Source organism: Anguilla rostrata, chromosome 9 (assembly GCF_018555375.3).
Source record: "Anguilla rostrata isolate EN2019 chromosome 9, ASM1855537v3, whole genome shotgun sequence".
Taxonomy (NCBI): domain Eukaryota; kingdom Metazoa; phylum Chordata; class Actinopteri; order Anguilliformes; family Anguillidae; genus Anguilla; species Anguilla rostrata.
The window spans coordinates 23,945,379-24,008,575 of record NC_057941.1 but is presented as its reverse complement, the minus strand read 5'-3'; the positions used below and the strand labels follow the sequence as shown (position 1 = coordinate 24,008,575).

Below are 63,197 nucleotides of genomic sequence, written 5' to 3'. Positions count from 1 at the left end.
AACAATCCACCTATCGCACCACTTATCTCCTTGACTCTTCTTGTCTTTCTTTATTTCTTTCATTTCTTTCGCTACCTCTGTCTATCTCTGGGAATGTGTTCAAGGTCCTCTGTAACGGGTTTCATATACACAGTACCAATTTTATTCAGCACAGTGCATATTAAAACAAATGTTTGATGGAACTTTGCACCAAAAGGCAGGAATTACTGCCCATGATGAATAGGAAATGAACCCTTCATATTTTTCAACAAGCTTTCAGTAGATATTTTCAGTCAAATTACAAATAATGCCACATCTCCCTGTACAGCAGATAGATGTTCACACCCATCACTTATGCTGTTCCTGTCGACTTACTGTTCAATAATGTGTTGAAAAATGTCCACCTTCACTTTAATTGGAGATGGAAATGTTTAGGTGTGTTCTTCAACCCTCTGATATTTTTAGTGCAGCACAATAATTTTGTGAATACATTTATGGGGATTGAATAGGTATATGGGTCAAGGGGAAGTGACTGTCTCCTCTTTAGAATCCCTTTTATAATAAAACCCGTTAATAACTTTCAAAACAAGGACAACACCTGCCATTATATAACTTTTAAAAACTCTTGAAAGTTAAACTGCTATTAAAATGGGTAACCTGTCTTTAAAACAATGCATGGGCTGGACATCTATTATCTGAGGTGAACTGAATCTAGATTGATAGGATAGGAATCAAGTCTCTCTCTCTCTTTGGCTTGAAGGGGAGCTAGCAATTACCTTGTCTTTTGCAGGATGAAAGCACATTTAAGCTATTGTTGCGTGAAATGTCATCACCTGGCTTACGTACAAGCGACAAGGTCTATTCTATGCACGGTATGAATCATGAACTCCCAGATTTCTATCTTTTTTTTTGGTGCACTGTTATTTATATATTGATACTACAATTAATTGAATACAGATATAAAATAAAATGAATATATATGTATTATAAATTAGTCATTAGTTTGCAAATAAGTAAAATATTAAGCATTGAAGCGAACAAGTGTTCATGTCACAGCTGACAAAGCATTTTTTTCACAATGGCAAAACTTTTGTGATCCTTGAAACTGACATTGGTATCTCAAATATATATGTAAACCCATTGTTCCAAAATAAATCAAAGTGTGTGTGTGTGTGTGTGCATGTGTGTGTGTGTGTGTGAGAGAGAGAGAGAGAGAGAGAGAGAGAGAGAGCCTTCACATGCCTCATATATTGATATACCGAGTGAGAAAGTAAGAGAGACCACAAAAGAACAGTTACAGGAAAAATAGAATCAGTGGGGCTTTCCTTACCATACTACTGTACACATAACCATGTATAATCATTATATGGAGTCATACATACTGTACTATATATTGTCTCACTCTAGCATTTCAAGACAATTTCAGCTGGTTCCATGAGAAATGATAGAGTCTCATACAGCAATGACAGTCTCATACAGCATAGCTTGCAGCACAATGCATGACTGCCTGTCACAAAGTGAAGGACAGTTTTCCTTTATTGCTGTTTTGTTTTATTTGTGCATTCATTCCTACCTTTTCAACACTCGTTCATCGTGTGCTCCTAATTTATTATTTATTTCAAGTCATTGTATGGTGTTATTTTAGCATTCTTATTTCTATTTAACTTTTAATTTTTATAATTTGTTTATTTCAATTTCAAATTATTGCATCTGTAATAATTTGATGATTTTTTACTGGCAAGGGACTTGAAACCTGAATTCACTTTTTCTCAAATGTCCTTGGCAACATTGGATAACTGCTGTTATGCTAATAATGTTTGTTTGTCTGTAAATTATTGAATAAAGAGACAGATATATTCTCAGATTAAGGTTTAAGTCCTATCACAGTTCAGTGGTATATTCATCATCAGACCAGAGAGAAGACACAATTGTACTGAAAACAAAGTGCCTATGCACAAAGCCATTTTGATTTTTAATAAAGCTGTTAAATATTCAGCACACATGAGCATGCACAGACACATAATTATGCATACTAACACACATGCACACACACACAGGCAAGCAGACACACCAAGCCAAATGCACTTGTTTGCACATAGGAAAGCATACAGTAATTCATCAGCAAATAGGATCAAATGACTATATGGCCATACAACCTGTGAAGAGTATACATGTCCTGAACCAAATATTTTACAGATCCTATTACAAAACTCCTCCCACTAAATGACCCACATGACAGATGTATAGAAAAATGTTTTTAAATATATCGTTTGCTCATATGAATGACGCATTATTTTCAATTTTTTGAAACAGAAAACAAAATAGTCCAGTATGAAGAAACATTCTGCACACAGACAATATGCTGTTTCCAAAGCGTCATTTCAATATCAAGTGCGATAACTGAGCATTAATGTAATGTATGGTCAAAAGACTTTTCCACACGTTTTTCACGGGCATGAACAGTCATTTTTTCCTACTTCCTCACTGAAATCTGTGCTTTTGCAAATCAGTGTATGGCATTGTGGGACAAATTACCTGTACATAGCGAATGATGATAAGCATGTGCTTTTTATGAAATGAATATAACGCTGTGTAGAACGACAGTCTGTGTTTAACTGAATTTCTGTCTGAAGCTGCATACATGAAATGACATCAATATCAGAATTTTAAAATACCATCCATTTGCACTGACTCACAGATTATGACACCAGAACCAAGCTGTGCAGTAGCTGAATTGTCTTGGCGTCATTTTCACGTCAAACCAATCTTTTTCTGAAAGCAGAGAGTAGCAATGCTTTATTTTGACGAGCCGGGGGTGGGAATAAAAGTGTGTAATCTTCTCAGCGCTGCACCATGAATGAGAGCAAACTCCTTTGTGGAGCTGCTCTGACAGGAAAGCCCTGCTAGAGGTCCCAGGTGGGAGAAATCAACAGGATGCCTTATTGTTTATGTATGAAACACAAGCCTGTGACATAGAGAATAAGGTATTCAGAGCAGAGGAACACACCTTTTCATTGCTCTGACTCCACAAAGAACAAAAGTCAAAGGGCACCAAGTATGTGATCTATAACTTTTCTAGACTTCCATCTTGGACAGGAGAATGAGTTTGTGCATGTCTGTTGGGGGGGGGGGGGGTATTATTGCTGTTAATTATAAAATACGGCTTGTAATTTGGAAAATGAAAAAACACTTCAATATGTAAAAAAAAAATTTTAAGCACTTCTGAAGGAGACAAAGGTGTATTGCATTATTGACCTTGGGAAATGAATCCACCAAATATGATAAAGATTTGGAAAATTTTTATCAAGCTTTTCAATGCAGCAAAAACAAAATTTATTATGATGGTTTATTTATAGTAGTCCTTCAACACATATTTTCAAAACACAGGTTGACTGCTTTCTTTTAACAAAACATATTTATATTGATTTCTGCTGATTTTGGTGGCTTTGTTTGGGTAGACAAGTAGCCATTAGAGAAGATTTCTAATCCTGATGGACGCAAAAGAAATACCATGATATTTTACACCAAATATATATTTTCCCATGAGAATGTCCTATTCAGTACAGAAAAGTCCTTGATTGACAGTCAACAGCAGGCCTTAAAGCTGATGGAAAAAAGGAAATAAAATCTAGATAATACATGTACAGATGTATTACAATAGGGGAAACAGTGCATTTTTCTTTCTGTATTGCATGGACTGTGAAAGTACCAATTTCATTAAAATTACAGTATGTGAAAAATATGCACACAGTGGCAATATACTGCCCCCTAATGCACATAAGGGTTAAGACACCCAAAGATGAGCTTTGGAAATTGAAGCTCCTTATCCTGCAGAAAAGGAATGACATTCGATGCGTAAAATTATTTGGCCTATTTATTACGTATTATGCAACCTCCCCAACTTGAAACTGAAAAATGGGCTTTGTGCTAATTTCTTGTTTATTCGGTCAGTAAAAATAACTTATTTATAAGTTATATATACTTCCTTGCAATGGTATTCAGACCCTTGGATAATTTTTGCATTATAGACTATATATCTACATTTTTACGCATTCAATATTTTTATTCTAACTCACAAGCCCAGCTAAAACATTTTTAAAGGTGAAATTAGCTATATATCAGCAAAATACTTAATAAATCTGAAACTGGCCTACATCACTTACATAAGTAATCAGACCCCTGACATTTATATTTGGTGGAAGCATCTTGAACCAGAATAACTGTATTACATTTTTTTTTTTTGGTAAGTCTACCAGATTTGCACCCTGTTTGGACCTATTCTTCTTGGCAGATTTGCTCCAGTTCTCTCAAGTTACAGCACTTATACACAGCAGTTTTTACACTGCTGAATTTTCAGTGGGGCGGAGGAGGCGACTCAAGGACACATTTTCGTGCACCCAACACTTTCGCATTCTGGAGCCACTCGGGTGCAGCTTTGACCCTGCGCTTTGGATCGCTGTCATGCTGAAAGGCCAGCTTTCTCCACAGCTCCAGGTCTTTAGCAGACTGAAACAGATTTTCTGCCGGTGTTTAGCTGAACTCTGCACCACTGGTGGCGGCATGCTGTTACCCCTGGTCCGTGACCGCAATCCACCCCCCTGCCCCTCGCCCACCTGCAAATTTCTCAGGTGCACCCATGACTGAGTCTCTGGTGCTGCTGCTCTGCACTGTCAATTTTACCCTCAATTCTCACTAATTTCACAGAGTCCCTTGGGAGGAGAAGCACCTCCATAGCATGATACTGTCACCACCATGCTTCACAATAGCGGTGTTGTTAAATGAAACATGAGCAGTGTTAAGTTTGCATAAAAAAATAATGCTTTGCATTTCCTTGAGCTCTTGGAATTGTTAATTTATGCAAATTACATTACATTACATTACAGGCATTTGGCAGACGCTCTTATCCAGAGCGACGTACAACACAGTGTATAACCATAACCAGGAACAAGTATGACGAAACCCCTAGAGAGAAGGGGTTCTCAATGTTCTCAATTCTCTGCCATAAGTAATTGTTGGCTGCAATGTGGCTTCCTACACCAGTTTCCTTCTTTTTTCTGAAATGATAAACATGTCCATGTATTTATTTATTTTTCTTTTTAAATAATGGTACTTCTTTTCTGAACTATCCTAACCATATTAGTCCAATGTAAGTAGCACCATCCACATTTCAATGTATGCCTGTAAATACCAAAACACTTTGACATGCAGTTGGAAAGCATTGAATAATTATTATTCAGAAATGTCCAAGGCCTAGTTGGACCTGTTGCAGATTGTGTCGACTATCTGAGTTGAGTTGCAAGTTAAACTCGTGTCCACTGTCTGAGTTGAGCTGGACTTGCAACAGATAGGCAGAAAATATAAGAATGGCATGGCTCAAAATATAAATTGTAATTGTACGTATTGGCCACTAGATGGCAACCCGACAAACATGTTAAGACACAAACAGGATATTTCTGAAATGACCACAGGTGTCTCAAGCGGCATAGTAATTATATAGTGATTCTTAAGAGCTAGAATACAAATGATACAGAGAATTGTTCAGAAAATCATTTACGATATGAAATAGTGTACTATTGGAGAAGTTTTTGTCTTTTGCTGCATGTGTACATATTTATGAAAAGGCTATTAAGCAAACCTTTTCAGTTGAAAGAGCCGGTCATATTGGTTCAAAAAAAAAAAAAAAAAAAAAAAAAAGTAGGAAATTATTCTTGATGTGGATACTGGAATTAAGAAAAGAAAGTTTAAGATGAATATTAAAACTACTCATTGTACACGTAATAATAATACAAACATACAGACAGGTGACAAATTAAAAGAAATTCCTGAATAAATGAGCGGAAAAACAACGCAGATGCTAACATACAGGTGTACTGTAAAATACAATTAAGCAATTAACATCCTATCATGCCCTCTGGCTTGTATAAAAAGGCTGAGCAGGATCAGTTGACCTCGATTTTGGAACAAAATGGCAAGAGGAAAAGATTTAAATTACTTTGAAAGAGAGCATGTATGGCAGGAGCTTCAGTCACAACTGCTCAGACTGCTCAACTGGCTAGTGTTTCAATAGGAACAGTGACTAAAGTGACTAAAGATCTATGGGAAAGACCTCAGTAAATAGGGTCAGAAATTGTGGTCGAAAGTGCACATTCGATGACCATGTTGCTCATGCATTTGTGTAAGGAATGTGTAAGGAAAAACAGAAGAGCAACTCTTCCTCAGGTGACTGAAAATGTCAATGCAGGATGTGATCAGACTGTGTCAGCAAGAACATAGAGACAACTACATAGAGAAGAATATTAAAGCAGATTTGCAGTGCATAAACCCCTCATTACAAAGACAAATGCACATTTGAGAGTTCAGTTGTGCAACATCCATAGGCACTGGTCTACAGAGATGTGGAAAAAAGTGATATGGTCAGATGAGTCATTCTTCACAATATTCTTGACAAGTGGATGAGTGCATGTGTGGTGTACATCAAGAGAATGGTACAGGCCTGAATTGGTCCGGTGGCTCTGTAATACTGTGGGGGGCATTTTCCTGGCATGGTTATGGTCCATTTGTACCCTTAGAGGGAAGGGTTACTGCACATCAATACAAAGCTATTCTGAGTGATCACACTTATGCTATGATGAAACATCTATATGCTGATGGGATTGGTCTCTTCGAGAATGACGATGTCCACATCCACAGGGCATGAGGGGTCACTGAATGTTTGATGAATACAAAAATGATGCAAATCATATGCTATGGCCTTCACAGTCACCAGATCTCAATCCAGTTGAACATCTATGAGAGATTTTGGACCTACATGTTAGACAACGCTCTCCGCCACCATCATCAAAATAACCGAATGGGAGGAAATCTTTCGGAAGAATGGTGTTCCGTCTCTCCAGTAGAGTTACCAACACCTTACTAATATACTTTATGTTGGTTTTTCCTTTAATTACCATGTAAGCCCTTTTACTGGCTTCTAAGCAATTTGGGGATACCACAAAATTAGTCGGACACCTACATTATTTCATTTAACACATTATTTGAAATAATAAACCCATGTATAAAGCAATATTTTGTTAATAATCTTTGAAAAAGTGTTCATTTGTCTCTGTCAGCCATTCTAGATTGACAAAATTCACTTGATTTCACTTTAATTATGATTATATTATGCTCAAGGTGATACTAGATTTATGAGCAATATTACTTATGAATCGTGCCGTTTCATTCTCAATTATCTGTAATGTTTCTATAAAATGTAAATGCCTTCCATAAGCCTCACATTTCACAGGTATCCTTCAATACCTTTGTGAGTTTCAATGACAGAGTGGGGTCAATGTTGTCTTTATCACCTTCACAAGGGACAGCAAAGTCCAAAGGGCCTCATTTTCTCTCCATTAATTGACTTCCTCAACTCACATCCACACATGAAAAACCAAGGGCTAACATACTTCAAAACTTTCAAGGTCTGCTTTTACAACATTTGAAATGAATGGACTCCTGGAAAGCAGACACCATCTTGTGAATTGGTCCTGATGTTTACTGGATTTGTTTATTTCCCTTTGGGCTAACTCCACAGGAATTCATTTAGGAAGTGAAAATAAGTCCAGTTGAAATTCTTGTTCGACTGACTTGAACAGATCATCATTGGAATCATTGATTCTACCTCATATTCTAAAGTACGCAGCTGCATGTTTTAAACCCATTTCAGATTGACGTAATGTCCAAGGATAAAAAGTTACCTTTATAGGAACACTGGCATTATTTTCTATGACAAAGCGATGTCATCGCAAGCAAATCATGCACATTAAGTCTCGTCTACAATTCTGCCCTACAAAGCCTAACTGCACTAACTACACAAAGAGTAAAACTGAGAAAAATGGCATTAAAGTGTATTAACTGGCCAGCCGTCATGGTTTTTGGGCATAAAAATTACCTCATGAATACATGTACAATTAGTGCACTATCAATTATATACCTATAACCCATTTGACTGGCCAGTTAAAACACTTTAAAGCCATTTTTCTCAGTTTTACGCTTTGCGTAGTTACTGTAGTTAGGATTTGTAGGGCAGAATTGTAGATCCCATCAAAATGTTTCAGTCGTAATTGAATAATTTTGGACCCATGGCAAATGTTTACATTATCAGATATAAAAAATAAGACAACTTTTAATTATGCCCATAGCATTTCAAATTGTTTTAAGTATTTGGTAGCAAATTACAATTTATTGGGTAGTCGCTTCAGCGCCGACCTCAAACACAATACCTCGCACGAACTGAACGGTGTCCGTCATTTCTAGTAATATAAACATGATGCGTTTTATTACAGTAAATGATTCGTGGGCTGTATTTTACGCTTTTTCTTTTCTCGTCCCAAAAATCCTGGACCGCTACACAGTATCTTTCTTATCGCTACATTGTATCATTTTTATCGCGAAATTCATCACGCTCATTGTGGTTGGACACAATATGTCACGTGAAAAGACCCCAGAATCACAAAGTTCTACATAACGTTAACCAGTAACTGGGCAACTGCCGAATCTGTCTTTCCATATTGGCTCTAATATTCAAACCAAAAACAATGTTCGATTGAAACGGATTTTGAGCCACAATGGCGGCACCCACTGACTTGGAATGCTACAGCAAGACAGTCAACGCTACAGTATCCTCACAAACCTTGGGAGGCACCAGTGAAAGGAGGAAACAGACCCGCCATTTTCCTGCAAGCCTCCAGTCCATTTAAACCCAGCAGGGGGAGGCGAAAAAAGATAAGAGACACAGAAGGAAAGAGAGCGAGAGAGAGAGAGAGGGGGAGAGAGTTAGAGTGTGTGGTACAGGGTGAGGGTAGGAGAAAGTGAGGACGTTAAAATAAAATTAAAAAGGAAGGCACTGGATTTTTATCTGCCTTTTAAGTCCAACGTCCCGTAAGCATTTGCATTAAGCTAACGTTACATTGGGGTTTCTAGGACGGATACGTGGATACAAGCAAAATTGTTTTTTATCCTATTGGTTTTTTTTTTTTTTTTTTTTTTTTGGTTTTTTTTACGTGAGTCGCTTTACGGCCGGTCCTATTTTTTCTTTCTTTCCTCTGTATTTTGTGTCAGGTGGTGGAACCGTGGAAGCCCCCGAGGGCAATCCCAATTCCATTGAATCTGGAAGATATAACCGGTATTTTATTCTTTCTACAAATCTGTGAAGATGTCTGGACAAAGCATTACGGATAGGATAACTGCAGCTCAACACAGTGTAACTGGTTCTGCGGTGTCCAAAACTGTATGCAAGGCGACCACGCATGAAATAATGGGGCCAAAAAAGAAACATTTGGATTGTGAGTATCAACATTGTCAACGATTTGTTGCATGGTAACGTTTTCTGTTACCCTTTGCGCACATTGCTCACTCGTATAAAGACGTTGGTGGGACAGGGGTTGAGGCCTAAGTAGAAACACTTATAATTTAATAACAGCAGTGCCACAGCCTATAGATTTGCTACCTGTACTGTTCTGTGATTACATTAAAACGAGTCTGCATTGAGGTGTGTCAGGTGGAATACTGTCACCTTTTCAAATAACTTATACCGTTAATGAACATTGACGGCAAATAAATTGACTCACTGGCTTGAGTAAATACGACCGAGAGGCTGTCTTGAGAAATAATTGTGTAGCCTACTACCCAGTGATAAACATTTCTGTTACCAGCATATTGAAATGTTTCAATATAAATTATATCATAACACTTATATTTAGTATAAAAAGATCAATAATAATAATATATATATATATATATATATATATATATATATATATATATATATATATATATTATATATATATATATATATATATATATGCAATGCAAGTGAATTATGCGCTCCGGTTTGGTTTATTTGCCCAAGCTCTTGGTTTAAAGACCTAACGTTAGCAAGCGGTATCTTTTCAACTAGTTTGTCACAGTGACTATATGTGTATGATATTTAGCCTTGGGCAGGTGTATTGTCAGTATAGAGTAAGGTTTTTGGCATAGTGTTGGTAACGGCTAACGAACTATTTATGACTGTTTGTCAGAAGAAAAAACGTGCAACAATTTTCGGTTGACAGGACACTGTCCTGCATCAGACTTGGGCAAAGATCACCGGTCTTATATATTTTGACGCGTTGCTATACAAAAGTGTGCAACTATCACGTCGTTTTCGTTTGCATTTGGCAATGAACTGAGGCACAGTTGCTGACACCACACTGACCTGTGGCGCAACTGTATGGACTGTGAAAGTCTAAGCATTAACAGCAGCTACGTAGTTTTTTTTTCTTCAGTCTTTTTTTATTTAGTAAGAGAAACAAATGGGTAAGTCTGAAAGGTGGGTTTGCATAAAGTTCCCTGTTCTATGCACATTCTCTGATACACATTATGGTCATCAGAAGGTAACCTCTGAGTCAAGCCAGTACAAGACCAGATGACATACTATGTTCCAAAGTTGTAGAAGGTGAATGCTCTGCATGCAGATGCCAGGTTGTGTCTAGAGTTTATGGGAGCCTTTTACATTGCAAACGGTTGGCCTTTCTGTTGGTCCGAGTATATCTTATTATCTAACCCAGGAGGGAAAGATCCACCTCCACTAATGTCATTTTGTTGAAGTTACTGTTAGCACAGAGCAGGCTAAAGAGAGTGTCCTGAGGAACATCAGAAACTTGGCTTGTGCTTCCAGTGGCTTTATTGTGCTTTATTCATTCACACTTTGGGTTTCCTGACACACTGCTTCCATATGAGACTGGTTCATGTGCTGTGGGAAAAAGCAGGAAGGTGCATAAAGGATTTAACACTCTTGAATTCACCAAAGAAGTGACTTTGAACAGAGAGCAGCAATTAACACCTGCTGCTGTCATACTGCTCTGTGGCAGTGGCATTCCAATATGATAGAAAATAAATAAATTCTATGAAAAGGGGAAAACATGGATGCAAATGTAATGTTTCATTCAATCAAACTTTTTTTTTCAGGAGTAGCCCTTGACTTTTTTCAGGAAGATTGAGGTGGCACAGACAATGTAAATTCTGTTGGAACTTAAAGGTTCACCTCTTAGTGGTGGTGTAGAGCAGTTTTGGCCTGGTTCATCGAGAGCTTTAGTCCACAATGTCAAGACTTTGAAGTGCATCCTGTGCAACTTATTAACTTGTGGCTAATTGTGGTGTTTGTGTTGTAAGCTCTATTATGTATTTCTGAATCGCATGAGCCTTCTTAAGAGTTTGTGTTCTTTGGTCTTGCGCCAGCAGACTAAGATCCTCAAACAAGCATTGTAAAGGCAAAGATCTATTGTGGGGTTCAGCTGAGTTCTTTCTTAGCCTTAATTTTAATCCTGAGTATATGGCTGTTCACCTTGCCGTTGTCACTGAGAAACCCCCTAATATTTCTCTACCTCCAGGTTTTTATTAAAGATGTGTATTCTTTCATTGTATTAACCTTTACATGTGTGGTGATGTTTTAAAGCATTTAAATCTCAATTTTAATAAGCCCTAGTTCTTTTCTGTGAAAAATGATCTTGAATATAGTTTTGTCATTGACATTACTGACTGGTTGCTGTCTGTGTATTACACCTTCCCTGTGCTTTGGAACTTCTAACTCTGTGTCATGATGCTTTCACGGAATGGGTGAGCTTGACTGATCTTCAGTCTGACCAACTCCCTTATATCTCACCCCAAGAAACACAGGCATTTTGAAATTTTTGACATTTTGTACACTACAGGGGAAAAAAACATGTATGGGCCTACATCTTGTACATTTTATTTAAAAGGCAGTTGTGATATGGTGCTTGTTGAGAATTGTCTTTTTTTTGTCTTTTATAGCCAGAAAAAGGGGATCAACCCTTGCAAAAACTGGAGGGGGTCCCAGGTTTCCCTCTTTTGTGCAGTTAATGAGTGGTGGTTCCAGGTCTCTGGTACTACTTCAGATCTCTGGTTATTTTGAACCCCTGAGAAGGAGGTGTCCACAATGGATGTACTGGGTAGCAACATACACTGCCTGTCTACTGAGAACGGGTTTGCAAGGTTGAGGCAGAATTTTACCTTGGCTTGAGGACCATGTCATGCTCTTAAATCATATTTGCAGTATATATTCCAAAGATTGATAAGTCATACTGTGTTCTGTGTAATAGAAAGCCTGTAATAGACAATTTAGTCCTCATTTGACATACTGTGCAGCTACACAACAAAATGTCAAGTGTAACAGAATGTGAATTCAGCTGTTTTTAAAATGGCTTAAGTGGCTATGCAAGATATTCACAGACATCTGGAGAACTTGGACTGGGTGTTCAAACGAGTGAATACAAGAGGGGAAAATGTGCAAGTTTAGTTCATTGTTGAATTTATTTACCTTGTTCTTGGGGAAATGTTAAGCAAGTGGGTGAGCCTTGCTCATCACTTTGAATAAAATGTGGTATCCCACTTGGTGTTCCTTTTCCACTCACTCATTAAAGAGGGCCCTTCCATCAAGTGACTGTTCTGCCCACACAGAAATATGATTTAGGATCTCTTATAAACAGCAGTAATGACTTTCACACACAGGTAAGACTTTTCCCTGGTAACAGAAATTCAGAATTACAGGGACATACTTGGTTGTTTCTGTTTTCGTGGTTGGGTAAGTCTCTTTTTTGCCGTCTGTTCAAATATAAACATTCCACTTTGCTCACAGTTTCCCAATTTATAGCGGAGTGAAAAATGAGACTTGTTTTATTATAACCTTGGTTTCCTTTTCTTAATCTCAGTGTTTCTGGCAAGCGGGCCAGCGGAGGCTCTGTGGCGTAACTCAGGGTTACTCTCGTTCAGTCTGCTGGATTTCTGGGCCATCCTCGGAGCAGCAGAGGTGGCACCAGCAGAGGGATGGCAGCGGGCCCTGGCCACACGAGGAGCCGCTACAACCCCCTCTGCTTAATCGAATGCAAGGCTTCTGCTTTTCGTGGCGAGAGACCCGTACTGCTAATTTCCTCCAAGGGGCTATTTTTAGCCAAGTCTCCAAAATAAGAAAACGCACGGCGGGTTTGTCTGGTTAAAGGCATGTCGGAAATTCTCTGCTGATAGAAGGGGTGAGCGCCTGGTACCTTGCCGCTGACCACATTATTCATTAGTAGGCTCCCTGGACCATAGGCTGTTTTTGTAGATAGGAGCCAGAGGAAGCGGAGGAGTCGAAAGATTAGAAGTGTAATGACAAAGGCTCTTGGAATTTTAGATGATTGAGCACTTGCATGTCTGAGTTTGCTTTGGTTCAAAAATAGACCCAATGTGCCTTTTTTGATTCATGTTCATGACACAGGAGTGGGGATGTTCTTCCTCCCCGTGTTTCTTTTCTTATACTGTACGTCCCGCCGCCTTTAATTTGGGCCTGGTCTCTGGGCGGCGACAGCTCTCCTTCGCACTCCTGCCACTCCCCATTTCCACAAACTGAATAAAGAATAAGCTTTCCAAAATTAGACATAAATAAGTGAATGTCAGAGTCAAGCATCCAGTGATTCCTTGTGCTTGGATGCAAGGCAAGGCTTTTTCCCTTTGCTAGGGCCTGGACAGTTCAGTTGTCTGTTTACTGGCAGTCGATTTTGCATAAATCCCCCCCCAGATCTGTGTCTGTACAATAATAATAATAATGTAATGTAATTTATGTATGCAGGAATCTTTAGGGGTATCCTGTTTGGTAAGACTTTCCTGGAACAGGTTAACGTGTACTTTAGACATCAGTCAGTCGATTTCTTTTTTATTTGTGTCATAAGGCTAGGCATTACCTTTGAACTCAGTAAATAGTATGGTCTGATTACAAACTTACCAGTTGTGGGAGCAAAGTCTAAGGTACCCTCATTGCTCCTGTCTTCCGTGTCCATCCTGTGTCCATTGGTTCACGTTCACAAACTCCAGAAATACAAGACAATGCAGATTCACATTCATTCTTGCATGTCTGGAGAAGCACAAAAAAGTTCATTTTGTATGCAAGTTATTTGGACTGTCAAAGCTGGGTTCAATTTGAATGGCAGAAGTGGGTCACATAATGATGGAGTTATTCTAGTTAGATAAGGAACTGATTGCTCCTCTTGAACGTTAACCCTCCTCCTGAAAGCCCTGACTCTTCTCCCCTGGGTGCAGCTGCTCTTTTCTTAGTCTTTTCCTAGACATAGTGTCTGTGGTTAAGAAACTCAAAGTAATACATTATATAAAATATTAAACCGTTTCCACCGCAATAGTCTCAAGGTTAGTAATGAAGAAATATACTTACTGCTGGATTCATAAAATATTCCTTGGTGGAGCACTTGTATTGAGAATACAGTTTTAAATATTGTCTGTTACTCCACTCCAAATGCAAGTTCAGGTTGTTGCATTCATTACTGTGTGATGGCATATTCGAAGGCAAGGGCACGTTGACTACAGCAGTTCGGTGTTGTACAGACTTAACTGCCATTCTTCATTCACGTCACCATTCAACTTGAATAGCACTGAAGCTGTCCTTGCCATGAAATACACTCTCCATGTCACGGGTGGGTAGTTCCAGATTAATCGGCCCTGTTTCCTTCTGATTGTACCCATTGTGCATTTGAAATGCTCTGAATGAGGGTTGATTTGCTTTCATTGTAGACTGTGTTGGATTTGGTTTGTGGCATTGGTAGGGGGACTGGTTGTGGGATTGTACTTGTGTTAAGTGGCTGAATTATACCTCGTGAAAGCTTTTGAAGTGCACCTCATTTGTTGCAATGAATGGGTATGACGATATAACCAGGAAAGCCACCTGGGCATTGTGGCTTCAACTGCCAGTTGTCTTTGTGGGGTCACTGGTTCTTCCTAATAATTGGTCTATATTGGTTCTGTCCTGCAGTAGATGTGAACATTGTGCTGGGCTCTTCATGGCCGGATGACTGTTCATGTCACTGTCACTGTTGAACTGCTAATTCAAGTAAACAGGAAGTGATGAAGTTGTATTGAGAGCCGTGCACCTAACTCAGATCTGCCGTCTTTGAAGAAGGTCCATATGCCTCCGGTCACTCTTGGCTCACTAATTAGTTCTGGAAACACACATTTTAATCGGGTGTGTGTGAGCATACACATGTGAGTATACTTGATGAGGCATGGGTGTGACAGCTGAACCACCAAAGGTGTACATTCATTGGCTGCTTTAATGCAAATTTTAATATGTCATCAGCAAGTGAGTGAATGAGAAAAATCACAGTTCCGAGTTCATCATCTTTCACTTGTGGCTGAAATCTGCTTTAAAAAGCACGATAAGGTTATTGGGCCTACAGGCGGTGCCGTTTGTTGAGCTACATCTATCTGCACTGTGCCTGCTGTACTGTTAGCATGATGAATATCCACCTTGAATATAAAGAAAAGATCATTTAGCTTTTTGCCTGTTGTACAATGCAGCACTGGAAGGTACATATAGTCTGAATAATTATCAAGTCATCTAATGCTGCCGTTAAGGTGCTGCGAATATGAATGCCCTACTCGGACCGCTGCCGGCTTGGCCTCAGCTCACTTTCACAGTAACCTCTCATGACACTGTGATTCTCAGAAATGGTGGGGGGTGTGACATTAACTGAGGTTATATCGTGAATATTATTTCTGCTTATTTGAGTATTATTATGTATTATTGGACTAGGTTATGGCAGCCAAATATACTTAGAAGGAGTTTTGAACTCAAAGGCCAGCTTTTTTGCTAGATGACTAATCAGCTTATCCACTATTATTTACGTCCTTTAGATAATCAGCTGCAGGTAGGTCATGTGTTTATTTTCCCTTGATTATATTTATTTTCCCTTGATTATATTTATATCTATCACCTTTGTATACTTTCTTCACTCTGCTGGTGTAGTCCATTTCCAGACTAGAGTGAGTATAGCATACTTATTGTCCGATGTGGGGAAATATGGCCTCAGGTCAAACCCGCTTCAATTGTGAAAATGCCCTCTTGTTTGATCTCTTTAGACCTCCTGCTAACACTCAGTAGCTGTGCAGCGATACTGTCTGTCATCGCTTGTGTTACATTGTGGGTCAATATGTTGCTAACAAAGGCTAAATGATGGCAGAAATAACAGTAGTGCTGCAGCAGTTGCCTAGGTTTTTGAGTGGTGGAAATGGGTAGCTTACACAGGTGATGCAGGCAGAGTGCGGGGTGCCTGTTTGACCAGAGGAGTCCCCAGGTTGTAATGGAAAGGAGGATACCCTCAATGGCCCTAATCATGTGACTCCCAGCCACAGTTGGCACTGGGTCACGGTTTGATAGAGGACTGTTGCCCACACTAATAAAGAGTGCTTTAGCTGGATGCACCCAACCCCCTACTAAGCCTGCAGTCAGTTACCTGTTCCTTGTACTGGCAATTCTTGCTTGAACTCAGTATTATCTAAAGGGCTCATAAGTTAGAGACAGGGGAGAGAGAAGACCTTTAGCTCAAATGGCCACCAGATGCAGCACAACACAGTTCTGTGGTGTAACTGGATAATACCAGGCTAGTACTGTAACTGGTGTAACACAAAAATGCAGGTTAAAATGGTGCTGTGATGCAAAGTGACAGTTTTACTCTGTCCCCTGAACAATTTAACTCATCAGTTTGTGCGTCCTCAAGCAAACATAAGATATTTTTCCGTTGAGATAGTAAGGAATGAATTAGCATTCTGGCAGGGTCATCAGCTCTTACAGAAGTCTGAATTGTTTTTGCACTCACATCCCAGACCATAATTGAGCTGGCAGGTAATGTAGTATGACACTAAAGGAGGAACAATATTCTGATAAAGATGAAATCTTTTGGCACTCTTTTATCATAAGAGGAAAATGTTTTGGTAACCAGGACAGGCCATCAGCTCATTGAGGCTCATTGGTTTCCTGTGTCTGTTGATTGATTATTAATAATCATTTCAAATAGTTAGAATAACAGTTACTCCCCAGAAAATATAATCACGTTGCTATTATTAGTTGTAGACTGCAGTCGTATCAGCCTGTAGCTCTAGTGCTAAATGCCTCAGTCTGCAGTAAGTGGGGTAGGGCTTGATGGGAGATGATCCAGGTAAAGAAGGGTATTGTTAGAAGTGGTGGGCCAGTAGAGGAGCTTTCAGGAAGCCATGGCTCCCGCTCAGCAATAGAGACTCTGTGCTGTATGAGGTTGTATCTTTCAGATGACTTAAACTGAGTCACCGTTTCACTGTGGTCTTTCCAAAGGACTTGTAAATGTTTTATTTCTGCCAATAATTCAACCTTAGATATGCTTTGTGATACTGTACAAGGCCTGAGAGACCATAAATTATTGCAATTTCTTCAGCAAAATTCTTGACTGTTTCTGCCTCAGACTCAGACCCGGCTGCCCTAGATTGCGGATGGGAGTGGGGGGATGTTTCGGACTGCTGACATGGACAAAAGGCATTTTAAAAATGTATGTATTGTTCTTTCCCCCTCCGTTTGGCACTCCTCTGGATGGTTGCCACTCCTCCAAACGGGTGGCAAAACCACACTGGCTCTGCTCAGATTCCATTGCGAACACTGTTAACAAAGTAAAAGAAGCGAACTTGTATGGAAGATTCATGACAATGCGGAGGGTACAGCGGTGCTTTAGTCTGCCTTCTGAGTGGGCTTGCTTTGAAAGGACAAGGTAAACTCTTGGTTTACACTGGTTACAAGAACTCGTAAGATGCATTTGTATGAATTGCATTGCCTTCTATATGCAGTATGAACACAAGGTTCCAGTGCTGCCAGGCCTCTCCAAGCAGGCCTGGCTTGCCCTGGTACGTTAGCATGCACTTTCTGGCACAAACGTCTTCCAAGCGTAATGAACACATTTTCAGGAGCAGGAGCAGTGACACTGGAGATCGCTAATGACCCAGCAAAAACTCAATAATTAGCGCTGTTCTCTCATGTAAATGCATCACAGCAACAACTTTTCAATCACAGTGCATGATTTCATTAATGTCACCACCTGTTTTTAAAAAAACACATTTGAGTGGGTGGTATCCTTTGCATTTTAACATGATTAATCATGTTAATGACTTGCAAACAAAGAAAAGCACCCCCTTATTTTCACTGGCATATCATTCAGGTGATTCTTAAACCAAGTTACACAATATTTGCGACAGCCATTGTCTTATTACTATCCCCCAGTTAATGAATTGCACTGGACCAAAACGGCTGCAGTCTCCCAAAAAATAAATAAATAAATAAATAACCATAAGGCCTGTTAACCATCAGCTCCCCCTCTGTATCATGTTATATTTTGATGGTCTTGTTCACATCACATTCGTTTCTTGGATGTCCGCATTAACATCTCATCAATGTTGTTGGTTCCCTGCTATGGCACAGAATGAATTTGGCTGAAAATCTATATCTCACCCCCTCCTGTGATGCACTGCCATCACAAATATGTGTGAATACGTATATTGCTGCGTATTATCATTTTGACACTGGTTCAGCGGATGTTATTTGAAATTGAGATTAGTCTCTTTCCTGCAGTCCTGGCAGACTACTTGAAAAATGGTTATATGGTTCATATTTCTGTGAGGAGCACTTCCTGTTGGAAGCACCTCTAGTGTGCTTGGCCCTTTAGTGAGGGACTCCTTATCACTAACAGCCCTATATTTTATATCTTGGATCCGACACCAAAGACCCAAACAATTTCACTGTTGCATCAGATTCCAGTAAATGGAGTCCAGAGACATAGTGAGAGGGATGGATAAATTAAAAACCCATGTGGTAGTCCTCTGTGCCACCTAGCATCCTAATCTGGTGGCCCAGCCCAATTTTTGGTGGCTGTCACTCATATCCTGGAATATAATTGTGTATGTTTGTGTACAGAAAAATATATGTTCAAATAAAATTGTACAGCAGTTTTTAATTTTTTGAAATCAAAAGTATGGTGAGAAATTCAACAGCTATTCAGCTTGTCAAGAAAATAACGTGACAATCTTCAGTTGTACTTTCTGCTTCACAAATGTATTCTATTTTCTGAACACTGCAGTAAAACCAAAGCTAATTTTAATTACCTTTCTTGTTGCCCAGTCCTCTTCACACTGTTCACAAAGTGCAATTAAGGTATTTCCCCAGAGTAAAATGACTAGCAAATATCTTAAATTTTTTTTTTTTAAACTACTGGAACATGCCTGGCAAGGCAGCCTGCTAAGAATGTTTGTGAGCAGAGATCAGTTTCAGCAGAAATCATTAATAATCACTAGCCAATCAGTCCATTCAGGGCCAAGAGGGTTTGCTGGTGTCCCCCTTGGAATTGATGTGTCACAGGTAGTCTAGGATTAAAAAAAAAATAAAAATAGTCCTGATTACTGAATTGTCCACCCCTGTGGTGAGATGCATTGCATAGAGATCTTGTGATATGATGGCTAAATTATATAATGCTATTTCCTCTGAAGATGTTTTAAATGTTAAACTGTCCTGTAATGCCTTCTCTGTATGAGATTAACACTACGACATAAGAATAGTGCTGAATTATGGGGTCTTGTTCCTGGTTACTACCCATTAAATCTTGGTTGCGCCTGATCTCTGCTGTCACTGATTGAGTCTGTAAATTTTTATTTTTGGCTGGACTGCAACAGTGGGGCCAGCCCTACAGACGCGAATGTCTGTGACTGACTGACTGACTGAGTGATTAAGTTACACCATTGGTCGGCTGAGTTATGAAGTTACACCATTGGTCGGCCGGATCACGTGTGTTAGGTCCAGCCATATACTAGGTTTCCTGGTCTTGTTTCATTGGTTGTCTGCAGACTTTATTTCCTGTATCCATAGCATTTTCCCCAGTGTTGCAAGGCTCCTATATCCTTTAAACCGTGCTGCAGTTCTTCTGAAACTCCTTTCTGTCCATGACATTGACTCTCATGAACCTACGTCTGTCTCTGTTGGGGTAGAGGTATTCGCCTATAGCTTGTGTAACACAAGCAGACCGTATCTCACGTGCTGATCCCAATGACATTGTAACTATGCATGGTGTCTCTCACCCCTGGTCCCCACGCCAGCCTGGCACCAGACAGCATGTGACCACGGGAGCGTCGAATGACAGACACTCAACGGAAGCCCTGATGCACTGCAGGCTGCGGCTCGCGGGGTCCATGCTGCGATTCTAAGCTGTGAACCCCGCCTCACCTTCCCAGAGCTCCTCACCATCGGCCCTGTGAATTCGAGCCCCTGTGCTTGTGTTATGTTCTTTGGTCCTCAGGAATATACTGTAAGAGTATTGCATTTAGCAGAATGTCTTTATCCAGAACAACTTGTACAGCTTCCTATTGAAAAATTGTTTCCATTTATAGAGCTGGAACCTGGTTCAGGTTTCGTACCGTACTGAAAGGTATATCCTTTGCTTGAGGGTATAATGGCATTACTCAGTCCAGGCAGCAAACCTGCAAGAGCCACGACATGGCCAAGTGCAGCGGCTGTTGAGGTGGTCATTTCTGTGACTGATGTTATTGATGGTATAATACCATAAAGTCTAATGTATTTATGTGAATGGGTCACACCTGGAAGACCGTGACTCAGATCTGCAGTTCAAAGGACGGCCTCTCCCTAGCCTCCTGACTAAGGCTGAAAAGCAGACATTAATGTTTAACAACCGCTCGGGTTTGTGGCCCATTCATCTGTGCGGTCTGGCTTTTCTGCTGACGAAAGCGGCACGATCTGTCTTTTTCCTCCTGTTGCTGGAGCTGTTCAGTCCGTTTAGTGCAGCGAGCTAGCTCCGAGTGCTTGAGTTCACAAGGCCTTTCCATTGTTGGCGTTTCTTTCTGCCATTGTTGGTGCAGGCTATTTATACCTGCGGCCTCCACGTCCCGTAGAGATTGTGAAAGCATGCAGCCGGAAACATCCTACACTCACGCACCTGAAGTGTGTCCCAAAATAAGACCATTCTCCCCTCCCAAACCTCTGGCTGTGCTCCGGCCGCCCATGTGTTGCACAGATCCAGTCTGTGTGCTACGCAGATGGGCAGAGCGAATGGGAGAAGCCCCTCCGATCATCAACTTAGGGTGGTGTTTTTGGGTGCTGTTTGTCTGATTTAAAATGATCTGTTCAGAATGATCTAGATAAGCTTGTCCCATTTCCTGTACCCATTATATCTGCCAATCCGCATAATATGGAACTGGGAGAATTTGAGCAGCATCTGTGAGCCTCCGTGTCCAAAAAACACAAGGTTAGCGCGTCCAATTTGCAGCACGTCACCCCTAAAGCTCAGCCCTTGCCTCGGAGCAGGCCACGTGTTCGCTTTATGTCGCAATGCATTTTATGAGGTTTGAACAGCGCTGCGAGGGCTCATAGCACCGCCATCGGCCTGCAGTTATCCCCGGATAACGCAGCCAATCAGAGTGAATGCTGCAGCTCAATAAGGTTACGCTGTCCTAGTTTTTTTTTTTTTTCTCCCAGAGATAACGGTAAAATATAGGCCATAATGCAAGCCCCTCAACGGCTAGGCAATTTCGCCCTTCGGCTTTCATCTGCTTTCTGAGCTGGCGACGGGGAGGCCTGGATCAGGCTTATGTTGAGGGGCAGACCCGTCAAAAGAAATGCACTTCCTGCATTCTTAGTCTTTGGATTGTTTAAAGAGTAAACAGCCAACAGGATGTTGCGTAATTTTTAAAAAATGTCGGGGTTGATCAAATGGGAGATTTGGAGGATGGGGAGTTTTGTTCAATGGCCTTTGATCTGTATTTATGTAAACCGAGGCCTTGTTAGAGGGTAAACAATTACAGAAGTTCTTCTGAAGCTTTTAGTGCATACTTATTGAAAGAAGCGCCCGTTAACATCTGCTAAAATTTAGTTGGGTTTTCTGGTTGCTGTTTCAGCACAAGATAATTTGATGAAAGATGAGATTAAGTGTAGTTTTAGTAAATTAACAATAAAATGTGTGAAAAGGATACCAAAATGGCCGTTGTGTTTTACATTTTCATCATGAATTGTGTGTTTGTTAAACATATATAATGTAAATGGTTACACAACATGCACACACACATACAAATATGATAAGACAAAGTACTCTACAGTAGTGTTGCATTGCAATTGAGCTTTTGCCATCTTTTCAAGCAATTAACATCTTACCTTTAATTAATGCAAATTACATAAGATTATGATCTATAGTAGCAGAGCTGTACTGCTAACTTCTGCTCATAGACCAAATATTTTTTCCATTTAAAAAGGTTTTATAGCACATGGGAAACATACAGCAGACTAAATACTTTCTTCTGGGTGGGGGAGGGGGCTGTTTTAATGCCTTTTTCTCTCTTTCAAAATTACTCCATACCCCCTTTTGATTCATAAACCCATTAAGATGATTGTGATTTTAATACAAAGGGACATAACATCATGGGAAAGAACTGTGCAGTTGTTTAAACAGACTGACATTGCGAATCATCTTAAAACAAACCCGCCATTCTCTCCACACACACCAGGAAGCTGTCCATTTTTAACAATGTAGTCTTTTAAGCTGCGGCTGACAGGTTGTCCTTTAAGCAAAGGAAAACTGTTTAGCAAGTGTAGAATCCCCCTTTGAGCATTGTCTCGATGGATAGGCCTATATTTCCGTTAGTAATGACAGTAATGACAAATCTTTACTTTGAAATGTCCCAGATGGTCAGATCTAAAGATGGCTAGAGGACACAGTGAGTACTCCTGTCTGTAAATTCTCTGCAGTTGTACACTGAAAATTGTGACTATGTACAAACTGTTCTACGGTGTAGTTTTTTCTTTTGTTCTTTGTTCTCATGTTTGAATAGCAGTGGCAGAGAGAGAAAAAAATACAGGGCTAAAATGTTTTTCGTAGCAGATGTTATTTAGCCTCATTACCTGGTTTGTATATTTCTTATCTCTGAATACTGGCTCTGTTGTCCGGAGTATTGCTTGAATGATCACCCTCCGTGTTCGGAGTCTATTGGTAATTGGTAATTAGGGCTATAACATGGTCTGATGCTCATAATGTCTGGATGTACTTTGTAAATTCTGCTCTAAAAATGTGTTTTGACCCATAGTCTGGCTCTGTGCATGCTGGGGATATAGGCAGCATTACTGAACATCTTGCACGCATATTGTGGTGCACAAGAATGAATTCTCTGCTGTTCGGCAAGTGATGAGGGCTGGGCTTGATGGGGCTCTCTCTACCCAGTTACATTCTCAGGAGTGGAATATCTCTTTCTTCATTGGTCAGTTGCAGAATGTTGCCTCATGCGCACTTGGACAGTGAGTGTATGATGTCATCAATCATATGCTGCTCACCCAGATCTTGAGCTCTTGCTCTGCGTCCACTGTGCTTTGACAGTGCAGCTGTGCTGATTAGTTGGCGGGTGCAAATAAAATATAATTCATCCATTTTGATCAATGGTGCTAAGAGGGAGCAGCATCAGAAGCACAGGAGCACACACACAAGCAGACAGTAATATTAAATTCAGAGTGTCTTTAAACATAATGGCTGAATATAAATCAGTAGGCTTACTGCTGCATTTATGGTAAAAGAAAAACTTATGTGTAAGCCTTTAATTTGAAGTAAAAGTCCATCTTTGTTTTACTATTTGCAGTGTAATTGGCTGTGTAGTTCCGATAGTATGAATGATCCGAAGCCGAATTGCACTATATTGAAACCGATTGTTTAAACATCGATTATTCGATGTAATTAAGGTAGGTCAGGACTAACTTATGATCTGAGCTTGGACAACTGGTTCACCATTGGGGTACCGAGACAAAAATGTCTTTAACTGTTCTTCACTGAGGTGTGTTCATGTACCTGGTGTTTCTCTCCCATGGAAATGAACAGACTTTAAATTTTAATCTACTGCCAGACACTGAATACTGCCTGGCAACTGCCCTCCTCTGTAACACCCAGCCTAGACCAGTGAGTGTTTTACACCAATGTGCCACTTGTTAGTGTGTTAGAAATGTCTGCAGCCGAAGCATCATAGCAATAGTGCCATCAGTTAAATGTCTACATAGGCCTCTTATGTTTAGGTTACTTTTACAAATCCTTTTTCTAGTCAGTCAGAATGTAAATGGAGCTCAGCTGTGCTGCTTAATAAATCCCACATCCTGAGGTATAAACGGACACGCAAGAAATGCGAGCTATGCAAGTTGCGTGGAATAAGGGAATCTGCCAAGCAGATGAATAATGAAATGTGGTTAGTACCCAACGTGCTGTAGCCTCTCTGCCATTGGGATTGGAAATGTTGATGGTCGGGGAGATGTTACCAATTTTCATCTTCGTTTTGATCGCGTCTCGCATGAACTGTACGGCAGGCGGCTTCATCCTTTGCGCTGCCGTTGCCTTCTTTCTCACGGCCCCTCAAACCGCACGTTTGGCCCGGCGCTGCGCCGCGGGCACCGGGGATTTCGGCGCGGAGCGCGCCCGTGATGCGGCCCAGCTGCCTCGTGCTCCCCCCGCTTCCCCTGCATGCTTTGGATTTTAGGCCCTTTTCATTCCAGGCCGCATTCCTGTCAGAACACGCTCACGCCAGCATGAATAGCTGAATCTGAGCCCTGTGGATGTGGCAGCTCCCCCCCTCTCCAATTGTTTCTTCACCTCCCAGGTCCGCTCACGTTCCTCCCACTTCACTCTGGACTTCTGTAGTCGGTCTGGGCCGCGCAGCCCAGTGTAAGTGTGCTGTACACGCCAGAGGTTCCTACAGGATGCAGATACTCCATACTCCATACAATGTATGTTTAAATACTTAGTGGGAATGAGCTATAAACTGAGTCTTGTTCACGAGTAAAATATTTCTACCGACTAAGCATTTAAGATTTTTCTGCTCCATCGGAAACAAGTTTTATAAAAATATATACACATTCCACAGTTGTTTAGGTACAAATGTTAAACAAACTGAAAACGTAAATCCTAATACAGGTAAAACTATGCTAGAAATGAAAAAAGCTATTGTGGCCTAGCCCAGGTTATCTTTCATATCGCATCACCAGGAGTACAGTAAACCTTCTGGTCTTTTCACAGGCCTGATGTCAGGAGCAGGAAAAGCGAAATCTATGTAAAATAGGCCAATGAAGTTGTGCTGAGTCTTTCTCCCCAACTGTCTCACGGCTTCGTAGCACTCTGGCTTTGAGGAAACCAAACTACGCAGCCACAAGCAAATCCCAGCTGCTGGAAGTCCCTGTTTGTTGTGAAATTACCCACATTAACACATCTCCTTGTGCCCTTGTTGCAGCTGTCACAACATTTCCTGATACTACGGTCTAATTAAGGTGCTGCACGGTGATAATTGCTGTTAATTGCACACACAGTGCTAAAGCGATGAAGAAGGCCTAATTTCGCTTTGATTGCTGAAACTGTGAAACGTTATGTCCTGCCCGGCAACAGCCACAAGGGTCACAGTCAGCCAGGGGGCAGTGTGCCATGTTATAACAGACAGGTCTCTGAAGCTGTATTGTGGAGACCACTACCGATTTATTTGTAGTTCGGACCGTAGTAATAGCTGTGAGGAAGCGTAGCTTTTTTTGTAGTGTACTTAGCACCTGAGTGGTTTTAAGTTTTATTTGGTCGATGGAGGTCGGTGGCTTATCCTTGGCCGTGAGTCACCGTGCAGCAGCGGAAAGCCATTGTGTCCCCGACTACTCATTCAGCTGTAATGACACATTGATTTTTCAAAGTGCGTCATTTGCACAGCGCTGAAAGTGATGCACTGTTTCCACGTAAGAACACCGCGTCACATTTCATCAAACTATCGCGGCCTCCCCTGGCACGGGGAAGCCAGCATGCCGAGTGACGGTTTCTCCGGCGTGTTGGCAGGCACAGTCGTCTCTCTCTCTCTCCCTTTAAGAAGCACATTAAGAAGCCACCTGCGGCATGTTATTTTTTGTCATGTGTGATGTTGAATTCATTGTGTGCTGTCATCAGCTTATAATTGTGGAGGAGGGGGCCAGTGGTGATTCAGTTTCCTCAAACTGAGGAAGTGGGAGACACCCTGCTGTAGGCACGTAACGCCCTTCTCTGGTCTTTTATAGGTGCAAGCCCGGTGTTTTTTGGTACGGAGCATTTCAAACTCGTACCGTTTTAGTCCGCAAATTATAAATTAAAATTTTCGGTGACCTTATGCTTTTAATGCAATGTTAAACGTTTCTCCCAGGCACTCAGCCACAGCGACGCTGATATATATAGCTGACGTCTTTCACATAAAATTTTCTGGCTCTGAGCTCCGTCCCTGCTCAGAGAGCTTTCTGATTTTGTGCACCAGCACATTCGCGTAATTAGCATGTAGGCCTTCCTTTCAAGTGAGCGGCAGGAACTGCATATAGTTTTCAGTGAACCAGTCTAATGAAATATTTATCTGTAATGCATCTGCCAGGCTAAAATTTGGCATGTGACTGCGGTAAATATTATATTAGGGCAGCATTACCCCTGCGGTGCTTTGAAATCCCATGTTTTGCCTTCAGCACAGCAATGCGAGGGCAGCACAGTCTCTCTGAGCTTGTAAATGCTGGTCAGGTCGGAGAAGGCCTCAGCTTTGGGGACCTGAGCTTCCAGGTGTCTCATGCAGACATAATATAAACGAATAAGAAATCAATATTTTCTTATTGTGATTTTCTTTCATTCTGCTTTGTTTTTACACACCGTAGCGGAGGCAGGAAGGTGAAGGTAGGGTCACAGTAGTGTAAACAAGGTTTGCAATTAATAAGTTTACTTATGCTTCAGGGGCAGGAGGGAGATCATGTGAGCTCCAAACGGGTTTGCAGCTCTGTGGCTTCTGGTCCACCTCCTGGACCTTGCAGGCTCCTGTGATTACCTGAAGATGGGTATTCAGTGGGGGGGAAGGGCCTGGAAACCCCCTTGCGTAAAAATGTATATCGCTGGTCTTAACTCTTGTTTGGAGTTGGTGATTGGGCAGCTTTGTGTATTTGCCTAAATGCTGAATTCCGGAAGCTGCACCTGAAAGCAAAGTGAACAGAAGGCATTAGCCTTCATCTGTAAAAACAGTCCTGGGCTTTAACTGAAACCCTCTGCCCCCCCCCTACAACTGTCCTGACACAACCCAGGCCTTCTTGCAATCTTGTGGATTGTATTGAACGGGATAGCAGCGGTCTCATAAGACACTTTCCCTCTTAAACGCATTTAATTCGCAATCCTCCCATTAGGAAATGCCAGCACAACTTCAAGGAACGATCTTTAAAAGCACTTACATTGTTCATAGCATTAGTGCATCTGTACATGGGCTGGCTTTGCTTGCAAACACCACTTATTTGAGGGGCATTCTAGCTGTGGTGGTTTCATGTCTTCGCAGTCATTCATGCTTTAACTCCAGGATCAAAAGAACATTTTATGTAACCACATTCTTCCCTTTAGCATATTTAAATATCCAATTTAATGTTTTTTTTTTTTCCAGAGACCACTCCAAACAGGTTTTTTTGGGTGTCATTTTGTCACACAGATACCTGCTTTACTTATTAGCAAAGGCATGTTGTAACGTGTGGCTTTTGTGTGACTCTAAACGGCTCTTTGTGTTTCCACGAAAGATCTTTTGTTGGCATTAGAATGGCAGTAAATACTGTTAGTAAAGCTGTTTTCTAGAACATCCATGCCAGAAAAATAAGCTAGCCTGTCAAATTCTAGTCCTCACCACAAAGGGAAATTCACACATGACCTACATTATTATTTGTTCTTCACTGTTTGACACAACTGTGAGTTAAGTGCTTGATTAAACAAAATAATGGTTTGTTTATCTGTCTGTATTTGTATCTGTCTGTGTGTGTATATATATATATGTATATATATATATGAAAGGTTGAATGAAAGTGGCTGTGAAAGTTGTTTTTTTTGTTTTTTTGTTAAACTATAAATCATGAAATCTCTGGCAAAATACCTTTTATTTTTGAAATAACACCTGTAATTTTATCTTCAGTCTTTGATACATTGCTATTCATGGTCCCATTTAATGATTACAGCAATACAGAGATGCTAAAATAGGCGCTAATTATATGAAAATGATTGTGTCATGTCCAGGATGTTATCAGTAAATGCAGGGTGCAGAAATGACACTTCCCAATGCATTATGGGATACCACTGGTAAACCAGGGTTCCATGGAAAGCAGCATATTAAAATGTAAGCGCGTTTATGGAAACTGAGTGTTGGAGGGGAAAAGTACGCTGTCAGCTGCTATTGTGCTCAGAGCCTTCATCTACGCATGTGTTCCGCGACGAGAACAGAGAAATTTGCTTGAATATCAAAGGGATTCTCCCTGTGGAACTGCTGAATATCGGGCTGGGATTAAGAGGCCTTTGTGATTGGCGCAGAGCGCGGCATCACTCCGCACGTCTCGCTCGTGGAGCGCGGCGGCCTCTCATCCGGGGGCCGCGCCTACGGCGTGACGACAGGCGGGCTCGGGCGCTGACGGACTCGTCTTTGTCGAGGCGTCAGACCCGTCAGCTCTCCACACTAAAGCAATTAGACGTTTGTTCCCTTTGTAGTGCCAGTATGGCCTTTAATCAAACACAGTTTTACCTGCTCACTCGCTAACACACAGCTCATGTGTCTATTGTTGTAAATCAGAAGGGGCTCAAGATGCTGTCCGGCCCTCTGATCCTTCTCATGCATTTCCCTCAGTGATGCTCCGCTCCAGTCAGCTTAACCGTTGTGTGAACTCACTTCCAGAGTTGTTGAATGCATATCGTTTTATTAACTTTCAGGTGTGTGATAAACTGGGTTTAACTTTGTAGAACTGCCAAGAATTGGATGGGGGAAGAAAAAAACTTTTTGATTCACGTTTCTGTTTTGTGAAAGGAGAAACGTGAGTCTCAGTGAGAGAGAGAGAGAGAGAGAGAGAGAGAGAGAGAGTCCCTGTGCAGTGTGTGCAAATGGGGGGGATAAGCTGTGGGCTGAAAGGCTGCTCTCATAGCAAGGGTGGAAGTGAGCCATAAGGCATGCGCTTTCACTCCAGGCCAGATGGCGATGGACCTCCGCCAACGGCGCATAATGCACGCAGGACTCCCTCACCCCGGCCGATAGGCGCCGAGGCCGCCGCCTGAATGCTAACTCCCGATGCGCGCCGCGCAAGGTCCCGAGCTCCCGTCTGAGTCAGAACCGCGAAAGCCGGTCTTGGTTAAGTCTTCGTTTGATTGCTCAATTTTGCATGTGGTGTGAGTATTCACAGCTAAAGAGAGCACCCACAACCGTCTTCCCACTGTCCACACAAGGGCCATAGCTTCCGTCTGAGTTCCAACTAAAAATCCCCTCGGTTCAGGTTCCTTTGACCATTTCATTTACGGGTTTTAATATGTGCAGTGCAGCTTATCATGGCTTTGGGCGGTACTCATAACCCCCTTACCTCTGTTCTCCAGACCTGATCCAGTGCACCAATGAGATGAATGTGAACATCCCCCAGCTAGCCGACACGCTGTTCGAGAGGACCACAAACACTAGCTGGGTGGTGGTCTTCAAGTCCCTCATCACCACGCACCACCTCATGGTGTACGGCAATGAGGTGAGTCCAGTTCTCGAACCAGGGTCTACGCGCCTTAGCAGACGCCTTGTCTGATTATCACCACAAGTACACACTGTGCTATTTGTTGAGGGTTTTTGGCCATGGAGGAGAAGAAAATATGTGGATTGTTCCTGGCGGTTTCCCCTTAATGTGCACGATGGCCCGCTCTTTTTACTGCAACAACATGTGTCGCATTAGGCTTGCATTTCCAAGGCCTTGTGTTCTGAGCTTGTGTAGCACCAGTCTGGAAGCAGCCGTGTTTTCGGAGGAGGGTAGCATTAATCTTGGCCTAGCAGAGCTACAATAAAGAAAAGAGTGAAAATGAATAAAAACATATGTCATAAAACAGAGTGAAGGAGGCTTAAGCCCTCTACTGATTCTGATTACAAAAGGAGGCTAATCTTAAAATGTATCTAACTAACTGTTCCGCAGTTCTGATTATTTCCGCCCCCACAAAGGTCATGAGTATAGGATAATATAATATAACTCTTTTGGACTCTCTTGATGGATGACAGTTTCCTTGTTTTGCATATTTAGTAGATTTATTACTGCCTGCACATATTATTTTATAATCTTTTATTATTGTTCTTGCTTTTGATTATCTTTGAGTTAAATTCTGTGTTTTTATTCCTTGGCAACATGCCTAATGCCATCATAATGTGCTAGCAAATGCTTTTATCTTTACAAGCAAGTTATGGATTTGTGAAGACGTTATTATGCAAGCTAAATCACTCTTATGCTTCAAGTTACATGTAAATTTTATTGATTGACTTCCAAAATGACTGATTACATCCGAAAAATGAACTGCACGACGCAATCGTTTTGTTTTGATTTGTATTGCAGCGATTTATACAGTACTTGGCATCAAGAAACACATTATTCAACCTGAGCAATTTTTTGGACAAAAGTGGCTTGCAAGGTGAGTGACGTCTGGCCAGTTCTGTTCCCATTTTCCCTTGCTTAAGATGTGTGTGTGGAGACCGATGTGCAGCAGCGGGGGCAGGCTCTGCTCTTTCATTTGCGTAAGATGACAGCGCGGCCAAGGGTCGGTGTGATGGCCAGTCAGTGACAGGCCCCAGGGTCAACTGCCATGAGCAGAGGACTGTGGGAAGAGCCTGGAGTCTCTCCCTCCCCCTCTCCCCCCCCTCTCTCTCTCTCTGTTCCTGTTTCTGTGTTTCTCTCCTTCGTTCTCTCTCTCATGCATCCTGCTGTACCACTATGTACGTCTGCTTTTCCAGTTATGCGGGGTCCCTTGGGACGACTCCACCGTCATGGCTGGCTTTCCGTTTAAAGGGAGCACAGCACTATTTATTCTGGGGCTTTCTTCCCTTGTTTGGTGTGACAGGAAAGGAGGGTAATGTCACATAAGCACCCATAATCATTAGGCTCAGCTCTGCCAGTCGGCCAGCTGAAGCCTGTTGGTTAAAGTGCTTTTTTTTTTATTTTTGTACTCCTGCTCCAGGGCAATTAGGGCTAGGTCTAGGGCTGTTCACAGACCCTCTAACATGACTGCTTCTTGACTTCATGACTACGATTTGCCAGAGTCCACCCTTCCCCTCTTCAGGAAACTGCAGTAGGGTGGAGGGCCTCCGCCCAGGGAGGAAATGACAGGGCCTTTATGGACGTGTGAAGGGGGTTATGGGAAAGGAGAGGAGGACGGGTGGTGGGGTTGTCAGGAGCTGTCAGTCACTGCGGCTGGAGGAAAGTGCTGACTGGAGCAAAAGCCCACTGGTGCTCCCTCTGCCCCTGACTGCTTAAAAGCCGAACTCCTCCTCTGACTCTGGGGTACACCCCCAACCACCCCACCCCCATTCCCCTCCGGCCATAAATTCTGCCTTTAAAATTTTTCTTTTTATCACCTTTATTCCCCTAGAACATTTGGCATAACTCGATAACGCTGTGACTTGAAAGTCCAAAACCGCTGCAGAGAAGCTAAATTAAATCACCGCTGAAATGTCCTTTTAATATTGGCAGCTGTTTTTGATGCTAGCTCCTACCACGTAGCAGCCTGCTCTCATTCTCTCTTCCTCTCTCCCTCTCATCCTCTTTTCTATTTCTCTCCCTCTCTCTCTCTCACTCTCACTCTTTCAGTATCATACTTGCTCGCTCTATCGCCCTCCCTCTCTCTCTGCTGCCGTTGTGGTGTGGAATGCTAATTAAGACTTGGAGATATTTGGGCGGGCGTTTGTGGGGAGCAGCTGTCGCAGGCGCCCACGTGCCCTTGCCTGTCTCCCAGTACCTGCCCCTTGTGAGGTGCGAGCTATTACCTCTTCCCGGGCTTCCATTTGCTTCTTTGATTTTAATGACCCCCATTTCTGCCATTACTTTCATGTATAACAGTCATTTAGCTGACACTCATATCCAGTCCTACTCACGGCGGAGGAGAACACAGTTGAATTTACCCAATTTGTATGAGCTATATGCCTTACTTGCTGAACAGAATTCAAAGACCAGCGAGTATAGATGCTCTAGTGCAAGTTGTCTATGCTAGCCGAGAATCAAAATGCATATTCTGAACACATACAGATTGCATCCATAACATGCCCTAAGAAAACCATGAAAATATAGCCTAAAGCCATAAGGTGAGAGCGCTTGAGGGCATGTTCTTGTGCCTTCACTAGGGGCTTCAGAGACCGGGTGTAGCTCAAGGTATGAATATACAGAATATGGTCATCAAGGCACTGGGTCATCTCAGAAAAGGCTCATTCAACTTTTCTTCCATAGGTTACGACATGTCAACTTTCATCAGGAGGTATAGCCGATACCTGAACGAGAAGGCCATGTCGTACAGACAAGTCGCTTTTGACTTCACGAAAGTGAAAAGAGGGTAAGAGTCCGCCGCTGTCACCAAGTGTGCTCTGAACTCTTCCAGTCCTCATCCTCTTTCCTTGTCACCTGAAAACACAAACATACCCAAAAATGAAGCTTTGAAATAGATGTTGTACTTGCAGTTGAATGTGCGTGCGTGCGTGCGTGCGTGCGTGCGTGCGTGAGTGCGTGCATGTGTGTGCGTATGCGGTGCTCTCACTTTAAAAAACTGTCTCTGGCCACATGAGCAAACTGCCTGCTATTTCCTGCTCTCCTCCTTCCTCTCTGGGAAAGCAGTCTGCCAAAATCCCTTCCAGTTTCCACATTTTTTCACGCATGTTCGCAAACTCGTCCTCATGACGCCGTTTTTTAACTGGGTCGTTTTTTTTCTCTCTCACAGAGCGGATGGAGTGATGAGGACCATGAACACAGAGAAGCTCCTGAAAACGATTCCCATAATCCAAAACCAGATGGACGCACTGCTCGACTTCAATGTGAGCCACAAACAGACCCACCACCCCTGAATAAAACCACAAATCCAGATATTTTGTGTGAATTTAAAACCGCTAGGCTCTCAGTGACTTGAACCTCTGAGTTGTCTGTGGATAGTGACTGTCTGGTCTTCAGGGCAGTTGCACAGGTACAGTGTAATGGAATAGCTAACACAATCAAAGACAAAGTGCAGGGATTTTTCCCTGCTTTCTAATTCTAGTATGAGGTAACATAATACGACCCTTAAACATATATGACCTTTCATTCCACCAGTGTGGGAAGAACATTTGAGAGGGAGGGGGAGGTTACTTATTTCTATTCCATCAACAGGTCTACCAACCATTTCATGAACACCTACACAATGAACATTAAACTCTATATCGGGCACTTGAGCCAGTGTCACCTCTGAAAGCGGGAAGTCCTAAAAACAGCCTGTGTTAGCACTTAGCGTCACAGGGGACAGAGGGGGGGCAGGTTACAGGGATGGTGACGCAACGCTCAGCCCTGAGAATTCACAATAAAGGACTGAATCACGGGTGGGGGGGCTGACCAGGCTGGACTGGGCCTGTAACATTACACTTTCTCAGTACAGCCAAGTGCAGTCTGTTCAGCCAGCTGAGAGTGCTTACTGTTAAAGACACATATTTTGGTGGAGCAAAAAAAAGTAATTTTTTGGTGATATGTCTCTGTTTTGTATTTAATAAAAATTCCATTTAATTCTTTTTTCCATTTAATAATGTGCAAGCAGTCAAATGAGACCTTTTCTGTTCACATCACAAGCGCTTGCCATCATCGTGGAGTCAATAGATTGTGCTGTTGCATTATTGCATTACGTTATTTATTTGCATCACTGACACACTTACCAGGGCAGCATGCATTTCTCTTCATTTTTACATTTATATCGCTTTTTCTAGAAGAAGTTTGCGCACTTCAAAGAAAATACGCTTTCTCAAGGCAGTTCTATAACTTGTCATGCCTTTTGCCCTGGCTAAAACCAAGATCTACAGTTTCAATTTCTGCTTTTCAATTTCTGAGCTTCTGTTTCTATTGACATACTTTCCCTTTCCTGCATTATTAATGAAGATCAAGGGAAATGGTTGTTCAGGCTGTGAACTCAAACTCTCTATTGGTGTTGTGCGGGTCCCCCAGGTCAATGCCAATGAACTCACAAATGGGGTAATCAATGCAGCCTTCATGCTTCTGTTCAAAGATGCCATCCGACTGTTCGCTGCATACAACGAAGGGATCATCAATCTCTTGGGTGAGTGCTTTTATATGCTCTGGTGCTGTGGCCATTTTTAACACATCTTATATGTTCCAATGAATTTATGTTCCATTATTTTAATGTGATGTGGGTCAATGTGTTTATTTTTATGCCAAGAGCTTAGGATCTAAAAAAGGCTTATTGTTGTTGTTGTTATTATTATTATTATTATTATTGAAATGATGCCAGAGGAAGGGTGAAATGCATGGGTGAGCCTGTGGGGTTACCAGGAGAGAGGGTAGGGGTAATGAGTGGCAGATGGGAGAGGGGTGGCACTGCAGTGTCACAGCTCAGTGAAGGAACTCCCCTTCCCTGCCAACGTGCCACGCGGCCCGCTGAGCAGCGAACGCGCGCGCCGCGCCAACCGCCCGCTTGGCCGCGCCGCCAACCGCCCGCTCTGGCCGCGCCGCAACCGCCCGCTTGGCCGCGCCGCCAACCGCCCCGCTCTGGCCCGCGCCCGCCAACCGCCCCGCTCTGGCCCGCGCCCGCCAACCGCCCCACTCTGGCCCGCGCCCGCCAACCGCCCCGCTCTGGCCCGCCTGAGGTCCCTGTTCTCGATCTGTGAACCGTGCCGAAGGTAAACCCGGGCTCGTAATGCATTTTCAAGGGCCGTCGCACCTCGCGAGCCTGGCAGGTCACATGACTGCAGCCTTATTTTTGGGGAAGGGCTATAGGGTGACGTTATTTGTTTTTCTGGGGCTGTGTCTCCGGGCTGGAGAGGCAGACACATTGGCATTTGGGAAATAAGGACACGTTTGTGTAAAGCGCTCTGTTCTGGCCTGGGCCTATAGGGCAGTACCTGGCAGTCTCTGGGAGAGCCCAGACTTCAAATGTGCAAAATGATCCTTGCTAGTTTGCAAGGCAGTGAGACATATTTTGCTATTCATATGGCATTGAGCATACATGTAGTCAAATGTGACCTGTATGCTGCCTCCTGCAGTTTGCAGATTGCTATACATTCTTTTTTTTTTTTTTTTTTCAAAAACATAACTCAGGGAAAATAAACAGCTACCTTTTCACTGGGGCAAAATTTTCTTTAAAAAAAAAATCTTTTCTCTCCAAAAGCATAAAATTAATTCATGTTTGTGAGAGTAACTAGTGATATGTGTTTGTTTTAGGAGCCCTTTTTACAGGAAAAAAAATGAATGAAGTCAATGATAGTTGGGGAATTGCAGCAGGTCAGAAGTACACAGATGAGTGTATCCTCCTAGTGTGGAGCTAATTTCCAGTATGTGTCTCTCAAACCATAGAGAAATACTTTGACATGAAGAAAACTCAATGTAAAGAGGGCCTGGACATCTACAAGAAATTCCTCACTCGAATGACGAGAATCTCAGAGTTCCTGAAAGTGGCAGAGGTGAGCAAGTTCTCTTAATACGCACACGTTGGAGCGTGTGTGGAAAACAGGAATAGGGACAGGGATCCTGAATCTCTCCCCTTTCTTCTTCTCTCCACAGCAAGTGGGCATCGACCGGGGGGACATCCCAGACCTGTCGCAGGTAAGAGCTCTCCCAGTCCACTTCTTCACTGACGCAGGCAAGCACACTGAGAGAAACCCTTTCTGCTTCTCCGGCTCGACTTTACTTTCTGCTTGTCCCGCCTTATCTGGCCCGGGCTCTCTCTCCCTCTCCAAACTCCACCTGCCAATGACGCCTCACCAGCCACACACTGCCAAGCGCATGGAGGCTCAGCATGTCACCCATGGTGGGGGAGGGAAATCCTCTTACTTCTTTTGTTCCTGACCTATCACAACATACAGCAAATAAAGGTGTTAATTCAGGGTGCTGTGGGGCTCAAGTGCCCCCTCCAGAGGCCAGACTTGCAAAGAGAAGGAATGTGTATTTTCTGAGTGGTCAGGCAAGGCTGACTTGCTGCAGGTGGGAAGGAGAAGTTCTTGTTAGCTTATTATTGGCAGAAAATAAATGGTTAATTAATAAATGTTACCAGCAACAAGGGTAATATATGACACAATATGAAAATTTGTTTCCTCATCAACGTGTCTGTGTTTGATAGCAACATGGTCATGTGAAATTCTACCAATTATTGAAAAATAATTTTTAGTTAACTGACTCATGCCCAAATGTTGCCTGTTTCACTACACTTTATGTTGTCAAGTAATCATTGAGTATCTTATTATAGCAAGAGTATATTTAATAAGCTGCTCAGTAGATTTAGTAGACCTAGCTGTATCTTTGAACCCTTTTTATTCAACCATCTCTGACAATTACCACCTTTATATTCTGTATCTTTCCTTATCTTTCCGTTTTCAGTTTACGGTTTGTGTAAGTATCTGCATCTTGCTCCTTTTCTATGTGTGAGATCGCTTGGTCTCTTTTGTGTACATGTCACAGTACTCTGCATGCCTTCTGTTCTTTTTGATTGTGACCGTTTTTTGACCAAAGTCTGTGTACTGAAGACGTGTCTGTGTTGTGATAGGCTCCAAGCAGCCTACTGGATGCTCTAGAGCAGCACTTGGCCTCTTTAGAAGGTAAAAAGGTCAAAGACTCCACTGCGGCCAGCAGGTACGTGTTTGCTTGTTTGTTTGTTGGTTTCAGTTTAATTTTGTTGTTAATCCTGTGTCACCGCAGCAAGAAACCCCTGTTGACTTCCTGGTCACAGTGTGTTGGAGACCACAGTCTGAGAACATGTTTACACTGCATCTAAGGCTGAACTTTGAGCATTTATTACGGGTTTACAAGCTCTGTCTGTGCTATATCTAACTCTGTCCTCAAGCTGCCTTCAACTTAAAACACCACATTCCCAATCTCTTTCTTGCGTCTACTGTGGCACTTAACATTATGTTGCTGGTTTGTGTACTGGCTATTACTATTGCATTTGGCATGGTTATTGGCTCTACTTGTTGCCTAAACCTATCTGTGTGCACTTTAATGAGTCACTCAGGATACAAGCATCTGCTATTATGCTTAATGTATAGTAATGCCTCCATTTGTGCTCAGACCGAACCTTGTGAATACATTGGATTTCTCCCTCAGCAGGCGACATTTGGGAAAGCGAGCCTCCAGAAACAAATGTGTTTTTGTGCAGAAGGGTAGTTTTTCTGTTTTTCACTGCTTGTTCCCATAGTTTTTCAAATTCTTTGGAGAAATGACATTGAAGAGATCAGTTAAGATCTCCTGAGCTATGCACTGGTGCATTTCGTCAGCTCTTATCTGATCCAGGCTATTTAGCAATGTGCCATTCAGACAAGACTGGCCTAGACTTTATTTTGGCATTTTTGTACATTTTAGTCTAAACCCCCAGCTGCTCTGTTCAGTGGGGTTTAAGGTTTTACAGCATGGATTTAAACATTAAAAACATCAGCTTATTCCATGTCTCACTCTATAAGCTGTCACACAGTGTAACTGAAATGCCTGTTGCCACAAAAATTAATTTCTGCTCATTTGACTTTTGCAAGAAATCACTTTTGTTCAGGCCCAAGATGATGTATTTATTCTGGATGGTCCCCTGTTAAACTCATGCCAGCAAAGCACTTTTGACTGTGCCCTGTTTACTGTGCTTTGATGTTTTTCTTGCATGAACCTTCTCTTTTTTTCCCCCCTTCCCTCCCTTCCTGCCCGTCTCCAGGGCCAGCACTCTCTCGAATGCCGTGTCATCGCTCGCAAACACCGGCATATCTTTCACCAAAGTGGATGAAAGGGAAAAACAGGCGGCGCTGGAGGAAGAGCAGGCACGCTTAAAAGCACTTAAGGTACTGTTCTTTTGCTTCTAAACCCCTGCATTCTTTTCTTTTCACCATCTAAAAGGAGAATGAGGAGTCTCAAGGTCCCCTGGAACCATAACTGAAACTGGAAGCTGCTTGTTTTGTCTTTTTAATGCATTTTGTACAATTTTAGCCCAATTATTTATCTGCAGAATTTCTACTCTGAAATTGAAATCTGTTAAAGGCCCAGATGTTGCTCTTCTGTCAGTGTGTTGTACCGTGAAGTGTCATATTTGAGCAAAGAGCCAGGAGCAGGTGCATACTGAAGTAATGGTAGGCTGTACGTAAGACTCCACTCTCATTTCTTTCTCAGACTATGTGGCCTGGTCTGAGGGGAGGAAGGAAATGTAAAGGAAAGGATCATGTTTGGGTCAGCTGACCTGAAAAAGCATGAACCTCTTGTTTTCCCCATGCATGTATGTAAGATGATAGTAAAGAAAAGAAGAAGAGTATGTGTTGGGGGTATCAGGGCATGGAGTCAATAAGGCTTACTTTATGAAAAAACGTATCACTTCTGTCCAGGAGCAAAGGCTGAAGGAACTGTCAAAGAAGCCCTCTTCTTCAGCCACCACTGCAGCCTCACCCGTCTCCACCACCGGGGTCAGCATTAGCACCGCCCCGGCCATCGACCTGTTCTCCACACCCAGCTCCACAAACAGGTGAGGACCAGAGCACCTGCATCTCCGCTCTGACCCAGAGGGCCTTCAGCCAGACAGCCCCAGAGCCATTTAAAGACCCGCCATTATTCACGTTGAGTAAGCGCAGCATTGGAAAATGCATGGTCAGGCTCTCTGTATCACTTGTGTCACTTTTTGATTAAAATGTAATCGGTCCCGCGGAGTAGGTGCCTAGATGCGTTTGGGAACATCAGAGCGCGGTCGCATTCACCTCTGGTTGGCAGAAGCTTCCGTTACATAACCACATAGCTCATCCAGGTTCCGTTCCATTGTTTATGCGGAAGCAGGTTATGGGCAACCATTCCCGGTACCCTCGGCCGCCACGGTGATATTAATTGCGAAGGAACATTGGAGGCGTGCCGGGGCTCCTCCCAAAGCATCTGGAGTTAGGCCGCGGGGCTCTGCCTGTTTCGTTCAGTAGGCGCTGTATTTTTCCGCTGTGCCCTCTGTGTGACTGCGGGCGGGGCTCTGAAAGGCCTGTCTGGGCATTCGGGGGTTCCAGCCAGGGAGATTAAAGCAGCTGTTCTGTTTTGTTTCTCTTCAGCGCCTCCAAGGTGGGGAGCGACTTGCTTGACTTGCAGCCAACGTTCCAGCCAGCCCTGCCCATCTCCACTGGGTTGCCTGTAGCCAACACTTGGGGAGGTAAGCGGTCTGAGACTCCCCGAGTTGTCCGAAACTCGGCGGTTCGCACTTTCGTACCAACACCATATAACTGCTTTGGGCACACTGCTCAGTTATCTGTGCTGAATCACACACAGCAGGCAAAGGACAGAGAGGTAGTTGTGTGTAATGTGGCAGTGGGAAGCCTCCATGTAATGCAGTGTCAGGACATAGACACACAGCAGATGGTGAATATCTTCATTTTAATGAAGCGTAGATATGGGTATTACTTTTGCATTGGTAATCGGAGAGAAATGGAAGAAGGGTTATCTGAGGTCATTACAGTATGTGGCTGCATTAGTTGTGCTACTAATTTCTAGATGACCCACTATGTCTGTTCCCTCAATATAATGTAACTGACTAAAGTCACCAAAAATGAGAACCATAGCTTGGCTATAGCATTCAATAAAGTCATAAATTAGTTTAATATTTGCCACAGAGTTACCTTGGTATACTGAATGGCATAGCTGGATGATAAGATTGCATTTTTCTGTAATTGTGCCTGCTTTTGCTAACTCTTAGTCTGTCAGGTAAACAGTTTGGACCTCCTTCATCCACCATATAACTTTCTGTGTACAGTGATTAAAGACCCCCTCTCATTCTTTGTTATCCCTGAGACTTTGAGTCCCGTAGACATTGTTTTAAATGTAAAGATAATCTAGATAATCATGGAAATTGAGGAAGGGGGGTAAGATGGATTGTTAAACTTTGGGGGAGCTTTTCTCAGCCTGGCAGGGGACCAGCATTATAGAGGAACACAAACACAAGGGGAAACACTGGCTTTGTTGTTCATTTAATTTAACTGCTTTTTTTGGCAAGGGGCAGTCCGATAAACTGTTTTATCATCACGGTACCTTTCTGCAGTGTGTGCTTAGCACTGTTGACTCTTTGGCTATTGAAATGTAAATAATGATAAGCTGGAGATGATTAAACAGTCTTAATTCCCTGCAGTACAGTATGATGTTGTATCTATAGACTGTTTCAATGTATTATCTCCTGCCAGTTCTAGTTTTAGGCTTCTCACTCATATGGGACACAAATAGAAATAAAAAGTTTAGCTTTGGTAGGGGATATGCCAGTGATGCTTCTTTGAATGTTGCCAAGAATAACTTTTGGTGTAACTCTTGTGACTTCTTTTTATTAACAGTAATTATCAAACATCTGAAAGTCTTCCGAGGTCGCGTTCTTTGAGAGGCAACAATTTGGTCTCTGGGTCCAAACTACAAAGTACCTCTCATCAACTGATAAAAACGCATTAGTCACATGACTTCCTTAATCTCTTATCTTCTGCCGTTTCATTAAATCAGGAAAGCCATTTCAGTGTTTTTAGCTCAAAGCTCAAAGGATTCCTTAATGCATCGGTTTCCACACAGCTTAAAATGACTGCTGAAAGGTCTGTGTTATATAATATTAGGTCAGAGTTCAATGCATACAGTATCTTTGAGAGCCGAATAATCTTTCCTAGATAAATTTAGTAACAAATCTCAATTTTAATTTCAGTTCATTTCTAATGGGGGTTGGGCAGATGCTGCTACATGTCATTTTGCTGATCACCTGGAGGCCTACAGAAGTTAATTTTAGCTTTGCATTGCTGAGACGTGGGTAAAAACGTAATGCATAAACAAATGGTTTTCCAGATTCAATTCAAAATTTAAGAAGAAACTTCTTTTAATTAAATTTTTTTTTTTTAATCAACCTGTAGTAGTTTGCATATAACTGTTTTTCAACATGTTCAGTGTTGCCCATACCAACAAAATTCCCAGATCTCTTTTTATAAGGGTTACAGTATGATATTCTTAATGGCTACATAGTTCATGATCATCGCCATACATTTTCTGTTATCCGTCTTTTGTATGTTTTGTCTTGTTCATTCGGTCTTAGAGTTTTAGACAAAGTTCAGAACATTGTCAAGCATCTCAGCTTTCTGGAGCCGTTCAACCTTAATATAAACGGTCAAGTTTATTCTGCTTAGTCGTGTGGTCTAACGTGGAAGCAGTAGAAGATGCTGAAGCGGTACGTACAAGTGGTCAGCTCGTTCATTCCCGTCCGCCACCCTCTGTTGTAGGATTGTAGGGTGGGCCTCCATTGAGTTGTGTTCATCATGAGCCGTGTACTGCATGCTGTTCTAGTTGCCATGTCTTCCTCTAACATTTCCCTCTTCTCTTTTCTTCTCTTTCCTTCTGCCTGCGTAGATCCTTTCACTTCTACTGAAGCTGTCGATGACTCCATTCCAAACTTAAATCCTTTCCTCACAAAACCCGTTGTCGACGCTGTCCATCTACCTGTTGTGTCTTCTGACGGTGTTAGTTTTTCCTCTAGGACACCCAGTCATGAAATGTTCGGTGGTAAAAATCCTTTTTTAATTTAATTTCTCTTTTTCTGCCGAGTTCTGTTTTGTTCTCCACATTTTCGATCAGCGGTCGGTAACCGTCCATTGCCATGCCAGGCCTGCATGTTCCATCGCTCTCAGTGTTCAGACATAGACTTCCTGTCCTGTCCATTGCACTCACAGGCATCAAAAAATTAAAAAAAAACAGTCCAGTATCCTACCGTAGACCACCTAATACTACTATCGTACCTTCAGCTTTATAAAACTTATCTTACATACTTGCATAGACTGGATACATTTAGTGGGTTGAGGCTGGGCTGGAATGACTGTGGTCCCTTGGGGGGTGTGCACAGGGGTGAGGGCCTCTGAAGAATCCCAAAGAGCAGCATTGTGTGTGGTAGGAGCTTGAGGGTTTGGGGTTTTTGCTTGGGAGTGGCGGGAACCCCAGGAGAATAGTGCCATGCCGTGGGCCACCGCTTGGCTGAGTGGGAGAGGCTGCTTTGCTCTGATGGGAGGTCAGGGGTCAGAGGTGAGGGGGTCGTGGCTCAAGACCGCCTGGAGGGAACGGCCGCCTGTAACAATGCTTGCAACAATGAGGTTCGGGGGGAACGGGGCAAGCCTTTCTTTTCATTTGCGTCCATTTCAAAAGCAACTGTGTGTGTACAACCAACTGTGCTGGAGGGGGGGCCTTTGTCAGAGATGCTCACCTGTTCAAAGACTTTGTGTACTGGGGCATTCAAGGTTTTTCTTTTTTTATCTGAATGTTTTCAGCTCAGATACATTTGTATACTGTCTGTCAAAGCTTAGCACTGTACTATGATTTGCTTTTATTTAGCAATTTTATTGTTATTAGTAGACAATAATGGTTCCTGAATGTTTTAATATTCTTTGATTCTCTAGATCATTACAATCCCTTTATTGATTCAAGTTCTTCTGTTGCAACCAATTACGAACACGCATGTGGGATAGAGCAGTTTACCTCAGGTACTTCCATGACCAGCTGTCCCACCTATGCTTTCTGTGACCCAGAAACCATAGGGGCTTGAACCTGCAGCAGGTCCACCCTTTTCCACCGTTTTTACCACCACCCCCCCCCCCTTCCGCCCCTGAGTGGTGTTTACCTTTAGTATATTAGTATATGCTAACAGTTTCCTTGCTTTTGATTTGTTTGATTTAATCTTGTTTTTGTGTGGTTAATTTGACCTCTGTCAGTTCAGCCTTTTCTTTCTTTATTTTGTACTGCTTTGTTCCTAGCTCGTCTCTGTCAGCATGTGTGTGCTTTAAAAGTCCTTTTCTTGCTTCTCCTCTCATGCCTTCTCTCAACCTGTCAGACTCCTTCTGCGGGCCTGCGCCTTACCCTAACGCCCCTCTCTTCCACTCTGAGTCTTCTGCTGTAGCTGGCTTATTTGGAGGTAGGTAACCGCGGGCTGGGCCTCTCCTCTCTCCTCCTGTGTTATGAGTGATTTCTGGGTTTCTCACCCTTCCTCCTGTCTAAAACCCAAAAGAGCGGCTGGCCTCTGAGTGGGAGGAGTTATTCAAATAGCGGGAAAGGAGGGCGGAGCTCTACGCCCACACGGCCTTCCAGTTCATTTTCCTAGGTCTGTGAAGGTTAGCAGACTGTTATGTAAATGTCTGCACAGGTTCGTGCTGACCTCTGAATGACCTTTTTGTCTCTAGTTTCGAGCATCAGCCAAGCTGACACAGACACAATAGTGGGCGCTTCAGACAGCATGGGCATTGTTTGTGCATGTGCCCCACTTCACGAGGATGTGTTTTTTTTTTTGTTTTTTTTAAGTGACGATTTTGTGGGCAGCATTTATAGGTCATTGGAAAGATTGTAGCAGTTAATCAATTTGAGTTAGGAATCCTGGGCATCCTTTATTTGGAATCAGAATAAATACTGGCTTTTGTTAAAGATTATATCAAGCAGTGCAGAAAATTCAAGAATTTTGAGAAAATGATCAGAGGAGAATCTGTGGGATTCAGGGATTTAAAGAATGTTAAACGAAGCCTTTTAGCCTTCATTAAAATACCAGGAGACTTGAGGGAAACACTGCAGTCTTATTCTCACAGTGGTGTGATTTAGTGTTGTACAAAAGCTTAAACAAGGCCATGGGGTTGATGGCATCCAGTATATTTAGCAAGTAGGAAGTGAACAGTGTGACAAAATTGTCATGGAATTGGCGCATCACAGTTTTGGTGCACTTTGGCGATATGGTGCTGTCCGATCATTTTGGCATATTTTGAAATATTGATTTGTGGTTTCTGAAAAGGAGATGCCTCTGCATTGGTTAATTTCTGAAAATCAGTCGGTGAGGTATGCAATTCCAGTGCCTGTTTTCCTACCTACACATATTATTTGCATTTTTTAAATTTCCAAGTTATATCCCACTGTGCAGCTCATTAATGATGACAAGTTAACAATGTGACACTATTACAGTATATTCCAGCAGGTTAATGGATCTATTAAAAAGTTGTTTATATTTTGCGCGTCAGCTGTTTTTAAAAACGTTGACGCATTGATGCGATCAGTGCATTTGCTCCAGCCCTGGAGAAAGGATCCTTTTTTGGTAATGACCTAATTAGGTTAAATTGCTTTTCTGCTAGTAATGGAGGAACATAACGTATGCAGATGACTGAAAGGAGTGGGACCTGGTGTCTTGTTCTTCTGTGGTTTTACATGGCCATATATTATCCATTTACACCTTGTTTTTTGTATCAGTAGAGAAGTATTTGTGCTACAGCAGTAGAAGTCAGAGGCATCACATGCACTGTTGACCCATGTATTTTGAGTGGTCAGTCTGTCGATGCAGCTTTGATGCAGCGCACTTCCATCGGTCACATGCGCTTCCTGCTCTTGCCGTCGGTGTGTGGGTGTGCATGGACACTTTCAGTGAGCTACCGCTTCCAGCTGTGCTCTCCGATACAGCTCCACGCTTCCTCTTCAGCTAAGAGTGGTCTTTCATCTTTGCCGTTGACACGTGCTGACACGATAGCCGCCCACAAGACCTGACCCCACTCCTCTCTTCTGCCCCTCCTCTCTCAAAGGGTTCACGGCATCTCCGACTCCTCAACCACAGACCTCAAGAGGCCTTAACGTCGACTTTGAGTCTGTGTTCGGCAATAAGTCTGCCTCTGCCAACAACTCCGATTCTGCCGGTAAGAATGGACTCTCGGTCCCCCGCCCCTCCACCCGCCAAGCAATGCCCTCGTGTTCATTTTCCATTGTGACCGCAAAGAAACTGAACGTCATTTATTTTGCTCCATCAAAGATTTCAGATCATGATCACGAAGACCAGAGTAGGATCAGTTGGTGCTGGGAGATCAGTCACTACAACCTCCTGGCACAAGCTCTGTGGCTGTGCATTTTTAGTATCAATGACAAATATAGTTAGCATTTTGTCATATTTTATGGCATTATATTTTCCAGACTTATATGTGTTGCAAATCTTGTCTCTTAATTAAAGGTGCAATTTGCCCTTGTGGCAAAGGATATGAATTGCATCAACATTCACGTGAAGCCAAATAACATGAATAGCTAGCTAGCTGGCCTGCATCCTTTTGTTTTGGTTCGGACACTGAGAATACTGGTGGCTGTATGACAGTAGGACTTTCACTCACATTGTTTGCCATTGAGATTGTACTATTAACACCAGCAAGATTCGAATGGCTTCAGGCCAACGTTTAATTTAGTCACTTGCATGATGTCATTTTATTTATAAAACAGAGAAATTGTAATGTGAATTTAAAGGATATGAAAACCGTTTGAGTTTCTTCAACCAAGTCGTATTCTCTCATTTGGTTTGACTGAAAAAGTTGTATACTGCACTTTTAAACAACACAGTTTACCTTATCAGATGAAAGAAGATGGGTTTCATGCACGCACGCACGCATGCATGCATGCACGCACTCAGTGGGCCATGATGTATGTGAGGGCAATGTTTCTGATAAGGGATCGCCCAAATCCACTGAATCCCTTCCTGCCAACGCTGACATTTTATTCCATTGCCAAGGCACCTGCCACTGGAGTCTCTCAACAGCCTCCTGTCTCCAGCATACAAGCCTGAAACTAAGACTCACCAAGACCATGACCAGAATTCATTCAGCTTCAAGCAATGTGCTGTTACACTGTGCTCTGCTCATATTACACTGCTTTGAACTGCTGTTCTGTAATTTCACACACAAACTGCAGTGCAGCTTCTCAATTTAACTCTTGATATTGCTGTTTAATACCTTAATCCAAACTGAGTATAATTTTTTCAATATGTATGGTTCAGAAAAAAATTGAAAAGTCAAGTACACATATTCATTATATGGATAATGGTCACATAGACTCATGACTCAGGTTCTGTATTGGCTTTACTGAAGTTACAGTCCATGTATTCTTATAGAAGAATGCCCTTTGGTACCAATTTAGCTACATTTGTGAATTTTGTTAGAATGTAAAGTTAATTATTTACATGAAAGTGTAACATGAATAATTTATTTGCCAGTTGTCATTATGTAAAGTGTACTGTATTGTCAGTATCTTGCAGTGCATCACCACATTGATGTTGCGGTTGTGTGCGCATAATCACATACTGTCGAGTGGCTGTACTGTCGATGGTACTGCTGAGTGGTTGGTACTGTAATGTTTGCGTCCGAGGTACTTTGCTCATCATTACCCATGTTCTGTTTGTTTTGTTTTGTTTTTTCTCCCGTGCTCTGTGGTAAAACTCTTTGGGCCTTGGCTTTGCATGGCATGCATGACTGGGTGAGTTGACATCACACCTCACTGCCTCCCTGTGGCGAGCCTTCACTTTAAATAGACCCAGCCTGCCGCTCCGCCCCATTAAATGTCCTTTTCTGCGTTTGTTTCTCTCTGTTTGTTCTGTCTGTGGTGATTTTCCCCCCTCCTCCTGCGTGTTGTTGTGCCCCCTTCTTTTAAGATGATGTTTTAGGTGGGATCCTGAAACCCACAGTGGCGTCCCCCAGTCAGGGCCTGCCCCCCAGCTGTCCGCCGCCTGGGAAACTGGTCTCGGACGACCTGGACTCCTCTCTGGCAAACCTCGTGGGCAGTATGTGCCTCATGCACGCGCGCACACACACACACACACACACACGTACACGCACGCATGTATGCACACATGCACACGTATACTGATGGGTTCACAAGAAAATCTACCTCAGCCTTGTAATAGAGAGGCGGTCCAGTCATGCTGGGTGATCCAAATATACAAGTCTTTATTTCTGCAGAAAGAATACACCTGCTGACAGAGCCAACGCTGCACTAAAAAGATGTTATTTACAGCAATCATTTATACCCTCCCAGAGAGGCTGTGCAACCATGTGCGTCGGTACCACTTGCAACCATCTCATTATGTGGAAAAATAAAACTGTCTTCACTATCCGGCTGTATATGTTCTCTCTCGTACTCCATTTTCCTTCCAACTCAGGGCCTGTAGGGGTGGAGGACAGGGCCTTGGGGCCCATAGGGGTGTGGAGGATGGGGCCTCGGGGCCCGTAGGGGTGTGGAGGACAGGGCCTCAGGGCCTGTAGGGGTGGAGGACGGGCCTTAGGGTATGTAGGGGTGTGGAGGACAGGGCCTGTAGGAGTGAATGACAGGGCCTCAGGGCCTGTAGGAGTGGATGACAGGGCCTCAGGGCCTGTAGGAGTGGAGGACAGGGCCTCAGGCCTGTAGGAGTGAAGGATGGGGCTTCAGACCGGTAGGGGTGGAGGACAGGGATGCAGTGTGCAATGCCTAGGCACCTGACCTCACCTATTTTGTCCACCAGCTCTGGTCAGATAGGAAATTTAAAGCTTGAATAGAACAGAATAAAATGCTTATATAGACTCTAAAATACAAAAGTAGTATGGAAAAAAGCTTGTTAACCCTTCAATACATACACATGCAAACACACATCCACAAGCACATAATGCATCCAGATCATCTCCATACAATGGGTTTATATATCCATCTGAGTACAACCATTCCCTCTCCACAGTGTGTGACCATTAAGTGCATAATCAATCAGAATACAGTGATGTAGCATTTACATGCTTGGTGTCATTCAGCACTATAAAATTACTGTTTTAATTACAGTGAAATATTCTATACTTCTTTTTGTGTTTTTGTATTTTGTCTTGACACACTGGCTGGTGGTTTTGAAATAGTCAATTTATGGTCTTTGGTAATGTTTTCTTGCAGATCTGGGAATTGGCAATGGCACAACAAAAAAGTAAGACTTCAAATTCATCTACAAAGCAGTTGTTGGTATTTTACCATTTGTGACTGTGGTTCATGGAGGGATGAAAGGCTAAAACTGAAGTATCTCGTTTACTTTTCCCCCTCAGTGACATCCACTGGAGTCAGCCTGGGGAGAAGAAGCTCACAGGCGGAACCAACTGGCAACCAAAGACTGCCCCCAGCACCACTTGGAACCCCGCCTCCATGGTGAGCATCTGACATCACTGAGCAATCGCATTCACGGCACAACGTGATACACTTTTAATACCTCTGCCCATTCCTTTCTGTTCATGGAAGGTATATTACATGCAGATGTTGCTGTATTCTGAAAAAAATGCTTTAAAAGAGATGTGGATGGTATTAATTGTAATGCACATTAAATATGCACATATATACAAGTTCATTCGTATCTGTGTATGTATGAATTTATAATCCCTTATAGTCTCATAAATTGTTGATGTCACTGTTATTAGTGGGCCGTGACACATGTAATTCTTAAAAATGGTGTGTGCTCTGTATTGCTTTCAGTTTCTCAGTCTCTGAGAAGGACCTTAGGGTCATTGTGTGGCAGTTTCCTTTAACTGACGGCCATTTTCTCTTCAACAGTTTTAAAAACATAGATTCACAGCTCGCTTCTCCTGTATTTGTCTTTCACTTTCTGGAGTTTTTTATATTTGTAATTGAATTTATTTTGTATGTTTTCAATTGGCCTCAATTTGTGATTGATGAAGGATAATTGTAGATGCTTACTGAAGATGTTCAAAATTTCCAGAAGGTGTACAGTGAAACGTGTACTAGTGGGGGCATCTCCACTCCCCCGATGTCTTTTCAGTTTTCCCAACATGATCATTCCAAAACGCAGACTGGACACACCTTTGCTGTCTGAAACTCCTTGATTGTCATAAATGTGTACTAAGCTTGTATGGGTTGTTTGAGGTGATGTCTTCTAACCTGGTGTTTATTGCATTGTATAACCGTTCTCCTTTTGGGAAAAACAGAATGGCATGCATTTCCCACAATACGTAAGTCAACCGGTTGAACCTTTTCTTGCTGCTTCTGAAAATCTGGCATGCATCGTATTAACCACAAGCCTTCACCCACGTCACCTTGTCCCTAATCTGTGTGCTGAACGGCCTGGGTCAGAACGCGGCTCTGGCCCGCGGCCTGGCCGGGGCCCCGCAGACGGGCTGCTGCTCTAACGGACCTGAGCATCGGCATGGTGGACAGTCCGTCTCTTTCCGTTCCCTTCTCTCTGTGTTCTTTCACTCCGCTCCTCAAATCACTCTGGCTTACGTTTGGGTGATCTTTGTTTGAGTCTCTCTTCTGCAGTGGTCATGTTTCCATTAGGAAGTTGGGGAAATACGTTTCCAGTTTACCTGTTTAAGGTCGTTCAGGGCTTCCATTTAGAGAAATTGTAGACCGGTATGATTAAAGGAGTGTACCCTCGGATTGAGGAGGGTCACTGTGTATTTACATTAAAAAAAAAAAAGAATAATCTCACATCACCCCTTCTCACAGTACTGACATGGGCTGGTTGATTGTGAGGGGAAAAGTGAAATGGAGACTTTATTTCTGGTTTGGCTGTCTAAATAACTTCACTCTACTGGAAACATGTCCGGTGATTAGTTTTCTGTTTGTACTCACATTGAGAGAAGGAGTTTGATGAAGTGAGAGGAATGTTATGGAGGAAATGCTTACAAGTAGGGGAAGAAACCAAGACTTAGTGTCTGCATGGTCACTCACATGCTTTGAAGTTTATGCCACCTTTTTTGACTGACATTTAACTAGCAAATTTATACCAAGCATCATCACCAAACAGAATTGTTTTTTGTCACATTGGCTGGTCAGTGTAAAAGTATAAATGCTTTACAGAGCCAAGACCTTTTAAAAAACTTTGTCACTCTGCCTCCATCGTAGGTTGTCCTATGTATCTGAGTGTACATACATTTTATTTTTCCAATTTAAATGTGACACCTTAGCCCAAGAAAGGTCAGCTGACATTGATTATGTAAAATATCACCAATCCATACAATCTGTAAGTCTCACTGTGTTGAATGCATTCATGTGTGTAGGCAGTGCCAATGGCAACCACACGTTACACACGTTATTTATAAGGAGGGGCAGACTATGTAAGTAAAACCTTTTTTTGAAAGCTTTTTCCAAAATCAAAGGTGCCATTTTCAGAGGTCTTGGCAACGTCAAGCATGCTTATTTTGACAAAGATCAATGTGACCACCTGCTAGAAAAAAAACATGGTCCCTCTTGTCTTTTTTGTTATGCAATATTTTTGTTTCTTTGTCTTTAGTGAAAAAAGTTGGATCCCCGACAGCCATTTTAATTCTGTTTATATTTGAAGTTTTTCTTATTTATTTTGTCATTCCCATAACTTGAAACCCATTGATTCAGGCCTGTGCTACACCGCATAAACATTTGCATATTAAGGGCTGTTTTGAATGTTGGATCTCCTGTATTGCACAGGCTCATTAACAGAAATGGCCTGAGGTAAATCACAACAAAGCTTGAGATCTTTCTCATTCTTTCACACTGTTTTTGCAGACCCAGTGACTGTGAATAGGATTCTTTCTGTCATGGAATTGGGATGTAACCAGCTGTCTGCAGTGGCATCAAACTACCTAAACCTTTTAAGCCTTTATAACTAGATTTGTCCTAATACATCAACTAAAAGTTGGTTTAGGATCTATTTCTGATTACTGCATTCTCTTACATGTCTTTATAAAATATCAGTATGAAATAGGGTTAGCAAAAATGTACCACTAGACATGCACATGTTTTTCAGGGGAAATTAGTAGGATTACAGGAATGGTAAATGAATGTACTTGGAGGAACAGGAAAGCTATTTTGGGAAATACAATCAAGAGAGTGACGTATTATAGTGTGTCATTGTGTTCTTGATGTGCTGCAGTTGGTTAGATCAAGTCATGGCGGTCAGAAACACCAATTAGCTGTTCTGAGATGCTGGACCGTGCACCTGGACATTTCTACAGCAAGAGAACTTTGGGTCTCTTTAATTAGCACATTTCCTGTCTAGCCTCAGTTTATTTAGCAGGAACACAGTCACACGAGTATGACAGCAAGCGAGAAACGGCGGAGTTGCTTTTTGTCTCCCGCACTCGAATTTTAAAAAGGCATTCAGCATTAAGCCAAATGGGTTCAAAGGGAGGGCCCTTGAAGAGCAGGAACAAGCGAGCACTATGCAGCGAAACAAACATTTGCTCTATGTGTATGTCCAGTTTTTTTTTTTTCACCCCGCACAGCGAGCCCCTCCCGCTAACTGCATCCCTAATCAAAGATTTCCTTCCCAAGAGCCTTTTCACGTGTCTGAATGGGCCGTGATACTGTAGAGACAAAAGTACGTCTGTCACAGGCGCGGGGCCTGTTTGAGAATCAATCGAGCCGTCCATAAAGAGCTCCTCTCTCCCTTTCAGCCGACCGCCGCAGCTGCCAGTTACAGCTCGGCCTTCCCAGGGAAATCGCGCTGCCGCTACTGACTGGCCTTTATGGTTACTGTAGAAAAGGAACATTAGGTTAATGTCTCCCAGATGTGAAGTGCACATTGCCAAAGTGGAAGTGGGCAGCAGGACCAGTTTGCATAGTCTGTCGGGAGTGGGGGGGGGGGGGGGGGTGTGCACATAAAGGGAACTTTGTACAGGTGAGAAGTGTGTTTGGGAGCTGAGGCAAAAACAGAAGACGGTAGTCCTCAGTCTTGTGGTTTATTGAAGTTACCAGAATTAGGCTATACACGGACTTCTAAGAACTTGTATGTACATTTTGGTATAAACGGTAAATGATGCAGCAGCATCTCATTTGTATCCACTTGTCATCCCAGGCACCCGCTGTCATGGCCTTCCCTGCAACGACGCCCACGGGGATGGTGGCTTATGGAATGGTAAGCACTCGCTGCCTTCTCCAGTGTATGTTTTTCAGTCTTTAGGCAGTCACGTTTTTAATGCTGTGCCCTTACAGGGTGAAATGTGATTGAATGGACTTTTACACGGCTAACGGTTTTAATTATAGCCTGTGAGAGTGCTGCCCTGCACCCACTTGTTGGCGATTGGAATGATACTTGTCCGCTCGGTTCTCAAGCTGTGGGCGGCAGCATTTGGGGGCTGCAGGGAGTCCAGCAGTCAGGGACTTTTTCCACAGAGCTTTCTCTACACTGATGAATTAGATGCTACATTATTTCTAATCCTTTCAGTTTTTAACATTTTTTTGACTCATATAAGCTGCAATGGAAAACACTGAAGGCACCATCACTATCGTTTCCAGCATTGTCTCACGGCAAAATAATGGATGCTTTCGGTTCAGGCTGTGACCGTTTGCCTGCCCCAGGGGGTGGGGGTCTCCGGCTTTTTTTGTAAAGGATTCATATTAGCTGCGCTCGCTGGCACAGCGGTAGTGGGAAGTGTTAAGATCGTCATGACGACTGAGCCCTCCCGACGGCACCGAGCACAGCGGCGACCGAGCCGTGACGTCATCCGCGCCGCGTGCGTGGCTCCTCTCCTCAGCGTAGACGCGCTGCGTGTGGACCCGTTCCAGAGCTCCTTTAGAGCTTCTCCCCTTTCCCACAGCTCCTTTGTACGTAACAGGGCGTGTGCATCTCTTGAGTGACAGGTCCCGCCCCGCGGCTGCGCTGTGAGCTCCTGTGAACTCGTGTTTGAGTTCGTTGTGATAAATCACCCTGTGGCTTATCTAGAGCCGCTCCTGGAAAGTGAGTGATTGCGTGACACTGCTGTGTCTGCGTCAGGGCTCCACCCCACAGTACGTGCTGTCCACAAACCATAGCGGGAGAAAAGGCTCTTACCACTGCTGAAGACATTTGCTCACCACATGCAGCGAAAACCACTCCGATAGAGGTGCGACAAGATCATACATCATCAATTTGGATGGTGAAAGTGAAAACACAAGGCACCAAAAGGACAACTTGCTGCACGATTAATGATATACTCAAAATGCAAAATGGGTTACTCCACAGGCAGTAACTGCCAGGAGATCCACTCCATGACTTTATTAATATGAGGTGGAACTTTGGACAGATGGCAGAGTGACCAGCTTCTACAGCCTACTTGGGCATGTGGCTTCAGGACAGTCAGTTGTCCTGGACCATTGGTTAACAAGTAATTGGAGTCAAGCCAGGGAAAGATACAGAATCTTTGCTTTCAAATGCCATCCCAAGTCACACACTTTATTGGATTAAAAACCTTTGTAAGTAGGACACATCCATTTGAAGTGGGAACCAAGCACTGTGCCATCAAAGCGACTACAGGTCTTTTGTTGGAAATAAACAGGTTAGAGAGAACTGTGGCCAAGACTGGCATTCCTGTTTCCTGCACACATGGAGAACCATTAAAAAGGTTTTCTGCTCTTTTATCATTATTATGGGTGACCTTAGTAACATAAGCAAGGGGGAAAATGAGTTGCTTTTTGTTTCCTGCACATGAATTGTAAAAGGCATTCACTGTCATGTGTCAACAATTCAAAGGCACAGTGTGGAACCCTTTCCAGTGCAACAAGCATTTATGTTCATGTAATCTGCAAAAAAAAATCCCTAATGATAGATTTCCCAAAAGCCTCTGCACATTTATTGCGGTTGAACTCTCACTGCCAATTGCAGCCAAGCCAATGACAGGTAGGTTTCTAGTCCAATGATTTTCATTCCTGGTCCTGGAGAGCTCCAAGGTCTGCTGGTTTTTGTTTATGCCTTAATATTGGCAACCATCCAGGTGAGGTGAATTAAGTGTGTGATCGAGTAACAACAAAAAGCAGCAGACCCTGTGGCCCTCTAGGACCAGGAATGAAGGTCACTACTCCAGTCAGCCCCCTGGCCTGCATCACGTGAAACCTAGGGTGGTTCAGACTACGTGTTGGGAGTGTAGATGCCACCGTGCTGGTGTTTTTGATGATCTGCTCTTCCTTGCCTTTGCAGCCCCCACAGATGGGCTCCATGGCGATGATGACCCAGCCCACCATGATGTACACACAGCCCGTAATGCGGCCGGCCAACCCCTTCGGCCCCGTCCCTGGGGCACAGGTACGTGCCCCGCCCTGCCCCGCCCCGCCAGGATGCCGCTCCTGCTTGCTGCTGCAAAAGCGCTTTCCGGAAGGGCCGCCCCGCACCGGGAGGGGGGAACCTGTACAGAGCGTTGCCGAATCCCAGGCGCCCAGGGCCAAGTGCCCCCTCCCCCTCGCAGCGGGCCGCCGACCCTTTGCTTGAAAATTGGGCTAAACCTATTTCGCTGCAGAATGGCATTACCAAGCCTCGCGGTATTGGTATGGGAATACACTCACTCGTATTCCACATCTCACTGTGGCATCCTTCCTGCGGAATTCTATTCTGAGAGCAATAGGAATTCTGCCACGCGATGACCTGTATTCAGAACGCGCTTAACTTAACCACTCTCACCCTCCATTGTACCATTCCAGCGCTCTTCTGAATATGACGGTTGGCATGCAGATACAAAGGATACGCATTCCCCCCGCATTGGGAATGCGTATCCTGGTTACCCCCCATTACTCCGGTAGCTCAGCATCCGCGGCACTACTTGCACGTAAGCCCCGAGAAGCAAGAGTGCTGCAGTGCGAAGCAGGGCTTCTTTTCTGACGCTCCCTCCTCAGGCCCCTCCTACCACAGGCAGGCCTGAGAAGCCTTCCTCCTGAATCTGTCCACTGCCGCTCCTCCCTTTGTTTTTTTAAAATAAAGAAACTCCTTGATTTTTATTTTATTTTTTTCTCTCTCCTGTGTAATCTCTCCTGGCTGTTCCTGGACTTCCCTCACTCTCTCTCGTTCTCTCTGAACTCAGCCCTCCGCAGCTTCTAGTCCCTCCAGTCAAAGTCCCCTCAGAGCTCCAGGAAAGGACCCCTTTGCACAGCTCTCTCTCAAGGATTTCTTGTAGAGCGTCTTTAGGTACAGCATGTCCTGTGTGTGCGTCCTGTGTGAGTGCGTGTGCGTGCGCGGGTGCTGCATGACCACTTCCAACGTCTCCTCTGCCTGCATGTAGATATTCCCACCCCCTACTCCTGTCCTGCAGGCACCAAACAGTGTAACAGCTTCATCTCGACCACGAATTTAACCACTCCTCACATCCTCATTAAAACAGCTTTTAGTGAAGTCTCCATTCTGTGTGGCCTGAAATAACTGACCCAGGATTGATTTGTCTTGTACTTTTAAGTGTGCACTTTTAGGAATGTGCAGGTGTGCTGTAATAATGTAGTGTAGGAGTGAGAACTGTTAGGAGTCAACCTGTAAATATAGTTTTCTACAGCTATTGTTGGTCAAGGATTGTATTGTATGTTTCAGTAGTAGCTGGTTGCCACATCATTCTGACCTTACATAATCAAACTGAACCTTAAACATTTTGCTAAAATATTAGAGTTCCTCAATAAATGTGCTCACTAGAAGTTCACTTGCCATAAAAACATAACATTCAGTGGGCATTTTAAAAATGATTGTGAAAGGGTTAGTATTTCACTTTTTTTTAGGTAGAATGATTTGTTCTGAACCGAAGAGAATGGGACAGTTAATCACTAATGGATTCTTTATCACTGTAATCCCCACCCACACCACCTACCTCCTGTGGTTGATTGGCCATCTGTGTTCTGAATGCTTTTTGGAGGCGTGTGCTTGTGAGCGGCCCTCCAGAATACACCGAGGATTCTGAAGTGATGGGATGGGTCTACAGTTGAGATTGGGGAATTTCCATTTTGGGTGAAATTTGGGGGAAGTGGTTATATCTTTTTCGTTCCATGGCAATCTAAAATTAGAGTTAAAGGAGCTTGCTTCTGTTTTTTATATTTTATTTTCTTTTATCAATAGAAGTCATTCATTCTGTCATTTTAGGGACTATTTTTTCATAGTTTCATATTAGTTTGATACTGTATCATTTTACAGTAATTAACTGTACAAAAAGCACATTTATGGCAAACCAGTGACTAATGCAAACTTGCCATGGCTAGCAGAGGCTAGAGGCCTAACAACTTTTATTTAGTTTTTTCCCAGTTTTTTTAATTCAAATTTCATTCCGTCAACTACATGAATCATTCTTTGCGCAAGCATTTCAAAAGAAACCAAACAATCTTCTTCCTAGTTATTTGATTTTTTATATATATTTCTTGGCCCATAAAAAGAGATCTTTATTTCAGAGATGTTGGGGAAAATGCGGTTATTGAGTGCAGGGCTTGTGGGAGAGAGCATCATTCTAACGTTCATTCGCTGGCGTCTCTTTCTGCTTCATACCCCCCAGATGCAGTTCATGTAGTGTGAAGGGAACCGTTGCTTTCCGAAGATGAGGCGCAAAGCGGCAAATACGTTCTCCTTTAAGCAAAAATCCACTTTGCTGTTTCAGTCTTCGCTGAGAATATCAGCCCAGTAAAGGACTCATGCAGGAATCAAAGGGGGCGACAATGGGGGAGACCGTGTTTAAAATGGCACCGGAAGACTCTCCGCCTATTTTGTAATTTGTCTAACTAGATAACAGTGTGAGCTGCTGTTATCTCCCCGACAGAGGGATACTCAACCTGTTTGATGTCTGTAAAGATAAAACATGGGTGCCGAATTTGGGGGTGGGGGTTGGGGGCCGGGGGGGGGGGGGGGGTTAGACTGTACAGTTATGTATAAGAACATAGCTGGTTGTAACAAATGCAGCTTGATGTTTTCTTGGGGATGGGGGGACGGGGTGGGGTTTAGAGTGGGGAGGAATCATGGAATCTGATCATCAATCATGCATTGTCTAATTTAACTGTCACCAATTAGAAATGCTAACTACAGTTTATATTATGATTTATTTTTATTATTTTATTTTTTTTAAACTATTATGTTTGCAGTAGACATTCCTTGTGTATTGTTTGTATTTATTTATGATTACCTGTTGAAAACATGAAAAATACTAATTACATCAAACACTTCCTTGTGAGAGTGAGATCAGGATTATACATGGGTGTGGCTGACTGTATAATTGGAATTTGAGAGTGACTGAGTTTTAAAAAATATATAAATATCAAAAATAAAAATGAAAAAATGTAAAAACACCTTTAAACCGACTGATAGAGCACTAAATATTCTCAGAACCAGTTTTAAGTCTAGTACAATAATTTGTAGCTCAGAAATTCACAACCCTACATTTTTAAGGGAAATGGGGGAGGGGGGAATACAATTAATCCACTTAGTCAATTCTGTGCCTAGGGTTTTTTGCAGGGGAATATTTCTCTGGCTAGCAAAGCACTACATTTGTGATTGAGCAGCATCGCATTGGGAAGGATCTGTACCGCTTTACGCTTGGCATGTCATTATTTTACATTGAGAGTTTTATGGCTGCCTTTCCAACCTGAATGTGTGGAGTAGCCTTCATCTTCTGGCCATCTTTCCCAAAGGTCAGCACATTTGGGGTAGGAGTCCTGAACCAGTAGGAGGTGAAGGTAAAGAGCGCATTACAATGCTGGGTGTCTGTGGGCGACGGGCGTAGAGGCAGGGTCTGTAGCATCTTTGTAAATTAGTAGTAAAGAGATCCAATTGAACAGGGGGATAGAGGAGCGCTGTTGATCGGTGCTTTGTGTATATAAAGGACCCTGTCCAATCGGGGGGGCGGGGCCAGGGGTGGGGTGGGGTGGGTGGGGTGGACCAGGGGTTGTGAAGGATGGTCAGAAACATGAAGGCAATTCTGTTCATTAATTTAGCATATTTGCTGCATCGTCCTTGCAGATTCTATTTTTGTTTATATATTAAAAAATGTATGTAAGCAGAAATTGGTTGATTTTCAAATAAAGTGCAGCTTCCACAAATGTTGTCGTCTTTGCATCTTCTTTATAAAATTTTTTTTTTTAAGTTTTACAACTGGAAGAACATGAGGGTCTGATGAGGATTGGTTATGTGGGAAATGTATGTGACCACCTGTGAAACAACTAAACGGATGAGTGCAATGAACAACAGCGCCCTCAGTAGAAGATGCCCTCGGATGGGAACTTGCCTTCTGTATAAAAGCACCTTTATTGTGCGGGTGTTGGAGCGGGAGTGCAGACGGGCTATTTGAATCTGCTGAGGATCATGCGGGTGGTGACGGGCCAGTCGGAGGTGATCTCCTGCAGGCCGGGGGGCAGCGTGTCCCAGGAAGCGGAGACCTGGTGCAGAACGGCTCTCCTGCCCTCCATATTGAGCAGCTTTAGGGCGCCCAGGTGCGGGGAGTCCTGCCACAGAGAGGGAGAGGGAGAGAAGGGGAGAGAAGAGGGGCTCACACACTGGGGATGCTTCCTGTTTGGCTGGCCATCAACTCGCCCGTCCCCCGGAACAAGGAGGGGCATTGTTTCTTTAAGATATCGCACGGCCATCTCCCTTCCGAGCGCTGCCAAGAGGAAGTGGCACAGGGACGCCTGAGTCTCTGCAGGCTCATTATCCTGCCCGCCCGCCAGCCCGCCTTTCTGGGGGAGACTGGAGATGACTCCACAGGACCTCAAACGCAAGCGGCTGGCTAAATTAGCCGAGGTGAAGTCTGTAGGTCACAGGCAGCTCTTGAAAATTGAGTTATTTATTATAATGTGAATGGGTAAAGAGGATTTTCGATGCTACCGGCAGCGTATCTCGTTGCGCGCTACCACGTTCCAGAACAATCCGAGGACCGTGTTGTAATGTAGCGGAAAAGTACATTTTATCCCGTCTCTTCTCATTCTTAATCCTGACTGGCACACGTGTTCCCTGTTTCTGGTTCAGTGCTTTCATCCTTGTTAAAAAGGCTAAACATTTACTGTAAGGTGATGTATAGCCATTTTCACAGAGATCTTGAATTATGGACTGATGTTGAAAGCACATCTCTGCTTAAGAGTAATTGCTCAGAAAGCAAACACTGGCTGTACACGAATGCAATGCGAGTAATATTTCGCTTTTTGGTAGAAGCTCCCCACTGCTGGCTCACAGCGGAAGCTGACCTATATATGCGGCAGCAGATGAGGCTGGGGCTGTGTTATCTTTTAATCTTTCAGACTGAAATGTGCTTTACAGCAAAGATTTCTGTTTGTATGCACACCAATGTGATTTGCTGTTAGACTACATCCCTGAACATTATAGATCCCTACAGTATCATCAAATGTAGTCCCTAAATGCCCATCCACAGTTTGTCAGATGACCTTTCTTAAAGAGAATTGTTTCTGAAATATTCCTTTTTTGTTCCCTGTATGAACTCAGGTACAGTAAGTGTCCTGCTCATGCCTTTTTGCCATGATTACATAAGCTGTCTATAAGTACAGGGCGTGTAGTGCAGAGATCCACCCCAAAGCTTCCAATTCACAAACAGGTAAGCACAATAAAAAAGTTAAACAAATTTTTTTTTTAAACTAGAAGAAAAGACACAAGTACAATAAAATATTTTCTAAATAATATCTCCCTCTCGCTCAAATTAATCCCATTACGAAATCAGTGAGTAATAAATCTGATTATAAAAAGTAAAGGTGTCTTTACTTTGTCTGCAGTTAATGCTGCGTTATGTTCCCCTAACTTCAAAAGCATGACTTCGTCTTGTGACGTGGGCCCAGTGCCATTACACTAATAACGAGGAGGTTCTGTTTTGCGGTGCTCTCGCTCACCAATCCAGCGGCGTGCTTTAGGGCATTTCTGAGGGGGCATTAGGCCAGAGCAGCGATAGGATGAGGCCTGTGAAATATTAGCCCAGGCTGGCTTTGGGAATTAAGCCTTTCGGTGTGGAACACCTTTGTTGGGGCCCCTCTGCCCCTGAGAATAAGTGACCCACGGTCTAGACTCGATGCCTTACTTGAACGTGGCTCTGGCGGCCGTACAGCAAGTCGCTGATCTCCTGGGTGGAGTAACCGGTTGGCTGGTCGGCGGGCTGGGCGCAGCTGCTGGACGGCTCGTCTCTCTCCGGGGCCGCTGACCACCCCAGAGCCCCGTCTGCTTCCGCTGTGGTGTGGGGAGAGGAGGGGGGGAAGAGGGTCAGGCACACCCTAAGGCTGCGAAAACTCACCAGGACTCCGTTCTGTAGATGCCCTTCTAAGTCCATATTAGGTTGTGTGGCTGTTGATTTTTGAGTCTGTGTGTTCTTGCGCTGCAGATTCCGGACTGTCTCGCAGGGAAGTGGGTGTGCCGTATTGTGACTGATCCTGACAGGATGTGACTCAGCACTGCCCCTGGTCCACGTTGCCATTACCCGATACTGATCTCCGAACCCAGCAGTCTGTCTGCAGGCCCAGGAACAGGTGCCAGGAGTGCACGCCCACTGCCTAATCACCACGAGAGATGGTCATCTATGCTCAGCTCATTGTATGGGAAAAACAATATAAAGCAGTGCCCTATTACTGCTATTAGTGGTGAATGTGTGGCACAGAATGACTGATCCTGGGCTGTATGGTATGGTATTTTATGGTGGGGGTGTGCATGGTGAGGTTGGTATTCAAAGTGTACTAACCTTGCAATTCACTTATTTGATAGCACAAATTTGCAGCGCCCCAGTCTTCCGTTTTCACAGTGTCACAAAGAGTATTGTGCTTACTCTACGCTTTATTGAGGGCTGGCTGGTAAGAATATTATGTATGGGCACTCATGGCATTATGAGGTTTGAATGCCTGTCCTCTACACTTGACTGTCTAGAACTCTGCTTGCAAGACGCAGCTTGTTAGAATTTTCAGCACAACAGAATTCTCAGCTAGTGTACATTGTTTTCTACAATGGGCTAATACGGAGAGAGTGAAATGGAGACTTTGTGTGTTTTCAATGCCTTTTTATAGGCTGAGCACAAGCAACTTTCTGTGTGCGGAAGTCAAATATTTCTTTCTATTTTGCCAGCAGCCATAACGGGCTGTAAAGTCGCCCTGCCAGACAGCTGAAGCTCAGTGTGGTTTGGCTTGGTTAGAACTGAAAATGGATACCTCCAAGAAATGCTGAAGTGGTAGGCTCTGTAGAGGGCAGTCTTCCTCTCTGCCATTGAACAGTGTTTTTCTAACCACGCTCTCTGGAGTTGGTGAGTATGCTTTTTGTTCCAGGCTTGCTCCCAGTTAATTGGCCTTTAATTAGCTCATAATTAAATACTTATCTGGATTTGACATCACTTGAGTATTTTATGGTTGGAGAAGCTGATAAATAATTACCTGAATTTAACTAAATTTAGTGTAGGAGGTTGGATTGAGCAGCTCATATTTATATAAAAATGACACCTAAGGGCTATTCTTATGTACAGCTGTTGATAAGAAATGTGTTTGTTCTAACAGAAGAATGTAAGTAAATTAGTGCTCAGTTGAGTCCAGAAATATAAACAGATATCCAACATTACTGGATATGAAAATAGGTTGTTAACCCATCGGGAGAACTGCACCAAATTTGTTCAAACTGAGTTCAAAAAGGGGGGGGGGGGGGGTTGCATTATTAACTTATTTTCCAAGCAGTTTAAACACCCATCTGATAACTTACAGTGATGGGTTACAGATACAAACAGGCATTTCATAGCAGAAGAAAATGAAAATTAGGGCATTAAAAAGGAAAAAAGAAAAAAAAGTTTGTTATTAAAGAAGTCAAGAAAGTCTATCAAATGTGGAGTAATAGAGATCAGAATGGACATTAAAATGAATAATACTCCATATTCTCTCTGAAGATTGTTTTTAAACCAGTTTAACTCAACACATGGCCCACAGACCCCGACTTGGCTATGGCATGGTTCATTGTGAAAGGCAGTTAGAAAATCCATCCCATTTCTGGGGTTTGTGATTACAATTTACAGCATGCTACACCATCTGAATGGTTTCTATTAGTTTATCAAGGCTGTATTTTCAAAATATTGGACAAAAAATGCATTTTGGAACAACTGAATATGATATTTGTGAGTGTGAGAGATTTGTAAGTGAAACCCACCTCTGACATTTTTAAAAAGCACAAAACTTGTCATTTAAAATATCCTATGCAAAAATTCAATTTAAAGAAAAATGTACATTCTGAGATGTGTCATTAACGTTCATTGGGGTTTTGATCATTAGGTTTCATCAGCTGTGTTGCAAAGAGGCAGTTCATCAGCTAAAGAACCCCTATTCATCGCATCTCTTGGAGGACGTCTTTCTTCAAACAGAACAGGAGGCAAGAGTTCAGTTGTTAAATATGTCATGATATAGGACAGTGCATTCAAGCCAGAAAATTTAGTCCAACCATCTGCAATTCCAACAAGTTCCAGAAATGTGCAGTGGATTTTACTCCTCTGTTCAGGTTCCCTCTCACACTATTCAGAGTAGTCTGAGCGCCCCCATGTGGCCTTTGTATTGCACTGTCCTGTATAAGTCCTTCTGAAGCGTTATGCAGCAAAGGCACACAAAAAACAGGTGACATCACGCTGGACTGTAGAAACCACATGTTCACCTGCAACACAAGCTGTGTTTTACAGATGGATGCGTGATGTTTACCTGGTTTGCCAATGATGCCCAGTTCCATGGTCTCCCCTGGAGTTTCTGAGTCAGACACACTCAGATCAGGCGTCTTGCTTATAAAGATGTCACTGTGGGGAACAGACAAATAGACAGAGTGGGACTGAGGTGGAAAGCCATCTTACTTTTGTCTGTCTGTAAGTGGACAGGTTGGCCACTAATACCTGAGTATACTGGGGTCACTGAATTTCAGATCAAACAGTTGATTTAAAACTGCCAAATTCTTCTCCTCAAGCTTCTGAACAGCCACTTCCAGACGTGAAACTTCTAATTTGTAAAAGGAAAGCTGTAACCACAAGATGGCATTTGGTCATTTCAGGGAACTTGTACAGGTTACATATATGTGCTCGTTTAGCTAATAGACACATACATACAACTGTAAACTGCAAAAAAGGAATTAAATTCTTAAGTGTCATCTCTAAACTGTAACGAATATCCACATGTGCATCCACATTACCGCTTTCTTGAGCCACTTGTTTTCTTTGATGGCCAGCCGGCTGTGTTTGTCAAGGTGTTTAATGGCTCTCTGACGAAAGAGAAAGACACTGTCGACTTGTCGTTAAAAACTAACGACACACATTCAGTCTGTGATGCCTGTGACCTCAGGCCAGAATTCAATCAACATTTTTCCTTAAAATTGACTCACTCAACTAACTTTGATTAAGCTAGTATTCCGTTTTTCTGTCACAAACACAATTTGGCAAGTTTGGCAATCAGCTGAATCACCCTACCAAACTGTGTGAAGGAGAAAAAAATACTTAAGTATTTAACTGTGAGTTGTTAAAGACAAATATTGATTGATTCCTGGCCCGGGTGCTGAAAAGGTGTCGTTTTAAGACCTCTGAAGCGAGATGCTTCTCCTTCTCCATCTTCCTCTCCGTCTTCTTGTCAGTTTTCTTCATGTCCTCCTTCATTGTCCACTCAATACTCTCTGGAGTAATTAAATAGGCACGTTACATTGATTCATAGAAATTATTATTCTTTTAAGGCAGCTAAGGCAAAGGTTAAAGTGCTCTGCATAAGCCTTGTGTAAAATGAGGCTGCTAAAGTTTTTTGGCTTTTATGATCCCTACACATTTTCATTAGGGAGAAATTCAGGATACCCTCTATGCAATGACCACAATGAGTGTCCAGTGTTCAGAGGTATATCTTAAAAAATATTAAATACCCCCTTTTGTATTGTACTGTGCACATTAATCTCAATATATGTGGGCATAATAAAGTACCCGGTGGTCCT

At 42.9% G+C, this 63,197-nt stretch overlaps 2 protein-coding genes across 26 annotated transcripts in view; one reads left to right on the top strand and one right to left on the bottom strand.

Annotated features, from left to right (window-relative positions):
* The first annotated feature begins 8,496 nt into the window (after positions 1-8,496).
* picalma (phosphatidylinositol binding clathrin assembly protein a) lies at positions 8,497-56,134 on the top strand. Of its 25 annotated transcripts, none has more exons than XM_064351165.1 (24): positions 8,498-9,299; positions 29,226-29,368; positions 30,212-30,287; positions 32,093-32,195; positions 32,577-32,670; positions 33,818-33,929; positions 35,183-35,289; positions 35,390-35,431; positions 36,369-36,454; positions 37,518-37,641; positions 38,176-38,312; positions 38,875-38,972; positions 41,183-41,335; positions 42,220-42,303; positions 42,651-42,731; positions 44,368-44,478; positions 46,281-46,376; positions 47,507-47,537; positions 47,653-47,752; positions 48,544-48,567; positions 51,393-51,452; positions 53,490-53,594; positions 54,364-54,467; positions 55,804-56,134. In XM_064351165.1, the coding sequence occupies exons 1-23, from the start codon at positions 9,170-9,172 to the stop codon at positions 54,454-54,456; spliced, it is 2,190 nt and encodes a 729-aa protein (XP_064207235.1). In that variant the 5' UTR covers positions 8,498-9,169; the 3' UTR covers positions 54,457-54,467; positions 55,804-56,134. The 25 variants fall into 25 exon arrangements, 23 of the variants coding, with proteins under 23 accessions (XP_064207248.1, XP_064207235.1, XP_064207233.1 ...); XM_064351163.1 differs by having other exon boundaries at positions 46,260-46,376; XM_064351162.1 differs by having other exon boundaries at positions 46,248-46,376.
* Positions 56,135-57,523: 1,389 nt separating this feature from the next.
* Positions 57,524-63,197, bottom strand: part of ccdc83 (coiled-coil domain containing 83) — a 7,920-nt gene continuing 2,246 nt past the window's right edge. Inside the window, exons 5-10 of the mRNA XM_064351185.1 lie at positions 62,800-62,891; positions 62,418-62,486; positions 62,125-62,246; positions 61,940-62,031; positions 59,314-59,459; positions 57,524-57,739 (exon numbers count right to left, since the gene is read on the bottom strand). Of these exons, the coding sequence (XP_064207255.1) occupies positions 57,578-57,739; positions 59,314-59,459; positions 61,940-62,031; positions 62,125-62,246; positions 62,418-62,486; positions 62,800-62,891 (683 nt within the window). The 3' untranslated portion in view covers positions 57,524-57,577. The remainder of the gene's footprint in view (positions 57,740-59,313; positions 59,460-61,939; positions 62,032-62,124; positions 62,247-62,417; positions 62,487-62,799; positions 62,892-63,197) is intronic.

What these genes read in the sequence shown, in the direction of transcription:
- picalma (XM_064351162.1), top strand. Translation starts at nt 9,170, where the DNA reads ATGTCTGGACAAAGCATTACGGATAGGATAACTGCAGCTCAACACAGT. An exon ending in GCATGCATTTCCCACAATAC is followed by an intron (nt 48,568 to 51,392) that starts GTAAGTCAACCG and finishes TTGTCATCCCAG; the next exon opens with GCACCCGCTGTCATGGCCTT. An exon ending in GCCCCGTCCCTGGGGCACAG is followed by an intron (nt 53,595 to 54,363) that starts GTACGTGCCCCG and finishes CTCTGAACTCAG; the next exon opens with CCCTCCGCAGCTTCTAGTCC.